This window comes from Furipterus horrens, unplaced genomic scaffold (genome assembly GCF_987537825.1).
Source record: "Furipterus horrens unplaced genomic scaffold, mFurHor1.1.pri manual_scaffold_12, whole genome shotgun sequence".
NCBI classification, from domain to species: domain Eukaryota; kingdom Metazoa; phylum Chordata; class Mammalia; order Chiroptera; family Furipteridae; genus Furipterus; species Furipterus horrens.
The window spans coordinates 68,552,016-68,624,104 of record NW_028327182.1 but is presented as its reverse complement, the minus strand read 5'-3'; the positions used below and the strand labels follow the sequence as shown (position 1 = coordinate 68,624,104).

The window sequence follows — 72,089 nt, the reverse complement described above, 5'->3', positions numbered from 1 at the left end:
TTTCCTTGATGTTATTGTTGACCCATTCATTATTTAATAGCATGTTATTTATTCTCCATGAATTTGAATGTTTTTGAGTTTTTTCTTGAGGTCGATTTCCAGTTTCAGACCATTGTGATCTGAGAAGACACTTGATATAATTTCAATTTTCTTGAACTTTTTGAGGCTTGTTTTGTGTCCTACCATGTGGTCTATCTTTGAAAATGTTCCAGGTGCATTTGATCTGTTGTTTAAAGTGCCACCGCCCGAGCCCCCCAGTTGGTGGTATATAGTCACAGCAGCCCTGGGAAGCTAATACATCAGTGAGGGTATGGGTTGGGTAGGAGGTGATGGAGGTTTCAGGAGAGAGAAGAAGGAGCAGGAGAGTGGAAGGGGCACTGGATCACAGAGATTTTAAATGGTTGTCCAGCCAATCTGAGCTCATTTGATGTTTGTGTTTGTGAATTTCATGGAAGACCAGTTAATGTGGTCTCTGTTTTCTCTTGCTGCACTCATTTGTTGTGTGCAGCTGTCCAGTGGTGGAGAATTGTACTTACGCACAAGTGGGTGCATTACAGGTGAGTGAGGGGAAATGTAGCAGAAGGTATCTCCAAGAGAGTGATATTAAGTTGATCTTGGCAGACAAAGAGATCTTTCTCATTTTTTTAAAAATTTAATTTTATTGTTTTTCTATTACAGTTGTCCCATTTCCCCCCATTGTTTTCCCCCAGGCCACCCCTCCTCCCACAGTCATTCCCCACCCCGTTGTCCATGTCTGTGGGTCATTTATACTAGTTCCTTTACTAAACCCTTCCCTTACTTACACCCCTTCTCTCCCTTCCCCGCCCCCCTGATATCATTCTTTTTCATTGTTGCACATGGTACTCCCCTGTGTAGATGCACTGTACTTGATTAAAACATTTCTTTACTAATGGGCATTTAGATTGTTTACAAGTTTCTGCTATTGTGATTTTATGTTTTCAAAAATCTGTGTTTTTATGAATGCAAATATCTAAAATTTTACTACAGGTAGCTATATTTGACAAAATTTTTTAAGTGAAAGAAAAATAAAAGTTTTTTATGACAATAGAAAAAAGTAAATTTATCTTGGGATTAAAGTTTGGTATAGAGGGAGGGGTGAGAAACCATTCAAAAGTGGGAAAAGCAATGAATTTTGGATCTCACTAAAGTTAATATTTTTTATTTTGATTTTCCTGGCATAGTAGCTCACAGGTAATTCTGTCCAATAAGTAGCTAATTGAAATAATAAAGCTCAAAAGCCGTACTGCTTACAGAATTAGTTCTCTGGGTTTAAACATTGTAGAGGAATATAATATTTTAGTACAGCAAGGAACCTTAGCAAGGTTCTAGCCAGATACCCACATATTTTTAGATGATGAAATACCTAGGGTAAGTACACCGTCTATTACATAGCTATTAAATCATAAAAGCAGAAGAAGAATTCAGGTTCTTAGCTGCTGTCTAGTGTTGCTGCCACATCTCTTACTTACTTGACTTAAATGTCCATCAAATCACCCATGCTAGCAACAACTTTAAAATTTATTTTAATGTGTCTGTTAATATGTTTATTAATGGTTATTTAGAACTGTTTGCTTTACAGAACAAGCTTTAAGAATCAAGTAATATTAGAATAGAGAGTAACCAAATTATTTATTTATGTTCTATTTTAACCTATTTGCTTTTGCTACTAAGTTACACCATAAAAGAAAAAAACTATAATTGTGTGTCTTTTAGTTATGTAAGCAAATGCAGAGTTACTAGGTGACTGTAGGGAGAAAGATGGGCATGGTGAGGAGGAATTGTATTTCCATGTAGTCATTTGCATTAAAATGTATACTGGATACTTGATGATAATTTATGGACAATGCCTTCCCTTGCATTCCCTTGGTTGTCGCACACTGAAAGAAAAATATTAGTTACATGTGAGAAAATCTGCACCATTGGCCATATCTAATTTTGTGTTTCAATAACTACTTTGGAGCATGCTTGCACTTCCAGCACTGCTGAGCATGTTTGTTATTGGCCTTCAATACACTGTTCCTTTCAGCTATTTACCTATTTTGAAAATGTTAACACAGCCTCAGTGCTTTCATATCCCTCCACTCAGCACCTCACAGCTATAGACACCAAGGAAGAAAGACCAGAGAGGAGATGCTGCAAAGTGGATGCTAAAATGTAAAAGTACCTTCATCTTTTCTGAAGTTGAATCAAGAACCTTTTGTGGTCAGCTCTTCCACAGACTGCCCTGTGTTATGTCTGCTATTGTCTGGCTCTCCAGTTCATTGTCCTAACAATGGACAAATGCTATTTTATTGACTCCACACTTCTCTTTCCACTGGGGAACATTCACTCACTCATCCCGCATGACTCTGGTTAGATGGTTAAGTCTGAGACCAACTGTCCCCAACCACAGAAAAGGGATAAGACTGAGTCTAATGACTCCCAGTATCCCATTTACCCTCTGCAGGGATGGGTTCAGGAGTAGAGACAACTCCCAAGTAAGAACAGTCAGAGTCCTTCTCTGCCTTCAGTCATGAACTATGAAGAGGAAGGAGGGAGTTGCCAATACCATCTTTCCCACCACATGGAGACAATGGAGCTAACAAGAAAAATGAAACAGATTTAATGAAATACTACTCGGCCATAAAAAAAGGAAATTTTACCCTTTGAGACAGTATGGGTGAACCTGGAAAGCGTTATGCTAAGTAAAATAAGCCAGTCAGAGAAAGACAAATACCATAAGATTTCACTCATATATGGACTCTAATGAACAAATTGAACTAACAAGCAAAACAGAAATTCATAGATAGAGAGTAGGATGGCAGCTATGGACGAGGGGTTAGGGGGTGGAAGGATTGAGCAAAAAGGAAAAAGGACTCATGGATAGCAGTGTGGTGATTTCTGGGGGAGTGGGTATAAGGGGACTAAATGGTAATGAAAAAATACAATAAATATTAAATAAAAAATAGAAAATAAAACAGAAATAATGAGAGAGAGAGAGAGAGAGACAGACAGACAGACAGATAGAGACAGAGACACAGAGAGAATATTACACAATTTAAACTCCAGAACCAAGTGTGCATTCAGTTCATTCAACTGCTGAACTAAGTGCTGTAGGTCAGTAAGTCTTCTTTTCTAATTGAGCTAGTGCAGTGGGCACCACTGACTTCAAACACTTTCTACATTGCCCACCCTTCTGCCTCCTAAATATACCTTAAAGCTGTACCATAACTTTTCTGGTCACTCTTGGTTATTAGAACAGTCACATTCTCAGATATTAAAAATCCCACTCCAATCTAAACAAAATCTTCCTTTTTCTTCATGTTCAAACATCTCTGCCTCTGAGTCAGGGATTCCCTGAAATCCCTGGACCAGCAATTTTAAAATAGGGCTGACATTTGTCCTTCCACTCTTGGTGTCTGGGTTCTCCTCTCACTACGCTGTCTCCTCTAGAAGAAAAGTGAGAAAGTCTTACTTAAACGTATTTCATAATCTAGCTGTCTATTCTTTCTGTTTGCAAATGTTGACACGCCGGGTGTTTCTATATTCTGGATTCAGGAGCCCCACTCTCAGCTGAGGACTGTTCCCTGACACTTCCTTTTCCCAGCAGCCCTCTTGGGAAAAGTCTTTGAGCCTGGCTCCAGCTCAGTGTACTATCCTGGTAGCCATCTTCTCAACAGGGAAACTTGGCAGCCTTGCTCTTCTCCCCCCCAATTTGGAAAGAGCATGTTTGTCTCACTGTTGCTCTGTCTTTTGGTCCTGTCTCTATGGGCTAGTACAGCCTTTCTGCCTTCCTGATTCTCCAGGTAACAGTAAGTCAACAATCTCTGTTCATATATATCCACCAGTTCCACAGGGTGCCCTTTAGCTCCCTAAAAGCTCCTGGATACACATTTTTTGATCTAGTGCAGGACTTGTGAAATTTTCCATGTCAGGAGGTCTTCTCTTCTTGAAAGTATATTCTTGGTGTTCAAAGATTGTCACGGGCATCCATTAGTTGACTTGGGAATGCAAATGACATAAAATCCAAACTAGACCAACAACTCTCTTCGAGGAAAGTGAGCTCAATAATTAATCTCCTTGAATTCTTCTCTTCTTTTACATTGGCTTCTGGTAACAGGCTAAGGACCTCAGAAAAGACTTTTTGCAACAAAGCCTATGTTTTTTCCCATGGATGAGGGCAATCCTGCCCCATTGTCCTGAATTTCTGAGGCCCTAGAGAGGTTCAATGTAATATTCCACTACAGTGAATTTCTGCTTAGGTTGTGTCAGTTACAAGTAAAGGAGTCCTGACATGTATGCCTCCTGTTTCTCATTAATTCCTGAGGCCCTGAGATACTGTTTACAGGGACTCTCTTCTCCCCTGGAAGGCCCCTATAAATGCTAGGCTTATTACTGCTGTGTTTCAATTCCCTACCATTTACTTGGCATTCCCTAGGAATTCCCCTCTGCTTACAAAGAGGTCCTGAATATTCTCTTTCCCACTCCTTGGCAACAAGTGCTTGATGAATGCATAAATAGACAAGTCAGCACAGGAATCCATGCATTGCTATCATACTGATGTACTCAGGCCAGTAATTTTCCATGTGAGAGTTCATGACCAATTTCAGTACTACCAATAGTCAGAACAGTTTCCCTATCCACATAGAAAAGTGTGCATCTGTCTCAATAAAGACGTATCCAACATGGAGAGGTAAACTCTATCAAATGATCAAAAGGACAATGAAGACTCAAAGAAAGGGCAATGAGTTACTACCAGCTTGAAAACAGTAAGAAAATAGGAGCATTCTTTTGGACAAGCTCATAAAACACAGATACCATAGTACATTTCAAATGTGAAGCTTAGTGAATTGTTACAAAGCCAATGTATTTCTAACAGCTACTAAGTCAATCAGTTAAACTATGTCAATCTCCCCAGAGCCCTGCATTTGTCCTGAACCCAGCCACAAGCTTTCACCCCCTCCAAAGCCACCACTATCCTCACTTTTATACTAATTATTTCTTTGTATTTTTTATTGTTGTATTAAGTTAGATATGGTCTTAAATTTATATCTTGCCCCATCCCATCTTTTTCTTAATAATGTGGACCATTTCTTTTCCTTATAGTTCATTTGTAGAAAAATGTAGGTCTTTTATCCTGTTGTATTTTCCATAGACTAGACCTTGCTGATTGTCAATTTTATACAGCAGTTATCTTATGTGTTATGTAAGCACCTGGATTCAGAGGTTTGATCAGATTTGGGTCTGATTTCTTGGGCAAGACTACTGGTGGCCGTGTACTTCATCACTAGGAGGTACTCCGTGTCTGGTTCTCACTCCTTTCCAACAGCAGTAACCATTAGTGCTCAATGCCTCAATCCATAGACTCAATGGAGATAGGAAAAGTTATTTTTTAATTCTATCATTTTGTTTTAATTTATTAACTAGCATAAATCTGTAAGAGACCTTTAACATCATCTAATCTCTATGAGGGGGGACCTCCCCCCCCAAGCACAATTTAATTATTAAAAATGTGTATTTATCCTTACATGTTTAAATTTTAGTCACCTTCAAAGTACTCTCCATTTGATGCAATATACCTATCAAGACTTTTTTTCCACTGCTCAAATCAGTTTTTGAAGTCATTGATTTTGATGCCTTTTAGTGCTTCTCCCAATTTTTGTTTCGCCTCATCCACACTGGCAAAATGTTTCCCTTTGAGGATATTTTTTATCTGGAAAAAAATTTAAAAATGTTGTTCAGAGACAAGATTGGGTGAATAGGAAGAGTGGGGTATGGGCGTTATGCATGTTAGGTCAAAAACTGCTGAACACTCTTCATGGTGTGGGCAGGTGCACTCATAAATCACCCATCATGAAATGGGCAAACACGTGGAAAGTCTTTCAAAAAAATTCACTGAAGCTGAACACAGCCTCTCACAACTCCAGCTGGTACACAGGTACAGATGGGTTCTTAGAACACTCACTTAATGGGGGAAGCCTATACTACAAGAGGCCCACCTTCCAGAAGATAATTCTAGTTTTTTGGGGGTCCCCCTTTATAGTTTATGTAGGATAAACACAACCAGTGCTTCAGTCTTTCCTTTTATTTCCTGAGGTTTCCAGATAATAAACTCATTATACACACTCCTCAAAAAGTGACCAATTTGGTTTTAAAAAAATATTATAATCACAGGATTTAAGCCTGTATGATATATGTCAATATTTGCAATTTCTACCCTATTGAAATTCAAATTGTACCCATTTGGTCACTAGGAATGCATCAGGCTGGCTCCTTAGTCCTTTTGAAATAAGCTTAGTAGTCTATCATTGCTTCTTAATTATCTGGCATTTAAAAATGTTTTAGTCTAATTGTGTTAGTTTCCTAGGACTTCGGTAGCCAAGTACCATAAATTGATGGTTTAATGTAACAGAAATTTATCCTCTCAGTCTGGAGACCAGAAGTCTGAAATCAAGGTATCAGAAAGATCACGCTCTGTTCCACACCTTTCATGTAGCTTCTGGTGTTGCTACAATACCAAGGATTCTTGGTATTCCTTGGCTTGTAGTCACATCACTCCAATCTTGGTCTCCATAGTCATGCGATTTCTCCTTGCGTGTCTTCACATTGTCTCCCCTGTGTGTGTGTTTGTCTCTGTATCTCTTCTACTCTCCTATAAAAACACAAGCTATGCTGGAGGGGCCCACATAATATACCATTATCTAGGTTGTGGTATAAAATAGAGACACATGTGTCCATCTGGTCTCCCCCTCCAGTGTTTACTTTCACTCTCACCTGAGGATGTGTTTATTAATTTTAGAAAGAGGAAAAGAGTGAGAGAGAGACAGAGACAGAGACAGAAACATTGATTGGTTGTCTCCTGTACGCATCCCAACCTAGGATTGAAACTGCAACCTAAGTATGTGCCCTGACCAGGAATTGAACCAGCAACCTTTTGGTGTATGGGATAATGCTCCAACCAACTGAGCCAACAGGCCAGGGCATCCCCTCCACTGTTTGAGAGTTCTGCACAGTATGCTAAGTCCTCTGCATTTCTAGGAACATATGCATGAGTGCTGGGAAGACATTACCTTGCATCTGCAGTACCAGAAAAGCTCACAGAAAATCAAGAAATTAGGTCCTTGCCTTTGAGTTGAGGTGCAGTCAGCATGAGACCAGCCACAGCTTCACTGAACTGCCAATCATCACTGTGGCTAGAATCTGAGATGAGGTTGAGAGGATGGGAGGTTCTGCATAATGCCTCCAAAACAGGGTCCTTAGATTGGCTCAATATCAACCCAGATGTAGGTGGTGCAGAATTGGCAGGATAGCTCTGGCATTCTCAACACAAAGCATTCACACCTGGTCTAAAGTGGTTCCAGAAGGTGCAGAAGCTAGGGAGCTCATGCTCCTTTCTTATAAAGGCCTGTCCTGAAAGTGTCGTTCATCACATCCCATCAGCCAGAACTCAATGACTCACGTACATTGGGCTCCAAATGACATTGGAGAGCCCTTAGCACATGCAGCCAGGTGGTTTTGTGCTTCCCCAAAATCACCATCAAAGGAAGGAGAATGGGAGGATGGATATCAATGGAAACAGATGTCAGGACCTATGATGGCTGCAAACAAGAGCAACCCAGCACCTGGCAGAGGAATGCTCTTGGAGTTCTGAGAAGGAGCAGTGACACTCAGGGTAAGACTGGAAGGACACCGGGGTGGGGGTGGGGGTGCCAGGGATATAAAGCTCATGAAATGACTTCCTTTTTATTAGTTAAATGTTGTTCCAGTGTGAAGGAGTTGGTATTCTCTCTTTTCTCTCAGCTCAACCTTTGCTGGTTGATGCCTCTCCTTCCCTCTTGGTCAGTGCTCCTTCTGGGCTTCACCAGGATCTCAGAACAACTTTTTCCCAATCCACTGTATAGGCTGAGGCAAAATGTATACAACTGTTCCAAAGATTTACAGACAAAGAACAACAGCTTAAAACATTTATACTTACATCATTTTTTCAAATAAATTTGCAGCCAGGTACTTCCAAGAACCTCTTAGCTAGTCACATGGGCAGGCATCACACTGAGCCCAGGCTTGGTGCCAGGGCACATTCAGTGATATATGCAGGAGTGTTCAAGTTCACATGTGTGATCAGACTCCCTAGAGTACCACTTACCAGGGGCTGATTGGATGGTTCCAGACAACAGCCATGTGTAGACGAAGAGTCTGAGAGGCGGGCTAAGTTCTGGGGTCCTCTGGGAATTCTGATTGTCACTTGGCTGGCTGTAGAATCTCTTCTTCGCTCCCTGAAGCTCAGGGTACTCTGCAAACCAAACTCAGGCTCTTCAAGAATTTTAGAGGTAAAAGTGGCTTCAGATTGGCCAGTAACTGCTTATTTTCATCCTGTCCCCTTCCCTCCTGATCTTTCTTGTCCACAGCTGTTCCACTGGGAAGAAAGGAGGAGGCACAAACCCAGGATGTTAACCTGGGTTCCTGGAATATAATAAAAGCTTAATGAATGTAGCTATTACTATTTCATCTGTTTCCTATCCAATTTTATTCTAAGACTTTCAGGGAAGAATCCATGGGGCATGCTTCAATGACCCTCCCCTCCACAGCACAGTATATTGCACACAGTAAGCCCAGTGTGGTACTGTTTGCCTGGCTAATGAGAAAGTAGAAAAGCAGGTTATTGGTAATATTCATTTTCTATTGGGTCCGAATCTGCCCCTGTGGCTGTATCACACAGCTTCAGGAGAATGTGCCCCATCTGGTCTGCAGAGCTCAACCTCTCAGACCTGAATCTTCACTCTGCTACTTACTGGCCAAGTTATTTTAGGGTAAGTACCTCTCTGTGCCTCAGTTTTATCATTTATTAAGTGAGATTAATAATACATGTCAAGTATTGAGAAAAATCCCTACTATACATTCTATTTTTCCTTCCCTAATACTATGTCTTTGAGAGAAGGGGCCCTGTCTCATTTCTCTTGGGGTCCTCAATAGCCAGGGTTCCTGCATGCAGAAGTTTAACAAGTATTAAGTGAACCAAATAAACATGCACTTCCCATGTCAGGTGCCAGTGATGAACTTCGCAGCATTTTAGGGACACTAACTATCAGGGCTGTGGTAGAGATGGCCATGCTTATGTGTATCTGGCTTTTCTTTCTGGTGAGCACACAGGAGACTGCACTTCCAACATGCCAAGGTTGATGGGGTTGTGGGACAAGTTCTAGCCCATAGGCAGTGAGAGGAGGTGGTGTGTGAAGCCACATGTAATTGCAGGTGCCAGGCCCTCCACTCTCTTTTCTGTTGGCTGGGGAACAGGAGGCTACAAGTTTCCATTGGCAGAACCTCCACCAGCCTATTCCACAAATTTTACATAGCTGAGCCTACACCAATCTGCAAGGACAAGTACCATGAACTACCAACTTTGTTGTATTCAGCCATTATTATTTAGTACTTACTATAGCATAGCCTAGTCTGATTACTACACCTAGAAAAGAACACACACACACACACACACACACACACACAAACATGCACATACAACTTAGGGATGAGAAAATTGAAAATTAAGAAACAAATGATTCTGACTTGCTCAAGGTAAATGACTGATCTTGTGACAAGAATCTAGATTCTCTTAATCCCAAACTAGTGTGTTCCTCCCTTCCCCAATGTAACCCCATAGTAAATGTGTCTCCCTACATTTATTGTACTCTCACTTGTGTCTAGACTTTGTACATTTTTTTCTTCTGCCTAAAACGTAATTTTTTACTTCTTCAGCTTATGTCAATTCCAGGCCCCCACATACTTGTCCTTCTGATCTCAGCATAGATAGCACTTCACCTGGGAAGCACGTTTAATTCCCTAAAACCTGGTGAGAGGCTTCTCTTCTGCAACCCAATAGCAATCCAAGCCCCCCTCCTAAAAGTAGAAAAGCCCACACTGATGTGTATTTACACATAAAATACTCTATAATCTCTGACTAGACTAAAAACTGTGACAAGTCAGGGGCCATGCCTGTCTTTGCTCACCGTGGCATCCTCTGGTCCTGATGGTGCACCTGTACACAGTGGACACTCCTTGGATCTTTGTTGAATGAAAATATGAAATAGTATAGCTACCATTTACAAGATGCTTATCAAGTGCCAAGTTCCATGCCTGCCTCTTCACATAAAGGATCTCAATTTTTAAAGCAATCTTGTAAGGTAGATATTGTCATTCCATATTTAAAGATCAGAAAAACATCTTTAAATCCAGAGAAATTTAAGAGCTAAGATTTAAAATTTAACATTTAAAAACACTTCTATGCCCAGAGAGATTCAAAAACTTACTGAAAGTCACAAAGCAAAGAGATGGTAGACATGGGATATGAGCATTGGTCTTACTCCACCAGGCTACTCAGCCACACAGCAGAGAATACACAGAGCAGCTGGCACATCCTGCTTTGTGAGAGAGGCTGAGATAACCTACTTGTCTGGCAGTCCACATTGGTTTTTCCAAAATAGTGGAGATGAATTTCAAGAAGGTAGGGCTCAAATGTTATTTCACCATGAAGCTTTTCTTGACCATTATAAAGCATATTGTTTTTCCTCCTTTGAACATTCATAATTTATCCCTCTCTACTCATGATTGTGCAATTGACTATTCCTGCCTTAATTCAGTGCACACCCATTTCTAACTGACAGAGAACACATGCTCCTGATTGCTTCCACGGATGAGCCTGTGCTTCTCCTGTCCCCATATGACACACCAGGTGTTCAGATGCCTGTGGCTGTCGGGGAAGGGTGTGCTGAGTGTGGGACAGCCAAATGGAGTCATGATCAGCCAGGGCATACCTGCTACCTTTCTCTCTTGTGGTAATCCTGACATTACATCTAAATGCTTTCATCTAAAAAATAAAATTTTCTATTTGCCTCTCTTCAGATCATAAAGTACACTTGGGGATCAAGGAAGTGATTCCTCTAAGATACTCCACCAGAAACGAGCTGATGTACTTGGGCTTATTGGCATGTCAGATAACGAGGAGCTGCTGGCTACAGCAAGAGCCTCTCACTTTGGCCCTTGCTGGTGTGGCTCAGTTGCTTGGAGCATTGTCTCCTAACCGAAGGGTTACAGGTTGATTCCTGGTCAGCACACGTACCTGAGTTGCAGATCCAATCCCCAGTCCAGGTACATAGGATCTCAGGTCTGGCATATCCAGGAGGCAACTAATTTGGGCATCCTATGATCCCCCATCAGGGCACTCCAGGAGGTAGCTGATCTATGTATCTCTTTCACATTTATGCTTCTCTCTCTCCTTTTCTATCTCCCTTCCTCTCTCTCTCTAAAAGCAAGGAAAAAAGTGTCCTTGGGTGAGGATAAAGAACCAAAACAAAACAAACAATAAAACCCCACATCTCCCCTTAGAAGGACCATTGGTCAGAGCCATCTGGACACTCGGACTCTTACAATGAGGAGCCTAAGGCCACTGCCAATGTCAATGAGGGTGGGGCAAGTGCTAGCCTACACCTGCCCATTGTGGCCCCCTGATATTGTCACCATAAGAGTGCCTGACATGTCTACCCACAGGGGCCTCTGAATAACACTCTGAGGTCTGTAGAAGGCACTGGAAATGAGATTTCAAATATTTTTAACTTTCATGTGTGCCATTCAACACACATCTACTTCATACTAAACAGCAAGAGGTACTGCTATTGCACTTGCCTTACCAAGAATTTGACATTTCCACCATCCACCAGATCTGTGTTAGGCCCTAGGCTGTCTGCTGGCCCTGTAGTTAGGGGTCCCAGCCAACTCTTTGCACAGTGATGGCATACCTGGGGGGGGGGGGGGCGGGGAGCAGGGAAGCAGGAGGGGCTCTTCCTGTCTGTGTGCAAGCACCTTCCAGGACTTTATTAGGAGTCCCACACAGGTTCTATTGAGCTTGAACTGCAGGTAAAGGCCAGGTAGTAAATATTCTAGGCTTTGTGGACCATATGGTTTTTGATACAACTATCAACAGATGGGTGGGAGCCAGGATTCTAATTCAAGTCCATCTGATCTAAAGCTCCTGAGCTTTCTCCTGTCATTACCCTGAAAACATAGTGATTGGTTACACTTCTATGTCTATAAATGCCAGATGTTGTTTTAGCACTTTTCAAAAAAAAAAAAAAAAGGCCTATGTGATCCTTGTATGACAAGAATGTAACTTATTTGCTTCGACCTAGGAAGTGAGAACGACTATTTTCTCCATTTTAAAAATGAGCAAACTGAGGCACAGAGAGTGCTAGTAACTTGCTTGGGTCAGACAGCTGACTGTGGTAGTGCTGAGATTTGAACCCAAGCAGGCTGCCTAGAGAGTCTGAGCTCGTAACCACTATGCTAAGACATAGGTGAACCAAACATCCATAGTAAAAGATATATAATTTAATGCTAAATTGTCTAATAAAGACTCTAAGTGAGCTTGAGTTTAGAGAAAAGTCCATATGGACAAGAGATTTGGTCAAAACAGTCCACCTGAGTGAGGGGTGAAATGGTGAGAGAGGAGGGAAGGACTCCAGTCAGGGAGAGCAATGTCCCAATGGCAGCAGGGGACAGTGCTGGGCTCTGTGGAATGGAGTTATTTGGTCCTTGTCCAGACACATTGTATCTATCCATAACTAAAACTTATCAAACTTATTGAGCACTTACACTGTTCCTCACCCCATTAAGCATGTTCATTGCCCTAAAAGACAAATTAGTCTGTTTTACTACATAGTCATCAGAGAATATGAAAACTAAACATGGCTTTTAAAACTGTCTAGAGTTCCAGCTGCCCCCCTACAGGAAAGACTGGCTCAGCACGCTGGCATCGACACCTGACTAATGGCTTTGCATGCTGCACTACCATCTCCTGAGAGGTTTATCAGGTAGAGCTTTTCCTTCTTTGGGTGGCAAACCATACACTTAAAACTGGTCTAAAGCAAAAATGGGGAGTTTATTGGCTGCAGACCACAAGGTCCAGAGCCATTCCCTTAAAGTCGGCTGTACTCGTGAAGTGGGGGTTGAAGCTGGTGTACAGCAAACAATGCATGTCTGCTCTGTTCAATAGTTTGGGCTGGTGCCTCTTCCTTGATTCTCTCCCTTTTTTCACCATCTTTACTCCAAATGCCTTAAAGAACTGAAATATTGAATGGGAAAAACTTTAAGCTGAGTTGTCATTTTGCCCCTCACCTGCACGTTCTGTGATTCCCGCTATCTCCTCTTTACCTCTGCCACCACCACCAACACTGCAGTAATCTTTTTTGGTCTGGCCCAGACATTAGAAGGTCCCTGGGTTAGGGGTCTCAGGGGCTGGGAGGATGTTTCCATGAGAACCTCCATCACCACCCTGCCACCACCATCACGCTGCTTTAGAATGTGTTCCAAAGATCCTGGACTTGCCTGCCGAACACAGCAAAGGGCTAGACATTCTTCTCTGGCAGGTGGGAATATTTGAAGTAAAATGAGGGGTAGTTACTGTTCCTGTGATCCTATCTTTAACTTCATGCTGTGCTCAGCTAGAAAAATGTTATCGATAGCCAAGAAAGAAAGAGAGAATGGAAAGAATAATGCTACCTAACTCGCTGTGAGATTAAAAGAGAGAGGATCAGTAGAAAACTAAGATGAGAAAATTTCTTTTGCTGGTGCCCTTGGTTTGAACCCAGTTATTTGTGTGACTTTATTATGTAATTTTAAGTTCTTTATGAAGTTGAATGAGTGGCAAAAATCCAACAGAATTTGGATCAATTTTGTAGTTTCTCTCAAAGATGTGCACGGAGGTAGTAATAATATTTAAAGTAATTTCATGCCTGTTATTCTGTTTGTTCGTTGCATCAACTCCACCATTATGATTCTCATTTCATAGGTGTATAATAACCAAATGCTCAAGAAGGTCATCTGCCACAAGACCAGGGCTACCACTCTGCATAAATCCAGGGACCATCATCCATAGTGTATAATGACCCTGACGTTATGTGTGACTTTGTGTGGTAGTCCCGACCAACCAGGAGTAAATGGTAAAAGGTGGTGCTTAAAACTAGGTTTTGTCAGCTTATTCCAGGGTACATGTTACTTAAATCTGTAAGTAAGGGAAGAAATATCTCTGTCCTGTCTTTTGTCTCCCCTCATTATAATATATAATGTATATTGCAAATAAGTTATAACTTACTGAGGAAACCAGTCATCCTTTTAGACTCAATATCTTTAGAATTTTAAGTAACTTTGTTCAAATATATTTTGGTTACTATTGCTATCTATTGGTACAGTATTCACATCAAATGTTGTTTAAAGAATATGTATAAAAATAGTTATTAGTTTTTCTAAGTATAAAAGCAAAGGTTTCTTCATTGAATTTATGTATTTGAAATTATCTAGTTTTGCCTTTCCAGCTAACTTATAAATCTGATATCCTGAAAAATTTCTACTATAAAATACCTGTAAGTTATAAAATATAATAAAAAATCCACATATTCTTTAAGTTCATATGAGCTTGAAAGAAAGTAAAAGAAACCCCCAGATGACAAAAACCAAATGGGGTGGGAATCTAATGGTGAGACGGTGTTATGAATAATGATTTGCTGATGGTACTTGCCAATTTTCTGAAACTATGTGCTTTGGGTTTAAAATCCACAAAGAAGCAGAAGAAAATACCTAGTGGTCTTGGAAAGGGAGAGTCTAACTGGTTCTTCTCACGCAGCTAGAAACTCTTAAGAGCCTGCTCAGAGAAAGGATGAATACAAAAATGTATCTGCCTTTCAAAGAGAGACAAAATAACTTAAATAACTAGCACAAAGATTGACAGTCAGCAAACAAACAAACAAACAATGAGGATCCAGACACGCACAGACACAAAATCAGATGTGGGACTTAGCAGACACAGAGAACTTATTTTAAGGTCTGTTTTTATGAGAATCCAAAGTTAAAAAATGACCAGGTTAGATTTATTTTAGAAATGCAAATGTGATTTAATATTTGAAAATCTATCAATGTAGTTTGCTGTACTACTAAATTAAACTAGAATATCCTAAGCTCATCTCAGTAGGTGCTGAAAACATTTGATAAATGTCCACATCCTTTCAGTTTAAAACCATCAGCAGAAAAATTGAACCTACCAAAATCTTAGAGCAAACATTGTACCAAATGGTAGAATTTAAAACATTTCTTTTTCTAAAATCAGTAAGACAGGTTGTCCCTACACCATGAACTGCTGGCTCTAGACATTTCAGTAAGATGAGGAAAATAATAAAAAGTTTGGAAGAAAGACACTAAAATTTTATTGTTTGTATACTATCTATGAAAACATTTCTTTCAAACATCTTTAAAATACTCATATGAATAACAAGGGTTAACAAAATTACTACATATAAGATCAATTAAAAGTCAAGTTGATTTCTATAACCAAGCAACAAAGAGTAAATGTAATTTTTATACAGGAGCTATTTATAATAGCAACAAAATATATAAGGTACTGAGAATTAATCTAACAAAATATGTGTTTAAGATCTCTGTAGGAAAAAATGATAAAACTATTAAAAATATTTTTAAATCCCTTAAATAGATTGGGAAATATGCCATATTAGTGGGTAGAGGAACTCAATATTTTAAAGATTATCAGTCTTCCCAGACTTATTTTAATAAGGTGGTTTATTAAACTTGTCAAGCTATTTCTAAAATAAAAATAAAAATAGGATTACAAATATTCAAGATGATTCTCAAGCGAAATGTGAAGGAAATGTTTTAACAGACAGTAAGAATTATTAAAAAAAATGACAACAACAACAACAAAAAAGAAACAGTAATTAACAAAGTGTGGCACTGGCATAGGAGTAAGCAAGTAGAACAGTAGGAAAAGGAGAGAGTACAGTATTTACTGGTACAAACATGGAGACTTGTTGTTACAGAGAGTTGCTAATTCAGATCTGTGGAGAAAAGCCAAATATCCATAACATGCTTCAGAAAGCAGGAGAAAAAAAATGAAACCAAGCCTTTATTGTACACAATACAGAAACATATAATAAGGTGATCTATAGCCAAGGAAAAAGAAAGAAAGGAAAGAAATGAAGGAAATAAATATAGGAGTAAACCCTTGTGACTTTAGGGCTAGGAAAAAAATTTGTTTTAATGAAGCAAACAAACAAGAAAATGTAAAAACCCAAAAGAGAAGTTTGATAAATTTGAATCCATTAAAATTAGAACTGCTGTTCATTCAAAGGACAACATAAAGAAAATGAAGAGACAAATCAGGAAAATACATTTTTATAAATTATAAAATTAATACGTAGAATATATAAGCAATTCCTACAAATCAGTGAGATAAGGCCAAACAACCTAATAGTGAAATGGCCAAAAAGTTGATATTGACTTCACAGAAGAGGAATTGCAAATGACCAATAAACCCATGAAGAGACACTCACGCTCTTCCATAACCACAGAAAACGAAAACTAAAACCACAACAAAATACTATTTTACATACATGCAAACAGGAAAATATAAAAGTTGATGATATCCTTCTGGTGGAATTTTCAATTTGCATAATCATTAAAAAAGTAACTTTAAAAATGCATCAAAGTTTAAGATAGGCATAATTAAGACCATTCCTATGTCCAAAACAATGTGCACAGAAAATATATTTATGTACAACTATGTGTTAAATAGTACTTTAATTGTTAAAAATGAATTCTTATACCTATATTTTTAACAAGTGAAATTAAAATGTAAAAATACCCTACAAATAATCTAAATTTCCATTGACAGAAGTGAAAATTTGTTATCTATTTATTATAGGTTAAATGAATGAACTGAAGCTACATGAAAGGAGACACAAAGTGGATTAGTGCTCAACTGGGATTGGGGAGAGGGGCAACCAGGAGCAAGTTACTAATGGGTACAAGATTTCTTTGAGGGGTAATAAAAACATTCCATATTTAGATAGCAGTGATGAGTTAACTTTGTGAATATGCAAAAACCACTGAATTACACCTTTTTATAGTATGTGAATTACATCTCAATAAAAACATAATGATTAGGAAAAAACATAAGTTGCAGAATAATACATAGAGTATGATAATGCTTATATATGCTTAAATACAAGCATAATGCAGAAATATATTATTTTGCTTCCATACATATTTTTCTGAACAGGAAGTTGAGGTCCCGCTGCCCGCCAGCACACTCTAGTCAAAATTACAGAGGCAAAGGTTTGGTGATAAAGCAAAGGGGTTTTTATTCGAAAGCAGTCACTTAAGCCTATCAAGTCACAGGTTTAATCAATTAAGCCTATCAATTAAGGCTAAACTCTAATACTTGGTTCTCCTATCTTTTCCCTGGTAGTTTCTACAGGGTTAGTTTACAAACTAAAACAACATAATACACAAAAGCTACACAATTCCAGAAGAATGGCAGGCTTCTGCCTCTGAGCCTTTTCTTTCTAGAACACTCAAAGAATAAACCTGTCACCTTCTGCCAGGCCAGCCGGATCCTAGGCTGTGGCCAGAGTTCCTTTCCATACGAAATACCATTGGGAAATGTAGGGGAATGTAGGCAGCTACAGTATGATCATCTAGGCATCCTCGAGAAAGAGAGTCTGAGAGCTAGAGAGAGCCAGAGAGAGCCAGCTCAGGAGCCAGAAAAGCTCACAAGCCAAAGAGCCAGCCCTGTTTTTATTTCCATTGGCTCTGGAGGCAGTCAGCTTCTCAGGCAATCCCATCCTAGACTGCTTTGCATTGTCTCGGCAAACTGCTCCTATGGCCCCTCCCACTTCTCCCCAGTGATCCTAATCAGATCTCTCTGTATCACATACGTGATTAAGTCATAAAGACAATCAAAGAACAGTAACACAAAATTTAGGATAGTAATAAGTCCAGTCAATGGACTTCAAAATATTGGTAATATTCTATTTTTTAGGCCTGGAGATGAGTATATTGATTTCAAATCATTATTTATAATTGTCAAAAATGTTAAATATAATTGTTGCATAATGTAAAAAAAATTAAACAAAACAAAATCCCTTTAAATATGTGAGAGAAACGTTGGAAGAGGAGAAATGATTCTGCCAATTAGAGAGTGAAATATAAAAGAGATAAAAAGTCCCTAGAATGTTACTTGACCAATAAGGAACTTAAGAATATTATGACAAGGTGTTGACACAGAGGTGTGTGGTGGTGGAAAAAAGTGAATAAGTTTGTGAGATATTTTGGATGGATTGGGAGTGAGAACCATGGAAAGAAGGACTAGTAGGTTTTTATCTTGTATAACTGAATGTATGGTGACATACTTACCAAAATACAGAACACCACAAAATACAGGTGTGGGCAAAAGTAGGTTTACAGTTATTTGTATAAAAAATAATACAATAATGAATAAATAATGATACAACAATACACTATATTTTGTGTACTCATAACTGTAAACCTACTTTTGTTCACCTCTGTAATGTTCAATCAGTTCAGTTTAATTTTTTTAAGTTAAAAACATTTGTAATCATTAAGAAATTAGCAACAACAAAAAAAGGCAAGTATCAGAGAGTGGTTAAATGAATCATGGTACAATTGCATGAAGGAATAGGTGTGTAACCATACAAAATTATGTTTTAAGGAACTGATGACATTTAAAAATATAAAAACAAATTGTTATCGGCATATGCAGTATAGTTTACACTTTGCACAATAATATATATATATATACATATAGATGGCCAAAAAGTACTTAAAGTGCTAATAATGGTTGTCTCTGGGTGATATAAAATTGTAACTAATTTTTAGTTATATAACTTTAATTTTATAATTTAAAAATTATTACTAGTTTTAATTTACTTCTATTTGCTTTTTCATAGTCTAAAAATTTTCTACAATATGCAATTATTTCTTCAATGATCAATGATATATGTGGTATCTTACCTTGTGACTAAAATCATAGGCAGTCTCTTCAAGTGTATGTTAAAGCACTGAAGTTGTATGGTGGGTTGCAAAGCCGCACATGAAACCGTGCATGCACTGCAAGATAGTGTGGGAAATCAATTGGAAAGAGAAATGTATGTTTGTTGTGACATAATTACGTGGTTGGGGCTTAAAAGCCTCTTTGGACAATTAAGTTACAGCTTTCAATCAGACACTTAATGCATGATTATAATGCCTTCCTTTCAAGTGCATCTCAGGTGATTCACAGTGAGTTTTCAGTACAGCACCTTCTTGCATAAAACCACTTTATGAAAGAAAGCTAGCTAATTTATCAGAAACGTTAAAAAAAAATCTGGTGGGATTGCAGGCACTGCATGGTTTTTCTCTTCTTAATTTTGGAATGTCAGAGCTTTGCATGTTTAACCCAGAATTGCTTGTTTTTCTTAATTTCTCTACCCTTCTTTTCTACTCTTCTTTCCTTTGTTCTTTTTGAAATAAGAACATATTTTGGAATAAATATTTTGTTTTGGTTTGTCTATTTCAATAGGAAAACCATGGTGTTAGTTGAACCCCCTCTGTAGAAATGATGTGCTTTATTCATGGCAGGTTTTTATTTTTAAGTAAAATACACATAATATAAAATAACTATATTAAAATATAAAATACAGTGATATCTAGTACTTTCTCATCGTAGTTTAAAAAAACAGTTTAAGACTTTATTTTTTTAGAGCAGTTTTAGGTTCACAACAAAATTGAGAGGAAGGTATAGAGATTTCCTCCTGACCCCACACATGCATAGCCTCCCTCATGATTAAACATCACTCACCAGAATGGTACTTTTTAAAAAAAAATCAACAATGAACCTACATTGATACATCATAATCACCCAAAGCCATCTTTTACCTTAGGACTCACACTTGATGTTTTACATTCTATAGGTTTGGACAAGTGTGTAATGACATAGATCCATCATTATAATATCATATTTTCATTGCCCTGAAAATTCTCTGTGCTCTGACTATTCATCTCTCTTCCCACCCCAGCAACCACTGATTTTTTTTTTATTGCTTCCACATTTTTGCCTTTTCCAGAATGTCATATAGTTGAAATCATATAGTATGTAGCCTTTTCAAATAGGTTTCTTTCACTTAGAGATATGCTTTTAAGGTTCTTTCATATCTTTTCATGGCTTGATATATTAATTTATTAGAATTTTTCTATAATCACAAAAATGTCTAATTGGAGGAAAAGGTAAACAAGTACAATTTAAAAATGAAGAACAATCCTGACAGGCATATACTGAGTATATGTACTGTATCGTTGATTCTCTTTAAGAAATAGTATCAGGTAAGAGTTAATCAACAGATATCAAGGCAGGTTCAAGGGGCCATCAGAAGAACCTCTTTGTCGATGTGCAGTGAAGAAAGCACAGTCCTTCGGAGTGAGGACAGAATGAAGGTTGGGCATTAGTTTTCATGTATGTTTAAAATGATGTCAGTATTTGGTTCCACATGTTTGGTGGCATCTGACAATCTTACAATGGAGCGACCTCTCGAAATTCTTGACCTGAAGGCATATAAAGGGAATTTCTAAATATAAACAAGTTTAATCCACTTTCAGGTACTTTATGAATAAGTTCTATCAAGCTCTCCACTTGAAAGTCAAGAAAATGGGGAGTTTGATCCATATTCCAAAAATGCAAAAGCTGAAGAGAAAGGGCAAGATGATATTTACTTTGGGGGAAAGCCAGTAATGGGGGTTCCCAGCTTTACAAGGAAACCACAAGACAGAGGAATGATGGAGATCCACTATGCAGACATGACAGCTGGGCACAGGGATTCTGGGGCACTGACTCACATAGAACGACCCCAGGCACACGTGGATCTTTACTCCTCCCTATTCCACATTAGGAGCCCTATGGCTGTAGCCCTTCTAATTAACCATGACAGCTTTACTGTATCTATCATGGGTATCAATACAAGTAATGCAGAGAAGGTGGGTTTTGTGTGCCCCCAACTAATGCCAGGATTCACTTCCTGGCTACAGCTGAATTAGCATCTTTACAGACACTATTAAAAGTTAACCTTCCACCCATCACATTCCTGCCCATAGCAGAGGCCCCTCCAGCCAACCACCTGTTCCACAGGGTTATCCTAACTGGTTTTTGCCTCTCAACCAACCCCGTTTTTCCTCCTTTATTTCCCAAATACTTCCAATAGGTTCTTTCAAGTGTCTATTCCACTACAAACCTGAGTCTTATCTGAAACCTGTTTCCAAATGTCTGTTGCTCCCTGAGGATGCTGTTGTTCCCCTCTCCAGTTTTCCTCAGAATTCAGTGCCTTTCTTGGTCCACACTTTTTCTGCCAGTCCAGGACTTTCCACTCATAATGAAAGTGCTTCACTCATTAAATGCCATCTCCAGGGACCCCGACCATCTTTTATGCCGTCCCTGGGCCGCATCCCAGCCTTCCCCATCTCCACAAACAGCTCACATGAGGAAACTCACCACATCTAGATCAACCACTGTTTCCACATTGCCAGACCCACCTTGCTGAAATTACTCAGTATCATTATCCATAGCCCACTGATCCCTATGTCACACTCTCTTCTGCTCACTCCTGTGATTCCTCACCTGCTAGTTTTCTTCTGCTTCAAGGACTGCTTCTTGTAGAGTGTTCTCTGTGGGTTCCTCTTCCTGTCCCTGAGCTTAAACATTAGAATGGTCTGGGAACAGTCCTGGGTGTTCTCTATATTGTCTCTCGCACTATCATGTTCGCTAATTCCACGAACTCAAACGCAGCTCTATGCTCCTGACTCCCAAACGAGCACCTCCAATCCAAACCTCTCCAATAGTCTACCTGACATCTTCTCTTGCAGTGCGACAGTTATGTCAAACCTCTAGTGTCAAGAATCACTCTCTCAATTCCTGTTCTAGACATTTTCTCCTCTGCTAGTCTTCACTATTGCAGGGGAGGGCACTGCCATTCACACAGTTCCTGAGCAAGACTTGTTGGGAGCCATTCTGGATTCTTCCCTACTCCCTCACACTCAAACTGTCACTGAGGTCTATGGAGCTTTTAACAATTAAAATGAATTCTTTGTACACTTTGAATAGTTAATAGATTCTTGTGTTACAAAATTCAGAAAATCAAAAAGGTAACTTGGTTAAATGTTAATCTTCCTCCTGACTCTCAAGCCCTATCTCCACCCAGGTCTGGAGAGTGGTCAACTTTGTGAGTGTGCTTGCAGAGTGTCTATGCTTGTACAAGCACATTTTAATAAGAATGTAGCACTCTAGTATATACACTATTCTGTTACAAATTCCCACCTTACACTGTATCCTATTATGAGTCAGCATAAATAGAGCTGCCTCATTCATGTTAGAGTTGAACAGTATTCTGGTATACATATATATGCACACATATAGATAGGTAGATAGATAAATAGATAAGATATATGTATATATATCTACACACACACACGCACACACACATATCTATATGTATGAGTATATGTATAATTCGACCAGTTCCCATTGTTGGTATTCAATTTGCTTCCAAATTTTTGCTATCTTAGACAAGACTGTAATGTAGATATTTCAATATATATTATTTCAAACATGAGTGTGAGTTTTTTAAAAATCATTTATTTGTTTGTTTGTTTTATTTTTAGAGAGAGGGGAAAGGAGAAAGGGAGAGAAACATCATTGTGTGGTTGCCTCTCACTAGTGACCCCAACTGGGGACCTGACGTGCAACCTAGTAATGTGCCCTGACTGGGAATCAAACCAGCGACACTTGGCTCTCAGGCCGACGGTCAATCCACTGAGCCACAGCAGCCAGGGCTGAGTTTTTATTCTAAACAATAATGCCATAAATACCCCTGTAAAAATATCATCTCATATATGTACCAGTAATTCCTAGAAGTTAAATTGTGGGTCAAGGAACGTGAACATGCGTCATTTTGATAGATATAGTCAAATTGCCTTGCATAGATGCTATTTCAGTCTGTACCACCAGCAACCTTGTGTGGGAACCTTTCCCAACATTTTGGCAAACACACTGTGTTATCAAACTTCTCGATCTGTGCCAATCTGATAGGTGAATGATTGTAGCCCTCTGTGGTTTTAATTTGCATTTATCTTATTGTGAGAGAGGTTAAGCAAGCTTTCATTTTAACACTTCCTTGCATTTATTTTCATTATTCTGAACTTTGTGTTTAGATCCTCCACTTATTTTTTAAAAGATTTTATTTATTTAATTTTTAGAGAGAGGAGAAGGGATTAGAAAGAGAGGGAGAAAAATACAGATGTGTGAGAGAAGTATCTATTGGTTGTCTTGCGCATGCCCCCTAATGGGGAGTTGGCCTGCCACCCAGGTATGTGCCCTGGCTGGGAATTGAACCAGTGACTGTTTGGTTTGTGGGACAACACCCAACTGAGTTACACTGGTCAGGGCGATCCTGCACCCATTTTTTATATGTGTTTTTGGTCTCTTTTATTATTCTCATACAGGAGCTGTTGTTAAGGTATTAAAAACTCAACCTGCCAAGCACCACACTTCTTCACCGTTTACTTGCTCTGACAGAGTTATCCTAACTGATCCTTGCCTTTCTCTTTTTTTAATGTGAAATTAAATTTTAAAAAGTTTTCTGTTGCAGTTGACATTTAGTATTATATTAGGTTCAGGTGTACAACATAGTGATTAGACATTTACATACCTTACAAAGTGTTTACCCCCAATAAGTCTAGTACCCACCTGGCACCATAGTTAGTACAATAATATATGACATTATTCCCTGTGCTGTACTTTACATTCTTGTGAATATTTTCATAATTGCCAATTTGTACTTGTTAATCCCTTTCACTTTTTTCACCCCTCCAACCTCCCTTCCATCTGACAACCATCAATTTGTTCTCTATATCTATGTTTGTTTCTGTTTCCTTTGTTTTTTGCATTCTACATATAAACAAAATCGTATGGTATTGTCTTTCTCTATCACAATTTTCAACAACATGAACAGACCTAGAGGGTATTATCCTATTTTCCTTCTTTATCGCCCAAAAACTTCAGTAGGTTGTTTCAAGTGTCCATTCCACTGCAAATCTTTAAAATATATACATACATACATACATACATATATACATACTTAGCACTTCATCTTTGATATTGGCTGCAATTTCTTCCAAGTTTGCTATAGGCACTTTCACTTTGTTTTTACTGTATCTTTTCCCACATAATTCTATTTCAAAAAGTCACATTTATCAAAAGTTCTTTCATTTTCTTCTAAATTTTATGGTTTCACAGTTTTTTAAGTATATTTTATTGATTATGTTGTTAAAGTAGTTACAATTTCTTGCCCCTTTGCTCCCCTCTACCCAGTACCCCCCTTCCCTCCAGCAATCCCACCCCCACTTAGTGCATGTCCATGGATCGTGCATATAAGTTCTTTGGCTTGACCCTCTCCTATCTTATTCTTAACTTCCCCCTGTCTATTTTGTACCAACCGATTATGCTTCTTAGTCCCTGCACCATTTTTCCATTTCCCCCCCTTCCTACTCCCAGCTGATAACCCTCCAAATGATCCCCAAACCTATGATTCTGTTCCTATTCTGGTTTGCTTAGTTGGATTTTGTTTTTATTTTTTAGATTCAGTTGTTGATATTTGTGAGTTTGTTGTCATTTTAGTGTTCGTAATTTTGATTTTCTTTTTCTTAAGTTTCTCTGACATTTCATATAATAATGGCTTGGTGATGATGAACTCCTTCAGCTTTACCTTGTCTGGGAAGCACTTCATCTGCCCTTCCATTCTAAATGATAGCTTTGCTGGATAATCTTGTTTGTAGATTGCTTTTCATCACATGGAATACTGCTTGCCAGTCCCTTCCTGCCTGCAAAGTGTCCTCTGAGAAATCAGCTGATAGTTCTATAGGCACCTCCCTGTAGGCAACTCTCCGCCTCTCTCTTGCTGCCCCCAGGACTCTTTATCTTTCACCTTTGGCATTTCAATCATGATGTGTTCTGGTGTGGTCCCCTCCGGGTCCAGCTCACCTAAGACCCTCCATGCTTCCCGGACCTGTATGTCCATCTCCTTGGCAAAATTTGGGAATTTTTCCTCATTTTTTTCAATTCTTGCTTCCTCATTCTGCATTGGTTGACTGTTTTTTTCTTTCTTATGTCCCAAATCATTGATTTGAACCCCGTTTTCCTTCCCTACACCATTGGTTTTCTGTGGATTTTCCTTCGTTTCACTTAGCTTAGCCTTCACTTCTTCTCTTATGCATTTGCTGTACTCAAGCATATCTGTTAAGCTTGTAAGTATCTTTATTGACAGTGTTCTGAATTCTGCATCTGTTAGGTTGTCTGTCTCCTCATCTGTGAGGTTGACTATCTCCTCGTCGCTTAGTTTTCCCACTGGAACCTTGATCCATTCCTCCTTTTGGGTCATACTTCTTTGTCTCCTCATTCTGACAAGCTCCTGTGTTTGTTTGCTTCCGCATTCCAGGTAGAGTTGTTGTTCCTGTTATGTTGTAAGGGGCGGAGCCTTGTGGATTCGTCAGTACAGGGCGACCTGTTTCACCATGTTGTGGCACTGTATGTGGGGAAGGAGTCTGAGAGGGAATGATGCCACCTGCCCAGCACTCACCCCTTTTCCAGGGACCTCTTCCGCTTTTGCACCAGACTGGCACCCCTCTAGCTGCTACCCTGGCCATCGTTCCCAGAGTGGGTTGGTCTGTGGACATTCTAGAACTATGGGGGTCCTTTAAATGAGTGGACTCTGCTGAGACCAGCAGTTTCTGCCTCCATCCCAACCCCCACTGGTACACAGTCAGAAGCAATGAGGCTTGATTTTCCTCAGTTCTGGGATCATGAGCCGCTAGGTCCGGTGAGGAGCTGGGAACGCTCCCCAGGTGTCCCTCCTGACTTTAAAACGTGAGACTGTGCTTTCTGCTGGCCTACCACTGCCACCACCACTGCTGCTACAATACTGTGTCCTTTCTGTCCCTGCCCCACCCCTCCTACCTGTCTGGACGTGTATTTCTTCTTTATATCTTTGTTTGCTGGACTTTCAGGTAGTTTGATTTTCTGGAACTTCTGGTTGTTTTTAGTTTTGAGGTAGTTGTATTCCTTCTTAGTTGTGGATGGAGACGCAGCGTGTCTGTCTATGCCTCCATCTTGGCTGTAAGTCTAACATTAAGCTCTGGTTTCATGTTTTAATATTTAAATATTTGAATCATTTCACATTTTAGTGGAAGATAGGGATCGAACTTTAATGTGTCTTCAGATATATTTTCCAGTATGCCTGCCCCAGAATCTGTCTTCTCCCCAATGAAATAAAATGTAAAATGTATAACACACTAATCTCCCCTATGTAATTGAATTTATTTCTGAACTTGGCACATCAGCACTTTGATTTGGCTATTTGCCTCTAGGTTCTCTCTCTTCCACTAGACTATGAGCTTCCTGAGGTCAGTCTGTAGGATCTGAGATTTCATTTCACTCTACTTACAAACTGACCAGCCTGCTGCTGTGCCTCGCACGCTAGCAGAGCATGTGAACTTTTTGAATCAGAGATTTCTGGCACAGAAACTTCCTTCTGTTCTTCTTTCATCTCAGCCAAGCACCATGGAGGTGACATGCAGAGGCCCAATGGACGCTACCCGGCAGGGGCGCTGTGACAGCTGACACACTGGACTTGGGGGAACCCACTTTTTTTGTAGCAGGAAATAAGTAAGCTAGTTGTCCTGGAGGGAAACCTTCACTTTATCTCTTAGGGTGATTGGCTGCAAAAGCAATTCCTAAAAATGGCTTGAGTAAAAGGAGGCCAGGGACATGCAAATTTCATTTGCCTTGCCAAATATTTGGGAACTGGAGACACCCACGGAAGTCTTCCCTAGAAGAAGGAAAATCTGGGGCTGTTGTAGGCTTGCATTTTGGTGTCCACAGGACTACACACAGTGTTTAACGCAAAGCAGATGCCTAAAACATATTGATCAATTTAATAGAATCAAATATTTCATGGGATTAGTATGAATTTACCACCAGACTACATAACTGGAAACCATTTACTCACTATTATTCCACACTAAGCAGATAAGGTCTTGCACTCTAGATCTAGGCAGGATCAGTAGTACAAAAAATTAGCTTTTGAAAAATTAGCCTAAAAGTAGACTAAATAGAATCACTGATGTTTGACTAATTAAAACAAAATTTCCATGAAAAGAAATTTAGAGATTTTATTTACAATTTCATTCCCTGTGAAGTATTCAGCAGATAACTTTTGAAAGCACTCACTGAATTTAAGTGCCCTTAATAGCTTTTATTTAATTTTTTAAATTTAATCTTTATTGTATTTTTTTCTATTACTATTTAGTCCCCTTATACCTTCCTCTCCCCAGCAGTCACCACACTGTTGTCCATGCTTTTAAATGGATGTGTCTTATTTATAAAACAGGCACTTGGTTATTATCACTAAAATGTTGTAATTATGCATTTTTATGTTTGAAATTGTAATCTTATCCTGACCAGGAATACCACCAAGAAAACAAACTTGGGGAGACAAAAAAGGGTTTCCCCCTCCTATGAAAGTAGTTATAATGCAAACACCATTTAGAAGAGAGAAAAGTGAACTTGTTAAAAAACTTAAAGGGGGAAAAAAAACAACCAATAGGAAACAGCAGTGAGACACAACGGCAAATAGTTTCATTATATTTAAGGAAGACTTTGAAATGAATGACAGGGACTTCAATGTCATTAAAAATGGAGTTGTTACTCTCTAAGTGAGTATTGAATAATGGAAGAACCAGGGTGATGCTTCCATGGGGCACATTGAAGATGTCTAGCAGCCAGGTGGAAGGTCAGAGGCCACATGAAGCTGCAGTATTGACAACAGCTCTCAGGATCACTTGCAAATCAATGAAAATCCTAAGTGCTCAACATCTAACATCAATAAAATAAAAGACATTTAAAGCAAGATTAATTAAAATTGCCTCACTTTATCTTTTACTTTATCCCATTTCTTCTAAGTGCAAAACAAAATTTTAATTAAAAATTGGTTCTAGTTAGCAAAAATGAAGTTTAGTTCTTCTTTTCTTACTTTATTTTCATATCACCTTTTCCAAGAATTTTTCTGAATATGTAATCTGACATGATATAAATACTTTGTGAAAATTCCTGGGCTCAAAAATGAAAATCTTTTATCTACCATGTATTATTACTAAGAAGAGGCAAATATGGCAACATTAGGAATTAAAATAAAGCATTAACAAAATTAAGAGAAATGCTAGATGATGGTTGTTATAACATATAATAAGTTTTATTTCCAAATTATATGTGACAATATTGTAACAAAAGGTATGAGAAAAAGAAATTACTCAAATATAAGTAATTTAAGAAAAAGTGTCTTATTATTTAAATAGAAAAATCATAGGGGCAAAGACCAGTTCTAAATAATCCCTAAAATATGTGTGATACTTAAGAAATACTTAGCACATGGTTATTAATTCAGTGTTTGCCAGTTTTTATATTTTGAATTGAGAAAGATATAACTTCATCTACATGATAAATGATAGACCGGTTTTTTTATTATTCTGTAACTGAAAAGTAATTAGCTCAGTGACAATCTGCATAATAATTTCCTTTTAAATGTATACTGTGAGGGATATGGGTGTTATTTCAAAATTGGAATACACTTTTAGCTTATAGAAGTTTTAAAAGCACGTACACATTTACCAAAATAAAAACAGAAAAATATCGTGGCTCAAAAATTCATATATTTCATTTGCTGTGTGCTTTTAAATAGAATGGAAAAACATGACTTTTTAATTCCTACAATATACTATCTAAAAAAGACGTTCTTACAGTATAAAATGTAATTTTAAGAAAATTTCAATGTAATTCTTATTTTTCTCTTTTAGCAAGACAATAAACTGACATCTTAATAAAGAACTAGCAAACTTGAAAATGCAGGCTGATGTTTACACTTCCAGCAGTAATTCTTAGAATGTGTTTATCTAAACTGAAATCTCCATTTAACATTTAACAGTCCTCAGGAAATGGCAAAAGGTGGCATTTGCTTTAATTTCACAAGTTGTTGCTTTATTTCCTTGTGAACTTCACTAATCCACATTTCTCTAAGTTACTTTAGTTAGTATCATTTGTTATACGCATTCTAAACAAAGCAATATGTGTAATACATATGTAAATAGCTAATCATGCTTCTTAAACATTATATGTAGACTCACAGGACAGCTTAGTAAAGATTACCCAGTAGGGGAATTAAAATATCTAGGCTCTATTTTCAGTTGTGTTAAAATCATATATTTATGTTACCAGTATTATAATAGAATAATATATTTTTTATCCTATAGACTAGTTAGAATCAAATGACTTAACTTACATAAAAACACTGATAAACTTACTCACTATTTATTGTTATTGCTATTTTATATACAGGCTTTTTTTTCAACCTACATATAAAAGTAGCTGAAGAATATGTTTAATAGCAAATAAATTGTCTTCTGATGCCCTCACTCTATTTGGACTTAACTCTAAAATACCATCACTAATTTAAATAGCTCTATCATATGCATTGCCTAAAAATTAAGACTGAAGCAATTAAGAAAGGAGATGTAATTTATACATACAGAGTTGATAAATAAGTGATAGCTACATTTTACATATATTGGCACTTTGTTACTTATAGTTCTAAAATGTTTCCATTATATATAGTTTTCAAAATGTATTTTATTTCCCAACCGTACTTCTTTCAAAATTTGCTTTTTAATATCTCTCAAAAGGACTTTGACTTCGGCTTATTCTAAAAATAAAAATAAAAAAAAAGTGAGACTGGTAGGCCAATTTAGTGAAGAAATCTAATAAAAAGTTTACCTGTGAGATAAGCAGATCTTGATTGTAACATTTAGGTTTGCTATAGTAAACATTCCAAAACAACCCTTAGTATACATTCTTGTTTATTTTTATTTTGTTGGCTATAGAATTTTCTAAAATCTTAAATGAACGTGAACTTATTATCTTGATACTTACCCAATCATATAAAATAAGTTCTTGAACTTACTAATATATCCATTCCTCATTTGTCATCTTATACTGTCCTTAGTCACTCGTTGTTTCTTTGTTTTATTTCAAATCGTTTCTATTAACTTATTTAAAGATTTGTGCAAAGAAAATGTATGTTAGGTTGTAACTAACTTTGTACAAAAGCAGCCACTACTCAGGCTGTGACAACTCGCAGGAAAGCCAGGTTCTGTCTTGGGAAGAAACATTGCCAGTTGGTGGCAGCATTCACAAGAGTGGGTCACATTTCCTCTGTTATCTTTGGGTTGGATTTCAAAACAACTATAGAAAACAGACTCAAAGGCAAGCCGGGTAACAGCATGTGAACTGCAGAAAAGTGGAAGATTTCTGATTATAATGCAGTTCCATAAAACACTAGAGCATTTGGCGAAAAGGGTGGCTTGTGTCCTATTTACCTCCTGAGCAGTTTTAGAAAAACAGGGTGAAAGCTTGCTTCTAGAACGAACAGTGGGATCAATGAACATGGGCTGATATTTCCTCCTCCCAACATTTGCTCTCTGTTCAAGGACACTGCCAGCCATCCTCACTGCTCATCCCCCTCCCTCTCCTAGAAAATATAGCTGTGTCATTTTAGACTTTTTCTTCCGTCATCTGTTCATGAGCTACAGACTGGAAAACAAACAATTTCGTTCTGCTCTCCTAGAAAACAATAACAACAACGAACAAAGGTTTTCACCCAGTAGCTGGAACATTAACAAGGGGAACTATACAAGACATCAATTTAGTCATACAAAACGTAATTATAGGACAAGCATTCCAAGGAAGAAGGATGTTCTAGAAGAAACCCCTTTTTCTTTTTTATGATTCAATAAAATCATACAGTCAATAATGTAAAATGTTTATATTAATCATGGGAAGTCTTAGGGATTTTTTTTTTAATCTAGAAATACATTTTCAAAATTCAAACATAACAAAATCCAGAGGTGAATTTATAAGAATTTTAGGTTACTAACTGCAGTAACTTTGTAATTGGTTGTTTCTATGTTTAAATTTCTTCAACATAATTATATTAAAAATGAAAATGTTTTGAATATTTGGTTAGCTGTTTTTGTGCCTACTGAATGAGTATTCTTTGAGATACTGTTAATTCAATTTATATTTTAGAGAAAAAGTCTTATTATAAAAGTTACAGTAGTTTGCTTTATCATATATGCACATGAAATATTCCTTTATTTTAGAAAATCCTTCTTCCCAAAATGAATATTTAAGAGTCTATTTGAAATAAATCAGTGTTTTTAATTATCAGAATATATACTAAAGTGGAAAGTCTTTACATTTCAAAGGAACTGATACAATCTATTAACAAATCCTGATTCTTTAGACATTTGGAATGCCGTACAATAAATACTAAGTGATCTGAACAACAGTTATGTTCTCTCATATAAAGCATTCTGTTGCTCAGAATTAGCATGTTACAAAATACTTGTGAAATTTCAGTTGAAACATATTAGCAAATATATTTGTGAAAAAACTAGCTGCTAAAATGTAGGAAGTCCCCTTATGAATCCTAGATGAGAAAAAGTCTGCTGTTGCATGGTTCATTCATCAGAGAAAGAGAAATTTATTAAATGAGCTACTAAAATATATTATTTACAAAGCAAAATGTGATAAAATGTTTGCCATTCTTTTAAAAGACAAATATATCTTGTGACATAAACCTCTGAAGTTAAAATCTATACCTCCTAAAATAATTTTAATTTAAGGCTATTTTAACTGGTCATATAGTATTCCATGTAATGATGTCCCTAGTCAGATTTTAGACAGAGTTAATCTACATAGGAAATACTGTCAAATAGCTATAGGATTATGAATTAAAAGGAAAGAAAAACCTTAAGTGCTGAAATGTTATTTACTTTTCTTCTCCAACATATGCCTTTCTTACATGAAACAGAGAAGAATATAAATGATGCTTACTATTATTAGTAGCAGTACGGGTTCTGATACGTTTTTAACATCTGTATTTTAAAGAAATGAACTATTTTGTGAAAGACAATTAAATTACGCCAGAAAGGACTTATTGTTTTAATGAAAGAGTCATAGCATAAAATTATCCCCTCCCCCCAAATCACTCCTTGCTAAAAGATATGGCCATTTTGTTATCCATGAAAGGAAAAAGAACTTCCAATGAAAGATTGTGAACCATGAGAAAAAATTTCATGCAGACTGCTTGCTGGCAATAGGCCACACAAGCAGTACCCAGCCCTGCGTGGAGAGCAGGTTAGCAGATGTTGTTAGCTGACTTGCTGAAAAAGTATGGGAGAACAGTTGGAAAATCACAAGGTGTGGAACAAGCTTTAAAGAAATAAATAGCTTATCTGGCAATCGAAAGGGAGAAAGAAAATGAATTCCTTCACTGAGGAAGAAGACTGGGACATTTCTAATTACAAAGTTTCATGAACTGACTTCTTAATGAAAATGGAAATTGTATTTAGAAGTCCTAAGATTTTAGAATGACAATTAGTCTGCAGTTTTGTTGTAAAAGTGTGATCTTGTATGAAAACACCCCTAATACAGGTAATAATTCTTCACCCTTCCCTCTTCTGCCCCTAACTGGAGACTGAGGCAGTATATGGGGAAAGTGCAAACTGCCAAGTTAGAGCTTCTGACACTTTAACTGAATACTGGCATCTTACACTAGAATAAGTCCCAAGGCGGTGGCAAACAAACTAGGATGACACCGTTAACACCATTTATGTCCCTTGTAAACTGGGATATAAATCATCACAAAACGATTAAAATTGAAACACAATTTCTTCAAGCTCTAAGACAAGAATCCCTTCATCTGAGTAGACATATTGCTAGGCAACATTTGCTAACATAGAAAGTGCAACAGGATCTAAAAAGAATAAAAAAACCAGGGTACAATGTCCATAAAAGTGATTGCTCCAATACACATGATCATACATGTACAGCACACATATACATACACACACATACACCTATAGATGTACATATACGTACATGAATGCATAGACACATATTGTACATGCACCTATACATGCATAGGTACACAAATGCATACACATGCACACTTAAAAACGGTATTCTTAGAGGTATTTTTAAAGCATGGTTTAAAATAGAGGCACAACTTCAAATATATTTCTTTGAGCAAATTCTATTATATTGGCCTCACAGATTATTCTTCCCATATTTATGGTACTCACAAATGTATGCATGCTAAAAAAATTAAAACACTATGGTTTTTGTGTAAGTAGGGTTCTCTTGGTACACAATATTAACAAGCAGAATCTTTAAGTCACATTCTTACAAAAAATGTTAAAATATATCAACCTTTCAAAAATTACAATCTTTAGTTATTTTCCTTAGATTTAATATTTCATTAATTTAATAAAATAAACTTTTATATACTACAGAGGATATTCAAAGGCAAACTCCCAGGGCTTAATAAAAAACAACCAACATTATTATTTCGAATTATTTCATGAAGACACAATTTCTTTTTTAAGACAAGGATTTGTTTTGTTAGCTTAGTTTCTGGAAGACTTGGAGCCTGCTAGGATCTCAACCCAGGAACTCCCACCCTCACAAGCAGACTGCACTTTTGTCATTTACGAGAAGCCATCGTATGGGTCCTTGTTTGCAATCCAATTTTAAAGTCACAAAAGCCGCGCAGATGTAAAAATTCGAAGCCCTTATTCAAGGGTATCTTCAACGCACCAGTCGCTGCCGGGAAAGGACACACAGGTCTGGAGCCGCCCACCTCCTCCGCTTCGGTGTTGGGTGCCCAGGGCCTGGTGGGAGCGGGGCATCCTTCCCGGGGGACGAGGGTGGGGGGAACCGTCTCCAGACGCTGTTTTCTCGCTGGAGCCCGCCCTCTTCCCGGCACTATGGAAACTGCATTTTTCTACGTCTCCCGTCCCCCTCTTTCTCCTATTACATCCCTAACAGACGATTTCAACTTCTTGAGAACCTGACAAGTGAATGGCGCTGATGACGCCTGGGAAAAAGCCCACGATCCGGTTGCGGGGGAACTGCCCCCCGGCGGTGGGAGCCTGGGAGCCGCCCGCCACCAGTGTGGCCCAGAATTGGAAGCGCCGCGCCCCATCCCGCACCCCGGCTCTCCTTCCAGGAAGGGGCACGAAGCTGCCCTTGATCGAGGGCTCACCGGTGACTAACGTGATGCCGGCCGGGCACCAGGGAACCACCCAGGCGGAAACGCACCACGGCATGTGGGCGCGCGCCCACCCTGAGACAGAGTGCGAGATCAGCTTGCCGAAGTGTGCGTGTTGGTGGGAGGTTACCAAAGGGCAGCCAAGTTCATTACCCCTTCTTGTCTCCAGCGTGCGCGGAGGTGGCGGGAATATAAGGGACCAGAAAAGGGGGCTACCGACCCATTCCCTGCGCCCAGTCCCCGCGGGCGGTCTCCGGCCTTGATTGCCACCCGTCCCCGCCCCCTGCAGTGTCTCCTCACCCCCATCCCCGAACCCCTTCTCGGCGGAAGCTCGGAGCCCAATTAATAGAGTCAAAGGCGGGAGGAAAGGGCCCTGCGCTGGGTGGCTGGCCCCCGCCCCTTCTGCGTGCCCCGTTTCCCGCCCTGGGTGGCATCTCCTGGGCCGGCATCCATAACGAACCTCTGATTAATGAGGCTCGGGCCAACCCCCACCCCGCCCGAAACCGGGCCTCCACCGGAGAGGGGGAGAGGACGGCGGGAAACGCAGCCCCGGGAGAAAGGGAGTGAAGCGGAGGTGCGCGGCCCGCCCTCTTCCCGCGTCCATTGGTCGCTCACGCCGTCTGTCGTGGGGTGTGGCGCCAATGCGGGCAGTGGGGCGGGGCGGCCGCGCAATGTGTGCCTGCGTAACGGCGAGTCACATGTTGTTTTGCTCTTCTTAGTTCAGTCACTCGGTGCGCGATGTGTTACTCACTGTGCGGCGGTGACGGTGACGAACCCGGGTCACTGTTGGCAGCAGCAGCCCTGGCAGCGGCGCGGACCCCGGGTGCTCAGGCTCACCGGGATACCCTGGAGCGCGGTGCGGCGGCGGGACTGGTGCGGCCGTGCGAGCCTTAGTCTCAGCTCCTCGACTTGGGGACCCCGACTCTCCACCCAGCCAGCGAGTCCCCAGGCACCGCCCGAGAGCCCGGGAGGCAGCAGTCGCGGGCAGCGGGGCCAGGAGGCGGCCACTGCCGGCGTTGGGCATCCTCTGGGGCCCCGGAGTGCGGAGGGCGCTGCGCCACTGCTCGGCGGCGGCCCCCGCGGGCCTCTCCGAACCTTCCCCACCTCCTGGGCCCAAGGGGCGCGGGCTCGAGAGGACGAGCAGGGGTGGAGGGTGCCGCCCCCGCCCCCTCTTCGCTCCCCGAGCCCCTTTACGCCGGGCTGGGCAGGGCGGCCTGAAGTGGCTGCTATGGCGAGCCCGCCGCTGCACGGGCCCCCCGGGCCGGCGGGCGGCGACGGCCCCAACCTTAACAACAACAACAACAACCACAGCGTGCGCAAGTGCGGCTACCTGCGCAAGCAGAAGCATGGCCACAAGCGCTTCTTCGTGCTGCGCGGGCCCGGCGCGAGCGGTGACGAGGGGACAGCGGGCGGGGGTCCGGCGCCGCAGCCGCCGCGGCTCGAGTACTACGAGAGCGAGAAGAAGTGGCGGAGCAAGGCAGGCGCCCCAAAGCGGGTCATCTCGCTCGACTGCTGTCTGAACATCAACAAGCGCGCCGACGCCAAGCACAAGTACCTGATCGCCCTCTACACCAAGGACGAGTACTTCGCCGTGGCGGCCGAGAACGAGCAGGAGCAGGAGGGCTGGTACCGCGCGCTCACCGACCTGGTCAGTGAGGGCCGCGCTGGTGCCGGCGACTCGGCCCCCGCCGCTGTCAGCGCGGGGTCCTGCAGTGCCTCTTTGCCCGGCGCCTTGGGCGGCTCGGCGGGTGCCGATGACAGCTACGGGCTGGTGACGCCCGCCACGGCCGCCTACCGCGAGGTGTGGCAGGTGAACCTGAAGCCCAAGGGTTTGGGCCAGAGCAAGAACCTGACAGGCGTCTACCGCCTGTGTCTGTCCGCGCGCACTATTGGCTTCGTAAAGCTGAACTGTGAGCAGCCGTCGGTGACGCTGCAGCTCATGAACATCCGCCGCTGCGGCCACTCGGACAGCTTCTTCTTCATCGAAGTGGGCCGCTCAGCTGTCACCGGCCCCGGGGAGCTGTGGATGCAGGCCGACGACTCGGTGGTGGCCCAGAACATCCACGAGACCATCCTGGAGGCCATGAAAGCGCTGAAGGAGCTCTTTGAGTTCCGGCCGCGCAGCAAGAGCCAGTCGTCGGGCTCATCGGCCACGCACCCCATCAGCGTTCCCGGCGCTCGCCGCCACCACCACCTCGTCAACCTGCCTCCCAGCCAGACGGGCCTGGTACGTCGCTCGCGCACCGACAGCCTGGCTGCCACCCCACCGGCCACCAAATGCAGCTCATGCCGGGTTCGCACGGCCAGCGAGGGCGACGGTGGCGTGGCGGCGGGGACCGGGGCGGTGGGCGGAAGGCCGGTGTCTGTGGCTGGGAGCCCCCTGAGCCCAGGGCCAGTGCGCGCGCCCCTGAGCCGCTCGCACACCCTGAGCGGCGGCTGCGGCAGCCGCGCGAGCAAGGTGACGCTGGCGCCAGCAGGGGGCGCCCTACAACACAGCCGCTCCATGTCCATGCCCGTGGCGCACTCGCCCCCGGCAGCCACCAGCCCAGGCAGCCTGTCGTCCAGCAGCGGGCATGGCTCAGGCTCCTACCCACTGCCTCCGGGCCCGCACACGCACCTGCAGCATCCCCTGCACCACCACGCGAGCCAGCGGCCCTCTAGTGGCAGCGCCTCAGCCTCTGGCTCCCCCAGCGACCCCGGCTTCATGTCCTTGGATGAGTACGGCTCCAGCCCTGGGGATCTGAGAACCTTCTGCAGCCAAAGGAGCAACACGCCTGAGTCCATCGCCGAGACACCCCCGGCCAGGGACGGGAGTGGGAGTGAGCTATACGGGTACATGACCATGGACAGGCCCCTGAGCCACTGTGGCCGCCCCTACCGTCGAGTCTCAGGGGACGGAGCTCAGGACCTGGACAGGGTGCTGAGGAAAAGGACTTACTCCCTGACCACACCTGCTCGACAGCGGCCAGTGCCCCAGCCCTCCTCTGCATCCCTGGATGAATACACTCTTATGCGGGCTACCTTCTCTGGCAGCTCTGGCCGCCTCTGCCCATCCTGCCCCACATCTTCTCCCAAAGTGGCCTACCACCCTTATCCCGAAGACTACGGCGACATTGAGATTGGGTCCCATAGGAGCTCCAGCAGTAACTTGGGCACGGACGATGGTTACATGCCCATGACCCCTGGGGTGGCTCTTATGGGTGGTGGTAGTGGCAGCTGCAAGAGTGACGACTACATGCCCATGAGCCCCACCAGCGTGTCTGCCCCCAAGCAGATCCTGCAGCCACGGGCAGCTGCTGCAGCTTTGCCCCCCACCGGACCTGCAGTCTCAGCACCCGCCAATGTGGCGGGCAGGGCCTTTCCAGCAAACGCGGCCTGCTACAAGGCTAGCTCCCCCGCCGAAAGCTCTCCAGACGACAGCGGATACATGCGCATGTGGTGTGGCTCCAAGCTGTCCATGGAGAACACTGACAGCAAGCTGCTTCCCAATGGGGACTACCTCAACATGTCCCCCAGCGACGCAGGCACTTCGGGAACCCCACCGGACTTCTTTTCAGCAGCCTTGCATGGCGGCGGAGAGATGCTCAGGGGCGTTCCTGGCTACTGCTACAGCTCTTTGCCCCGCTCCTACAAGGCTCCCTACACCTGCAGTGGGGACAATGACCAATATGTGCTCATGAGCTCCCCTGTGGGCCGCATCCTGGAAGAGGAAAGGCTGGAGCCTCAGGCCAGCGTGGGGTCCACACAGTCGACCAGTGTCTTCATCACTGGGGTTGGCGGGGGCGGCCACACCCAGCCTCCTCACTCTGTAGTGCCTTCTCCAGGGAGGCTGAGTGGCAGTTGCAGTAGTCGCCCAGAGGGCTTCCTGAACCAGCGCTGCCGGGCAGTGAGGCCCACACGCCTGTCCCTGGAGGGGCTTCAGACCCTGCCCAGCATGCACGAGTACCCTCTACCGCCAGAGCCCAAGAGTCCCGGCGAGTATATCAATATTGACTTTGGCGAGGCAGGAGCCCGCTTGTCACCACCTGCCCCTCCACTGCTGGCTTCCGCAGCCTCATCCTCCTCATTGCTGTCTGCCAGCAGCCCAGCCTCGTCTCTGGGCTCCGGCACCCCGGGCACTAGCAGCGACAGCCGGCAGCGCTCCCCACTCTCTGACTACATGAACCTTGACTTCAGTTCGCCCAAGTCACCCAAGCCTGGTACCCAAACCGGTGACCCGGTGGGCTCCTTGGATGCCCTCCTGTCTCCTGAGGCCCCCTCACGCTACCCACCACTGCCCCCACGCCCTGCCGCCCCCTCCTCCTCAAAGTCACAGCCCCCTCCCCCACCCTCCCCAGGAGAGCTGTACCGCCTGCCTCCTGCATCCACATCCCAGGGCCCCAGCGCTGCCTCTTTTTCGTCCTCAGAGACTGGGGACAATGGTGACTACACCGAGATGGCCTTTGGCGTGGCTGCCACCCCGCCACAACCCATCGTGGCACCCCCGAAGCCAGAAGGTGCCCGCTTGACCAGCCCCACATCTGGCATGAAGAGGCTGAGTCTCATGGATCAGGTGTCTGGAGTCGAGGCCTTTCTGCAGGCTGGCCAGCCCCCAGACCCACACCGGGGGGCCAAGGTCATTCGTGCAGACCCACAGGGGGGCCGTCGCCGCCACAGCTCTGAGACTTTCTCCTCAACCACCACTGTGACTCCTGTGTCTCCATCCTTTGCCCACAACCCGAAGCGCCACAACTCGGCCTCAGTGGAAAATGTCTCTCTCAGGAAAAGTAGTGAAGGGGGTGGCATCGGTGTCCTCAGTGGGGGCGATGAGCCCCCTACATCCCCCCACCAGTTGCAGCCACCTCTTCCCCAGCCAGCTCGGCCTTGGACACCAAGTCAGCCTGGGGGCCTGGTTGGATGCCCTGGGGGCAATGGCTCTCCAATGTGCAGGGAGACATCTGCTGGCTTCCAGAATGGCCTCAACTACATTGCCATCGATGTGAGGGATGAGCCAGGGCTGTCACCGTCCCAGCAGCAGCACCCACAATCGCATCCACAGCAGCATCCGCATCCCCAACCTGGTGACAAGAGTGCCTGGGGCCGGACCCGTAGCCTTGGGGGCCTCATCAGCACTGTGGGGACTGGCAGTGCTGGTGGGGTGTGTGGGGGGCCAGGCCCTGGAGCCCTGCCTTCCAACACCTATGCCAGCATTGACTTCTTGTCCCATCACCTGAAGGAGGCCACCATTGTTAAAGGTGAGGCCCTCTGAGCTTGTGGCTGGTGGGAGGAAGGGTGGGAAAGTGGGTGAGGATCTGTGGGTTCATTTCTTGTACCTTCTTTGGTACCTTGACCCAAATGCCAAAATTTCGGCCCTGGCTTCTGGTTTTTTACTTTTGGCTCCCGTGTCCTCCCGTTGCCCCAAAGACCTTGTCAAAAGCAGTCAAGTCAATTTGAGTTGAATGTGAAGCTTCATACTATTTGGTTTTTAGGCCCACCATGTTTCTTCTTTCCCACAGTCTTCTTCCCATCTGTTAACATTAGACATGCTCCCCACACCCCAACCCCGGTCACCACCCCAAAGAGGTGGCAAACACAGACTTCTTGATTCGAGAGTGGGAAAGTTCTACTGGGAGGAGCCCTGAAGTTCTGACTTCTCCCAGGCGTGTAACCTTCACTTTTCTCTTTGTTTTCCTGGAGCCAGGCCCCAGCTGATTCTTACTGAGCCTAAAGTTTATAAAATCGGGCCTGAAAGTCACTTAGGAAATGAGCATCCATTTTTTGTGGCTGCTAAAGGGAACCATCCACCATTTATAGTTTATACATAAACTATAGGGGCTTTTCCATCAAAGACAATCTTTTTCTCCTAAGAGGCTGAAGTAGTAATACTGCTTAAACACAGCTTAAAAGAAGTTTTCAACTTAAGCATACCTAGGAGTCACCTGGAGGGTCTACTGAAACCAGGGTGGTGGGGTTGTGTAAAGCCCCAGAGATTCTGATGCTGTAGGTCTGGGGTATGACCCCAGAATGTGCATTTCTAAGAAGTTCAGGGCTTGTACTGATGCTGCTGGTTGGGGAACCATCCCCTGCCCCAGGTTAGACCCACCTGAGGAGATTTGAGAAATTACCTATTGGGCCTTATCCCAGACACATTCAAGTAAAGCATCCAATGGGCAGAGCCCAGGCATGAGCATTTTTCTGCTGCCCAGGTGATAAAGTGCAGCCAGGATTTAGAATCAGTGTTGTAGAAAAGACAGGTGAAGACAACAACATGGGGCTTTTCAAGAACAATTGGGTAGGATAGTGCCTGTGTGCTCTTCACATTCTCATCAAATATCCATGAGGAGAGAGACTGCTTGCTTTGCAGCTGGTGGTGCATTCTGAGTGTCTCAAACTTTAAATGATGAGTGGGGAAAGAGAGAATAAAGGGGTGGAGGAAGTTCAAGAGAGTTTCTTATGTAATTTTGTAGCTGTTTCTGTGCAGGATTGCTGGTAAGATAGAGGCACTGTGGGAACCACAGAACACAGGAGTGGATGCCGTCCTAGACGTTTGCCTAAGGTCAATCAATAGTCTGGGGGAGTGGGGGGCGGTTTCAACGTGATGATCAAGGTGGCTTGGGTTCTTAAAATTAACAGACCAGTTTAATGCTATATAAATGCAGCAAACATTTGATAATATCTATAGGATTTTAGCTGTAGGGTGAATACCATGTTAATCTAATATAACAGAGGAAAAGCTATTTACGTTTTTATTAAAACCATAGGATAAAAGATGAAAAGAATCACAGAATTATCAGGAGTGTGGTGCTTCTGCGTCTAATTAAATCAGTTGGAAATTGTCAGAATGTGTCCCATAAATGATGACTCTCAGCTGAAGGTCACTTTACTTGGAGTTATAATAAGCACTACAGGTACCTCTGAAAAATTGCTAGTGTGTCAGGGAGTTGAGGATTAGCTGCCTTTGAAGACACAGACCTATAAACACAGTATAACTAGAATTGAGTGGGGAAAAAACACAAATTTATTTGGTGTGCCTAAATGGGTATATGCCACAGTGAACATGAAAGTACATTTTGCTGAAATCTGAGTCTAATCAGAAAAACAGTCTGAGAACATAACACCTTTTACTGCTTTTTTGGTGGAGTAGGCAGTTAAAACCTGGACTGGATTCAGGAGGGCCCCAGGAGTGGGTTCTTTCAGTAACAGGAGTGAGCTGGAGTGTGTGTCTACAGGCCTAAAAGGATTTGAGGCCTTTTTGATAACGTAGATACATTCAGAAATGTGATTCATGTATGATATGGTGCCCTTTTCAGACTAGGGAAAATTTTAAACTGCAAGTGATAAGTTTAGTTAGATACCCAATTTAGCTTGTTTTGTTTAAGATTTCCCACCAGTATAAAATTCCTTTCAACCTATAGGATTCAGAATTCTGAAATCAAAAAAGCAGTTTGTATGTTTCATGTTGGCTGAACAAAGATGAGAGATCATTTGGTTGCTCTTTTTCCAAAGTCTGTGTGGGCATGGTGGTAAACACCCTTTTAAGAAGGAAAAGGACTCTTTTTAAGCAAAATTGATAACTGCAATTGATCCATTGTGCCCAAACCACATTTTTTAAATGGCACCAAATACTAAATGGGTTTCTAGTAAACTCAGTTGAACAGAGAACAGAATCGGAAAGAGGAGTGTGTCATCTTAATTAATGTGGAAGCTAAATTGTGGTCTGTGAAGCCAGGAGAACATTTAGAAACTCAGAATGAACATCCACTTTTATCTAACTCATGCATGCCCATGGTCATTTGTTTGGGGTGCTCATAAATAAAAAGTTCACAGGACATTAGTGTCCTCTGAGAGAATGATTACTAGAAGGAAGACTTGCAGAGCATTTCTTAGAAGATGAAAAAGAAAAAAACTTCCTGGGTCATTGCATGCACTGCCCTGGCTCTCAGAACTGGCGTATGTTTGTTTCCACATCGAGCTTCTCAGGTTCTGCATGGAAAAACTGCAGAATAATTTGGAGTCACATGGGTAGTGTTTGCTATTTGCATAAATGGTGACAAAGATTAAGGTTCCCGAAATGCTTGATAGTTGTTTACAATAGAATTGGGAATAGGGGTGGGATTTCAGTGATAAAGCCAATGAAAAGTTAGTACACTTTAGGTTTATGTATATGATATAAATATATTAGTCGAGAGAAAATAAAAATCTAACTCTAAAGTATGCATCTCATTTGGGAGTAGGGGAAGGTTATTTACCATGTGTTTTCTGTGTGTGTATGTAGAAAAATTGAACCAATCTGTTAGCGTGTTGTTGTTGGGGAAGTGGAAATATGTTACTGAATTTACTATGCTTTAAAACTGCTATTTAAAATTAACTTCATATATTTTTGTATTTTGATTATAGACTGGAATATGCTATTTTAGTGTTCCTTTTTTAGTGGGATTTTTATTCTAAAATTGGTTTTTCTGTGTGTTCATGGCAGATTAGATAAGAATTGCCACTGAAAGCATCTGTATTTAAATTTTGTTTGATAAAAGGGACTGTTTATTCATATCCTATAGTAATGGAATACGAGAAATGTTTTTACAGGAAGAATACAGCCATGACTTCTGTTTTAAAAGTATTGCCTGTTGAAGTCTTAAAGAGCTTGAATACTTTTAAAGCCCCAATGAGATTGCTTGACAAACCACTACCCTTTATTTTTTCTGTTGTGCTTGTTTTTCTGCTGTAGCTGACTAGCTCTTGTCAAAATAAGATAATAATGTGCACTGCTCCTTCCCTATTCCCAGGAACAGACAACTAAGGTGCTAATGAAAACACAGAGGCTTTCGTGAATGAAAGTCACATGACTTGTTCTATTTCCTTTATTGAAAGAGAAACCTTTACAAAAATAGTACTTTGCAGAAGGAAGCGTGCACAGCCTGTGGAACACTAAACCAGAAATCAGGAAACCAGGTTTCTAGTTGCTGATCTTAATGAGTCATTGTGTGACTAGAGGGAAGCCATTTAATCCCTTTTTCTCACTTTCTCTGTCTGTAAAATGGGATAATTATAAGTCTCTCCCTTATGTGTCACAGGGTCACTAGGAAGTCCAAGAAATAGTAAACATTAGGAGTGGTTAAGCTCTTTTGAAGAAATGTCCTAATATATCCAATGATGCTATTGATCCTTACTGCCTTGAAACTCTGAGAATATACAGGAAAGACACTTTTGTAAATGGGTGTTTTAATTTTAAAAATGGAGCCAATCAATACTTTCTTAAGCAATGTTTGCCTTTTCTGCTTGATTGCTAGTTCCACCTCAGTCTCCAAGAACCATTGTTTTTTCTCCTCTTTATTTAACTTGAGATTTTTTTCATAGATAATTATCAATTGTAAGGAAGGAGTGTTTTAAATTACATAGTAAAATAACAAGTAAAATAGCGCCGTCATCCTGAAACTATACTAAGACCATACTTTTGATTACCTTTTTGATTTGTTTACATATTAAGAGATATTGTTAAGCCTGGAGTTTTTATTAGGATGGTCACTCCTGCACTGTTTTGATTTGCTTGGTTGTCAAACATGGTAGGAAAACCTCTAGTGTTTCATTCTTCTGTTCTTCCACAGATCCTCCTCCCCCCAAAGGAAATTTTAATAGATAATTAATGTTTCATGGTCTTTTGAACTATTAGTATCAAAATGAAGCTCTTTCTGAAGAGGAGAACTTGGAGAAGTTTTAGTAACAGCTTGGGTATAATGGGTTTTCTGTTAAAATTCCCACTAATGCATTTTCTGTAGAAGCATAGTTCCAAGAGCTAGTTAACTTTTGGTATCAGATTTGGCAAGTGGAGAAGTTTCTTTGTTTTGTTTTTTTGGGTAGCACAGAATCAAGTGTTCCTGTTTCACCTTAGAAACTTAAGGGAAAATGTAACTTTACTCTTTTATCTGCATTGCCAAGTAGAGTGGGGGAAACGACTCAGAGGGAAGCAAAGAGCTGTGCCCTGCCCCAAAGCCAGTCCTTCCACAGAGACCACAGCAATGGTGAATTCTCTGAAGACTTGACTACAGACATGAGCAGAATGTGTATTTCTGTACAAGTTGGGCAAGACATTCCCATGTTGGCATTTTAATAAACAAATGAAAACATTTCCGAATCTCTATAAATCAGTTCATGCTATTTGTCAGTGGCAGATTTTGTGAAAACAGTGCTATCTAAATTTAGATGGTAACACACTTTCTTTGTTAATTTTGTTAATTTGAATGTGTTCTTTGAGATTGCAGTGATTATTTTGAATCATTCAAAGTAGACTGTTGTAGACAGTTCAGTGGTAAATTTTTTGTGAACTGGTTAAGTCATCACTTAAGGTGGAGGAAATGCTGAGGTTGATAACTGCTATTTATTTGATTTTTCTTCTAGATAGCTACAGAAACTTATATTAACTGTGCACTAAAATAAAAGACACAGAAGAAAGTTTGACTAGAGAGTTTATGTTGTATATTGCTTTGTGAGTACAGATAATACAAGATACTTTTTCATGTTTATTAGAACTGAATTCACTGATTGTGCTACTTTTCCACGTTTATTGGAACTGAATTCACTGATTGTGCTAAAATAGAATTTGGTAAAACTTATAGGCTGCCTGTTTACATACAATAAAATAGTCAATTTAAGGATTCTGATTTCTATTGGGCTAGAAAAATATTAACTTTGTACAAAGTCACTTATACATGTCCAAAGACTATAAAACTTAACCAGGCAAATATATCTTCAGAGTTGGCCCAGTTTTCTTATGCTGTATGCAGTATTTATACACACAGACAAGATTTAGAAAGTATTTCTTACTGTGCTGTTACCGAAATTTGGAATATTTGGTCAAATACTGTAATCCATAATATACTTTAAAGATAAATGACCGCATGCATAGCACTTTGTAAACACTGGGTTTTCAGTATTGATTTTAAAGGGTATTAAATTTTCTAGAAATAACTATTTTAGGATGGTGTTTGTGTGTGGTTCTGTAGTTCTGCTCTAAGAGGCTTGATGTGGAGTTTTTCATAACTGAAACTCAAATACTAAATAATGATGTGTTCTCTAATTATGGTAAAACTTTATAACCTTAAGTATAATTATACTGGTACAGTTACTTTAATCTATCCATATGATACTGATACAAATACTTCAGTGAATGATTATGGTATAGTATTAAATTTCAGTTTTTCCATGTGTAAAAATAGGGATTATGATAGATTTCATTATATTATGCGATTTGAATAGTTACTTTAAAATCCATATATTTATGTGATGAATGACTTACGCTTTTTCATAGTATTAATGGATAACCTATAATATAGGGTCATACCAAAGTAGGTGTAGAGTTGTTTGTATGGAAAATAATACAATAACTAATAACTAATAGTACAAGAATAAACTCTGTTGCCCATACTCAAAACTATAAACCTGCTTTTGCCCCACCTGGTATTTAGGAATGTGTCATGGTGCTTTATCTATGCAAGGTTAAAAGTAGTTACTTAAATCAGGCTGTCTTTTGTCTCCAGATTATAACAATCCCAAAACTTGGTGGGCAGTGAAGGATTTTGAAAGAATGCTACTGAAATTGGAGATGATAAACATGTAACCATTATCTGATCAATATTAAAAGATATAAAAGATAAGTACAAGCCCCTCTCCCCTTTGGAGCAAAAGAATTGCTTAAAATTCAAAAGGTGTTTTTCTTCACTTCATAGTGTTGACATATATGTAGTATCATGTAATACTCCAAAAACCTATGACATAAGCAGGGCCACATGGATTGCCTTTTTTATTTTTATTTTTATTTTTTTAAATAAGGAGCCTGTGGCTTGGAGAGGTCCAGTGACTTTCCCAGGATTCTCATGCTAAAAGGAGTAGTGTTGGGCTTAACCTTACAAAGATGCTGATCCACCAGCATTTTCCTATTTCTCCAGCTGGTACCAGCTTCCAATCCCTACCCAGTATATTCTTCATGTTATATCACATTTTCTCCAAGTTATACACATTGTGTCTACTTTGGAAGCTCATATACAATAGTTACATTAAGATTTTATTGTAGACTCCACCTTAGGCAACTTTCAAATTAACATTTTTATTTCACTTGGGTGATAGTTACTTAATTTCTCTTTTCTTTGTGCAATATTCATTCAGAAAAAAAAATGGGGGCATTTAAGCAGGAAGACTGGACATTGAAGGAAAGCCCCCTATTTTTTTAACCAATTTTTACTCCTGCCATTTTGAAAAGCTTAGGCTCGATACTATTTTCAAGGCTCTCATTTTGTCAGTGAATTTTAGGGTCCAATGAAGTTGGTTGGTCATCTGTTCTGGGGGTTTCCTCTCTCACTTCCTGGACTTCTAATGATCTGCAATGTGGAAAACTTATATTCCTTACTCTGTTTTTGTTTCAGTAAAGCAAACTATATATTATACTTGATAAGATACTTCCCCACCATCACCACCATCAAATATATTAAAACTCCACAAAGCGTGGTGACAATCAGAAAAAAACAAAAAAATACAAGGTAGTTTTTTGAGGAAAAAGGGTTGGGAACCATTGATATAATGTAACTTATTTTAAGGTTGTGAAAACAGAGCCCGAGGGCAGTCAAGAGTTTTCCAAGGTCACCAATTTAATGAGTTAGTAGAGATGTTTGTAAGTATTATCAAGAAAGAATAGGAAATTATCTGTCTCTTTAGGTTTTTTGTGTACTGATGAATAACTTTCTCCCAGGATATGGCCTGTTCCCTCTAGAACAGTTTTGTATTTGGGGGAGTGATATCCATCTTTTTACTTTGCAGCATTTTAGTAAATTCTTTCATGCATAGACCAGGTATGCCAGTGGGCAGAAATAGAGTGTGCAGAGGCCCCTAAATAAGGGGCATGTTGTAAATCAAGGAAATAGGGCTGCTCACAACTGTGTATGAGCAGTGTTACTGATGAGGCAGAATAATGAAATTTTGGTGAACACTCAAGATCATGTGCTTGCTTGTAAAAAAAAAAAAAAGGAGAAGGAAGAAAATTCTTGGGAGAATTCACTTTGAAAGGCCTCCATTTGGGAAATGTGAGTCCTTGCTCCTTGTAGATTGGTTCACCCTGGACCACTAGTCTGGTTCCTAAGGGGTCAGCTGGTGTCTCAGTTGCTGCTTGAGGTGTCTTTAAGATGCGTTTATTCTATGAGTAGAATATCATATATCCCTCATTATGCATAAGTCCATTAACAGTTTCCTAAGAAATGAGTCATTAACCTATTTAATGATGAGTTTATTTGAAAACTAACCAATTTAGAGTTTGCCTAAGAACCATAAGTAACTCATCAGTTGTTGCTAGGTGTTCTGAGGAGTGGATTATTTCACCAGTGCCCTTTTTTAAAGATCTTTTGTTTTCCTGAGGAAAAACATTTAACTGAATTTTTATGTGAAGAATAATAGTTTTTCAGAAGGTTACTATAACCCCATGTTTAAAAGAATAAAGAAGACCTAAGGAAACATAAAAGTTCATAAGCTATCCATATTTTTCAGAAATATAGTGGGGAATCTATGGTCTTCTACTCCTGCAGGTGAGTCAGGGTTTTGTTTACATTTGCTGTCAGTCTCTGCATCATCCTAGGAGAGAGTACTTCCTCCCTAGCAGATGGCAGCCTCAGGGCTGTGAGCCTGCCATTGTAAGCAATGTGCATGAGTAATCTACTCAGCATCTCTGTTGACAACAGGCATGAGATTGGAGACTGTCTGCCACACAGGACAAACAAAATAGGGGAAGGCTTTTTCCTTCTATCAGGGATTAATGGAGTGATGAAACTCCTTTTTAGGTTAAGAAGAATAAAAGTTCAGAACCCCTATCTGTTGATCACTTCCCAAGTTAGGTAGAAAAGCCGACAGGGTAAAGATTCTGATGTGCTCTATAGGGAATATACACAAATAAACCCAGGAGGCTTTCCCCTGGGCAGGTTTGGATTCCCTCTGTGAAATCCTGCCTTCCTCTGAGGACCTGGGAATTGAGTGCTGGCTGCCCTGCCCAGTGCTGGTGATGGGAAGTCACTAAAATAGGGACTGAAGTAACTGACCATCTGTTGCCTTTGAGTTCCCAGGTCTGTGGGGAGGTCACCCCCAAACCCGTCAAGTGAGTTCCCCCACCCAGCCCCTGCCCTGCCAGGGCCCAGTTCACGCCCAGGCAGGCTTCCTGCTCTTTTTGCCTTGTTCGGTGCTTCCAGAACCCCTTTGTGGATGGGTGAAATGGGGAAATTGTGAGTTAGGGGAGAAGTTTGGAAATAGGCCAGGATGTTCTTACTAAATTTAAGGACGATGCAAATAATACTTTAGGAACTCTGGACAATAAGCAGGATTAAACAAGGCATGGATTAAAGTGTGATGAGCAGCTTGAATTTGTTGGAAGTTCGGAAGTACAGGTGCTAGCTCTCAGGTATACTGTGGACATTGCGGAGTTTTTGAACTTAGAAGACAACAGAAATTCCTGGAAAGAAAGATATTGATTGCCAGTTTCTTATACCACAGCCTGGATGCATTTTAAAAAATAAACTACTAAAGTGTTTTGTGGCAGTGTTATGCTTCTGTTTTATTATATGATAGTAGGTTTTTTAAATTGTTTTTCAACATAAAAGTGACCTAAAAAACATTTTTAGGCAACTAAAACAAAACAAATCCATAAGCTCTTTATATGCTTTTCCAGTTATATGTATCAAATAAGTTTGGTGAAACCTCTGCAAAGAACTTTTGTTACTTCACCAAGTAGACCTCTAATAAATGTACAGTTCAATTGAAAATATGCAGATGTACTTTAGAAAAATATATTAGTTGCAGAACTGTAAGATTTGATATTTTCTTTCTTAAGGATATTATAATCCAGGAGTATAAATTTATTATATGGTCAGTTTCAGAAACCTAACTTGAATTAGTTAGTAAACAAAAACAAATTTAAAACTTTAATAGTGAACAGTGTGGATATAAGAGATATGAAAGCCTGAAAAGCTTATGAACATTAATGAATTTTTAAACATCTTTAGATTTTACTTATTTTGGCAAATTTTTGAAATGAGCATTTTTTGTAAAGTTAACGTCTGTGTAGCATCCAAATGACATTTTGGTGTTTAGGATCATATGAAAATATTAAAGGTGCCATAGAACTGACTCACCATAATTCTGTTTTACTTCTTATCATTATTTGCTGTTTAGTTTATCAGTAATGCTGGTTTATTAGTAGTCTTAGTTCCAAATGAAATAACCGCTGCAGTAAAATATCCAGGTTTCCTCGGCGTAGAGCATTTAATTAAGTTCCTGGAATAACTCTGGGCGATAAGCGTTCATCTTCACACCTTGAGTCCCTGCAGTTCAGTTGGAATGTTCAGGAGTCATGGGGTCTTCAGCCACTTCCTAAAGCTGGATGATGGTTGGGGTTTAAGCCAGCCAATTTATTGAGAAATCATTGTGTATCAGGACAGGAGTAGATGTTCTGGGGGTTACAGGAAAATCCGAAATAAGCCTCTGTCCACTCAGCACCTTTAATAGCTTGGACGGTACCCACCTCAAGATGTTTTCTGGGCAGCCACTGTGAGCCCTTCACTAGGCGCCCACTTTTTAGGCATTCCTGGCTGAAAACAAAGAATGGGACGTCCCTGCTGGGGCTTTTGGTGCGCTTGCTGGAAAATTCGGAAGGAACCACTTCAGCGTTTAGCCTTGTTCCTACAGAGACTTGGGGTGCATTTGAAGAGGCTGAATTTCTGGATCAGTTTTATTCTCTGTGAAACTAGAGGTTTGATTTTTGCTGGGGTCTCAGCTCCTAGGGGGTCAGCCTGCTCTAAGCTCTTGGCAGCCTTGCCTCATAACTGTTCAGTGTTCCTTTTCGTACCCAATCTTTGTTGGATATGGTACTATTCCAGACACTTCTCACTTCTGAATTATTGGTCTCCCTTTCCTGTGCATTCTGAGTCTGCTCTGCTCACTAGTAACTATTGCTTTAAAAAGAGACTTTGTCTTTAATCTGTATGATATAAATTCTTCCCGTGGACTCATCACTTCTTTCTCTATGCATTTGGAACTGCGTGCTAAGAAAGCTTACATTGAAAATAGGCTTAATATGCTGTTTGCACACAACTGTGCCTTTCCACAAAGAGTAAACATTTAGATTTTGATTAATATTTTTCTCAAATAATCCAAAACATTTAATATAATCTTAGTTTTTTTATATTTTATGCTTTTAAATTGCTTAATTTTTAATCATCCTAGTAATTTCCAAATGGGATTGTTTTCTTAAGAAATACCTATAACAATGTGCAGGTGGCCGTGAAGCCTTTTTTAAAATTGTGTATCTCATCCTTTTTACAGACATCAATGATCTGTCCAGGAAAGCCCCTTTCTCCTCCTGTGCAGAGGAGGCCTCCTGGCCACCAGCAGCCCCCTCCACTCATAATGCCTCCTGTTCTGAAAATCTGCCGCTGCTGGATGCCCTGCCCTCTGCCACAGTGGCCGCTGTAGTGGGAGGAGGGCAGTCCCATTTGGCAGGGCAACTCTGTGTTACCAACCCATCAGGCTGATGGAGTCAGTTTCAGGTGAGTTTCCTGTCGTTCTCAACTTTTACCACGTTTTATGCCTTCTTTCCAGAAAAAGGAAACAAACAAACAACAAAAAAAACGACAGGAACTTCACTTAAGGACTGCTTGGGAGGGTGAAAGGATCAGCTGTGGGGCAGCAGGGATAGAGGCATAAAGGGTTAGATCTCCCTTCCCCTTTCAAATTCAACTGAATTGTTACATTTTCATATTTTTCATTACAAAGAGGCCATTTGTTACATGCTAAGTACTTTTTAAAACTGTATTACTCGTTTGAAATATATTAAAGTACAGGCTAGAAGAAAAAGGTTTGGTTTCCAAGCTAAAAAGACAAAAACAGAAGGTACTGAGTCTTTAAGTCTACCTTTGAAACCTAGGAAATAAGCTTAATTTTGAAATGTGTTCAGAATATGAAGTATTGTATGTGGTAATAAATGCTTTAGAAAATAAAGTGGGAAATGGAGAAAAGGAGAAGGTGACAACTTGAATGTGGTGAAGAAGCAAGTTTTGTAGATATTTAGAAGGAAAATCCATATAGGCAAAGGGAATGAGTACCCATGCAAAGTGCCCTGGGGCAGAAGGTTGCTAGTGTATGTTCCAGGATAAGAAGTAAACCAATGTGGCTGACAAAGAGAGATATGGATGAGAGTCAAACTGAACAGAAGGAAGTAATGAAGGACCGTGTAGAGTCTGGTCAGCAATCATAAAGATGTTAATTCATATTTCACTGTAAAAGAGAACTTTAGTCTCTTTGGAACAATATGTAGAGCATTTTAAAACTGTTCTACTGGAGTCATTTCGTTCTTTCATAGTGCCTTTTTACCATGTCCATGTCTGCTTTTCAATTTCTTTCTCAAAAATAGTACATAATATGTGAAAAAACCTAAAAGTTTTCTAGTGGATTAAGGATACTGAAATGTAATTAAAGTAGGGAAGGCAGCCAGAAATTTTCACAAGATAAACAATGAAATCAAAGTGTAAGTGTTTAGTCATAGACTTGCATACCTGATTACACAAACATACTCATAAAGCACCTTATAATTTATCAAACATTTTAAAATGGTATTTAGTCCTCAGAACCTCCTTGGAGGGCAGGTTCTTGTTATTATTTTTTTTTTTAAGGAAAAATCCAAGGATGGGGAGCTCTAATTATGGGTCTGCCAAAGCCATCCTGAGGTGCCTGCTCTTATCTGGTTCTGTGTCTTCTAAGTAACGCAGCACCTTTGTAATAAAAGAAAGAAGGAAAGAAAGAGAGAGAGAGAGAGAGAGAGGGAGAGGGAGGGAAAAAGGGAAGGAAGAAAGAGAAAGGAAAGGAGGGAGGGAGGAGGGAAAGAAGGAAAGGAGGAAGGAAGGGGGAGGGAGGGGAGGAGGGAAAACCCCTGGGACAAACCCTGGCAGATCTCTTGGAGCCGTGTCAGTGGCCTGTGTGGCCTCTCACTCCTAACTCTCCCTGACCAGGGTATTCGAATATTCTTCCCTCTTGTAGGGAGTGCTAAATTCAGATTATACAACAAATTGATTTGATGCTTCAACTGGTTTGGAAACTGAAGTGATTGGTTGTTTATTAGTATTTCATAGAAATTCTACCTGAAGAAAGCTCTGATGGAGTGAGTTTGGAGTTTAGTCTGTAAAACATGAGAAGTGCTGGTGCATTCCTTGTAAAAGACCCTACTCCTTTTAGTCTGTCTGTGAGGAAAATGCACATTTAATAAATGGACTTGGGTCAGTTATATCTCTTATTTGCACCAGAGGAATTTAAATGTCAATCTTTATTTTGGTGCGTCTGTGTATAAGCCAGAGAAAGCAGAAAGGCAGTGCCCTGTGGCCCTGACTGACCAGAGCCCAGCTAGTTGATGACCCATTATGCAGGCTGGGCACATACAACATGAAGAGGAGCTTGTGCGTTCTCTTTTGGTGCAGCTGCCTCTCAGGGACACATGCAGCATCTATCCGGGCATTTTGTCCCGTCCACCAGGCATGAAGAAAGCAGCTAGGCAAGGCGCTCTGTGCAGCGTTTGAGAACTATTAGCTTTACATGGCCTAGAGTTACCCCCAGACAAACAATTCCACTTCTGTTCTGCTTCTCTTCCATTAAAACAAGTTTATTCATTTTATTCCGGGAACTATTTGCCATTGTTTTTGTGTATTCATCAGTTGTTTATATGCTGCTGAATTTGCAATTGTTCGTGATGTCATTCATGGATATAATTTTGAATGAAGAAAAAGCTGTGATGGCAAATGTGCTCAGAGATACCATGGCTGTGGCTCCACAAATTAGCCCAAAGAATAGGGTGGGAGGAGCAGTTGGCAGCAAAGAGCTGCCCGGGCTTAAAAAGTTTTTGTAGTTCAAAACAAAACATGTGGTTACATGTGTATATCATTTAAAGGTGCACGAAGAAAGCAAAAGGATCCAACCACAAGATGCACGTCATGCCAATAGCATGCGCTTCGTGGCATATGAAAAAATATATATGTATTGTTTGTATTATTTATTTACAAATTTTATACATAAAATTTCACTTGGTAGTTTCACAATGACCCGGCAAAAAATTCAGGGCAGGAGGATAATGTCCCCATTTTCATAAGAGAGGGCAGGCTGGTGTGGTGGTTCCTGGGATCCAGGACCCTAAGGCTGGTGGGGCCAGTGGCTTTTCACACCCACGTCTTCCTGAGCCATGGAACTGGCATGTGGTTTTAAGGTGTGGGCACAGCTTGCTCTGAGTCATTCCTAAGCTCCTAGGAATGCTCTTGTGGTGGCTGATTGTGGAATGAATACTCTGACCTGTGCTGGGGCAAAGAGAATGTGCACTTCCATTCCTCAGTAGGGTTTGACCTTGAGCCTTGACCTTACTGGTATATTTTAAGGGGTACCCATTTGCACAAGGCTTTTACATTAGATGCAGTCTTCCCTCCAAGAGACGAAGCTGACATCCTGTATTATGCAGATGTTACAGACCATATTCCAGGAGGGACTTTACCAACATTTTAGAAGTAGAGGCTGCTCAGGCCGCTGCATTTGTGCCCAGTTGAAGCTCAGTATCTAGAAGGAGGACTGTCTCTCTCACTGACTCAGTGGGGTGGGGCATAGGGGGTGGCAGTAGATTACACGTTTTTCTCTTTTTTCTGTAATCTTTTTTTTCCTATAATGAAAAACAAGCACTTCACTATACCTATTTTGAAATTACTGCATTTTTGTTAAAAATATAAAAGCCAGATTATATTTAAGAATCCTAAGGGTATACCTTAAGTATGCTCATAAGTATGGTGCTTATTCAGTGATATTATAGAGGGCATTTGAGTTGTATTGAGCATAATTTCAGACTTTAGAAAATGCTTATTTCAATTTTAATGGTAAAAACAAAAAAGAAATTGAATCATAAAACAAACAAGAAAAAAACAGCAATAGCAACTCTTAAATATTTAAACATTTGAAAGAAAGAAAGGTTCATTTGTAATGATATATAACAACAAGCTACTGAGGTTGGATATATTTTGAATAAATTGTTATTCTATATTACCTTAATTTCATAAAGACATTTAGGTTTGAGAACTTCAGATATAAGTCATATAAACATTTTTATAGTACAAGTAAAATACATATTTTTACATCAGTATGAAATCATAAGTATAATGCTGTTAAATCTGAGGAAAAAATTAAATTGTACATAGGATATTTGCAATTTTAAGGCAAGTTATTATCACTTAGCCCAAATATTCTTATTGTTTTGTAGGACAGAAACATAATGTTTATATTCACATTTTCAAATGACCTAAGAAAGAGAAAAGATGTGGGCCCTTTTGAATTGCAGATCTAACGTGTATAATTTTTACCTCTGTTAAAGTTGAGAGAGTAGTAGTGTGGGATGTATGTATTAATAATCAGAGTTATTCAGTACTTTTGTGTTATGCATGAGAAACCACATAGAAGAACCATAAGTAAGGGAAATTAATTCCAAAAGTGTCCTGGCTTCATAAATGGTTTCATGATTTACTTCCTCATTTTCAGTAGGGTCTGTAACTGGATAGCGTGGTTTTTGGTAGACAGTATTGCATTTCTAAAGTACGTAAGCTTGCAGATAATTTTCAAAGGGGGTATCAATTAGTCTCCAGGTGTAACATACAGCTGGAAATATACGGTGTTATTTTGACAAATTATTGCTGTTCTTTCTTTTCGTTGTCTTCCTTATGTTGCGGGGCAGACAGTTTCTGTCACAGCCACTCAACTCTGCTTTTAAAGTGAAAGCGGTCTTATGCAAATGAATGAGCATGGCTGTGTTCCAATAAAACTTTATTTGCAGAAACAGGCAACGGGCCAGATTTGGCCATACTTCGCTGACCTCTGCCTTAGGACACCACTACTTTCATGTAAGGTCTTTTGTCTTGGGCCTCAGATGTTCTAAAGTTTTGTTCTCCTTTAGAAGATTTTTTTTTAAGCCTTTCTGCCTATGAGAAATGGCATAAAGCACATGGGTTTTTGTTTCATATTAATTCAACTAAGCTTTATAAGGACCAAACATTGTGCCAGATACTGAGACAGGCATGGTCCAACTCCTAGGCTGGCAGAGGAGACAGATGCACAGAGCAGAAATTCACTATCTGCGCCGTGTTTTGTGTCGCTGGGGAGGGTTTTATAAAGAGCTGATAACAAGGTGTAAATGTTTAAACTCTGGGCCCCCAAGTGAAAATTCCAGACCTCCTTCCCCCTCATCCCCTGGACCCAACCCTCTTTCATTATTTGCAGAAATTGACAATGATGGCCCCAGGTGAAGAAGTGAGAAAGGTTCTGGGAGACTTTAAGGACTCTTCTTTTTTGCTGATCGTCTTTGAGGCTTGGGGCAAATCACTGAGGCATCCTCACCTGGAAAAGACTAACATTTTATAATTTAAGAAGAGAGTCCACCAGATTCAGGGGGCATATTTATTTCCCGGGTAATTTTCCTGGGATGCTGGACACTGCTGCAGCAGGTGTGGTGGGAAACCCTTGCCATAGAAGAGCAGCTGTTTAATAACAAGCACGTAAAAGAAACAAATACTTAAGTATTCTGATATAAAGTCGGCTGAAGCTCTGTGAACTATAAAATTAATAGAGTGGCTGTGAGTGAAACTTTGACTATGTAGAGGAAATTTAAAGTGCAATAGTTAACAGAAAGCCTGGTTACTACTCTAGTCTTTGGTGATTAAGACAAAGTCTTACGTGAAGGAATAAACAGGAACTAAAGAAGGCAAAAGATGCCTTTTATTAGCCCCGGCCTTATATGAAAACTAGATTTTTCTCATTGTCTCATCCTGTTTCATGTTGTGTCATTAACATCAAGTTACAGCTTGATGCTAGAAAATTTCTTTAATAACAAGCATTCAGAATGAAATGATTTTAATTGTCAGTGGAAGTGATGAGCTCATATAAAAGAAAGTTTTAAATCTTTCACAAGTGGTGTTGGTAAAGTAATTTACTGCTCCCATTTGTCTTGGGGAACTTGTTCTTCCATATTTTCCTTTTAAGTAATTTTTTTTCCAATTTACAAGAAAGTTCCAGTAACTTTTTCTTAGAATCTGTGGCTTGTTTATCACACCCAACCTTATCTTTTTTTTTTTTTTTTTTTTTGGTTGTGTATTCTAAGAATGTTCTGTCTTCAGTAAAGTAAGGAGATAGTGAATTATCGGAGTTTTTTTTCTAGGAATTTCTCATGTAACTGAAAATTTATTTTTTCCTCGTAATTCTATGTTTAACACAAAAGGTCTTAATGGGTCTGAAGGACATGTTTGGGTTCACAGGAGAGTTTATTTCTTAATCGTAGTTGCTGCAGAAAATAAATAAAATTTTATTTTAAGTATATTGTTTCATTTTTGTCATGCAAATCAATGTCTGTAGCACTCTTAACTCAGATACAGCTGAAGATGTTACCTATTGAATGGATTTGCACTCTGGTTGGTCCAGTGCTACTTTCCAAAGGCTCGTGAGGTTGTTCCCTTCAGCAGTGCATGGAACCCCCCATGAGACTCTGTCTGTGTGGGGCTGCCCATGAAACTCTGCACTGAGCTTCAGGGGGCCTGCAAGCAGCCTTACATAGGACAGTATATGGGCTCTACCTGGATCTTTACATGGAACCCTACATGGGACTATATATGTGGAGCTTTTTACATGAAGCTGTATACGGTGCTCTACCTTCTAGACCTGATGTTTCACTATATTGTCCACTAATATGATTGGAATCATGGAGCCCAGCACCCAGATGGTATGGCATGTTAGTGTTTTGATATTTGTGTGTCTGGGGCAAGGGAGCTTTCTCACGTTTTAATGATAAAGTTTTTCAGTGTCCTCCCTCCCGCTTTCCCTCCTTCTCTCTTTTCCTCCTTCCCTCCTTCCCTCTCTTTCTTCCTTTCTTCCTTGTAAAGTAGAACATATTGAAGGCCTGGTCTTTATTGGACTCCACCTTTACTCTGATTATTTGCATTCTCATTACTCTTTTAAATGGAGTAGAAAAAGAGGTGGAATTATCACTAATCTCCATACTTATAACATTATGATAACTGACACTCCTCCTATGAACATCATTTGTCTTATGTGACAGAGCAGAAAAATAAAATAATGGGGAATTGCTAGCCTGCATGACCTGTCATATGGAAAAACTTTAATCTTTTTTACTGAAAGTTATGTTTTAAATCAAGTAACTCTAGATCAATGCTTCTGTGAATGGGATTCTTTACAAAGCAACGTCTAAGCTACAGAATAGTACACTGTAATTATATGACAAATTCAATGAGTATCAATAAGTTTATTTTTAGATGCAGTACCTCTAGAAGCATAATTTGTGTAGGTTGTTCTGTAATTGCATTCATGAGCAACACGTGCTTCTTGCTATATTTCTTTTTTGTTTTGCTGCTGCACCTAACATATTCAAAGAATGTCTCCCATCTTAATAAATATGCAGTGTGAAGTGATCCTAAATCATTTGTTCTAGGCTTCTGCTAGAATTAATATAGATAATAAAATAAATAAAATTTTGCTGAATCTCATCATTAGGAAGCATAAATATTTAAAGGTTGAATATATCAGATCAGTGGTGTTAGAAGACTTTTTTTTTTTCCCCTAGTTTGGATAAACCAGATACATTTTCAAGGGGAGCAATACTTTAACCTACTTTAAAAGTAAGTAAATGAAAAGGCAAAAGTATACTCACATTCCTAGGTTCCAGCTCCTGCCCATCTCCTCTCTTTCCTGAGGGTGGAGGAGTGACACCCAGTGGCCTCCAGACCTGGGTTTGATTTCTGGATGCCCTGCATGAGTACGAGAGCCTGAGCAACAGCACCCGCTAGTGCTTTTAGCCCAGGCATCTTCCCTACATTGTTTCCATGCCCCTTTTCCTTCTCCTTTGGCTGGTTCCATCCTTGTGGTCCTAGCTCAGAGTCTTTGCTGGCATGTGCACCAGGGATTTACATCTGGCTCATATTGGAAAGGGTGCTTTAGATCTCAGTTGAGGCACATATCTTGTCTCCAGCTTTCTTTCTATAACATTAAAAAATTGTAGTTAGTTTTCTAAAACAGACCCCTTTCTTTTCTCTGTGCATTCTTAATGAGTATTTATGTCCATGGATTTTTGTCAGAATCCTTTTGCTCAGCAAGTCCTAGTCATGTCAGTCTGGTTTGGGGGTGTCCATAGCCTTTTCCTTGTTTTCCTCCTTTTGTTTCTCAGCAAGGATTGTTTTTGATGGCTAGCTCTATTTATGTTTGGTGTGGGTACTTCACCTGGGGAAGGATGTTTAAGGAGTCAGTCAGCGCGCTGGTGTTTCAGTGGCAGGCTGATGGGTGGTGTGGATTGAAGTTTCAGGGGCCATGAGAGGCCCACAGGTCTCAGTTCTTTCCCTCTGCAGTGACAGGAAGCGTCTGTGGAAAGCAGTTGTTTTATAACCTAATAGACAGGTTGCATCCCCATTGTGTTTGCTCTAGTGCACATCTCTATATTTAAAATTGTGTTTGAAGCACTGCATACTTCATGCCCAAGCAGCTGTGTCTGAGCTGGTGGCCATCCTCTTTCTGGTCCCCCTGGCCTAAGCCTGCTCGCTCCTGTCCCAGTTTCCATGAACAGATTCCTCCCCCATGATTAGTATGTGTATGTGCGCATGTATGTGTGCATGTGGTCAGTCATCAGAGGCTCTCCCTGGCCCACATGTGGGATCATGTCCCTGTCCATTCCATAGAAGCCCGGGGCTGCTTATCCCCTGGGGAATTGGGTTCCTTACTGTCAGGACATTAAAGCACAGCCCTGGGTCCCTGATAGCCCTCACTTCTGCTGCCTCTTTTCGAATAGCTTTCTCCTTTGCTGGTAGCCACAGCCTGGCAGTCCTTCACAATCCAGGCATTTCTGGAGTGCTGCACATATTTCAAAGGGCTGCTTGCACTCCCTCCCAAGAGAAGAGCTGTCATGGGACTCCTACTGGTGGGAATTCTCTCTCACTCATCAATATCCCATGTGCCGCAGTGAGGCCCTGCACCAGAGGAGAATTTTTAAAAAATCTTGAAAGATTATTGCATGAATAACTGCATGAATGAATGATCTCCTTGCCTTTATCAGCTCTGTTTTTTTCATAATTCTAATGCATAGAAATTAAGATCTTGATAATTGTACTTCAGGAAATAAAATTACATGTTCAAATTGATGAGAGCTCATGAACATCTAATGATAGGACTTGTTTCATAGCAATAAAGCATCCTCGAAAATGGAGTGAAAATGGCCATGGCCCTGTGAGTTTGCAGATGAGAAGAGAAAGTAAATTTCCAGCAATAATTAGCCCCCCATTTATGACTATGTGTTTTAAATTTGGGGAGTTAAAGAACTTACTTGTTTAGCTATTTTCAAGATAATGGGTGTAGAGTTAACGGGAGAAAATTTAGCTACATTTAGCTAATCATTAATGTAAAAATAAAATAATCTATGAATATAAATCTTTCTGTAAGCATATCCATAGGGTCTGGATTACCTCCTCTGGGGTGGTGGTGGGAATTGTCTCACAATCAAGGCCTGCGTGACAAAAGGCAATTATTTTAGGATGAGAGGAAATCTGAGTGGATTTTAGCAAATGTCTGCTTTTTAAGGGATATGAACAGCGTTCAGATTCTCACTGAAGTCTCTTAGAACTGGAAATCACAATGACAGTGAATGAAATAGCTTCAGCACGCATCTTTCCTTCAGAGGACATTTTGGGTCCTGTTTTCCATTAGGTTTCATTTGCAGAACAGTTTACCTATTAAGTTTTATGAAAGACCTAAGTAAAGCTTTTTAAAAATAATAAGATACACTTAGCACTGCCTCAAAATGTCACATTGTAGGGAGATTTTGAAAAGTCACGAAAAGATGCAGTAATTCCATTGCATGTTGACATCACCCTGTCTGTACAGGCTTTTGTTTTTCTGGCCACACACACATACAGTCAGGGCTTTCTGTTTGTACCAGGGAACTGCCTGGTGTGCAGAGCTCAAGCGGTTTAACACTCTACCAGTTGTGGGACACACTAGAAATATCTCTCTTGCTGGGGATCTGTCTTCTGAACTCAAGATGAATAGAAAAGAATAAGATTCACAAACAAGCAAACCAGAGAGTGTGGTGAGCATCTAGGTCAGAATTCCAAATAATCAGAAATGCAGGTTATATAAATACAACTGCAAGAAAACTTACCTGCTTGAGACAGGGCATAACTAACCAACAGAGCTCACATGTAATCTAGTAGCTGCAATTATGGAGAATGGTGAAATGAACATTTTTGTTAAAAAACCTAGAAGCCTTTTTTTTAAAGGTAATATTCTGTGAAATGTCAAAGTCTGTCCCTTAAAGAAGGAATACCTCAAGTAAGAATATGCTGAAAATGTTGGAAACTGGCAAAAGTTGAAGGAGTTAGTCTTCAGTCTGGAAAGGTGGTAGCAGTTAGAGCTGGTTAGGGGTCCCCATGCCATGGCCCCACTACGCTCAGAATGAGAGTACAGTACTTAACCTGAAACGTGGGGAAGCTGGGTAGATGAACGAGGCCATTAACCAAGTGTGTCATTCCAGGAGCTTTTGAAATCTTGGGTTGTTTTAGGAATAGGATAGATGATCCAATTGGAAGGGTTTTTGAGGGCAGAAATGTAGACTCATTACTTCTCCCACTTCTTTACTATGATATAACACACACACGCAATTGGTATAGTTTACAGTGTGCTTTAACTTGTGTCGTGTTTTCTCATCTTCTCGGCAGTCCTCTCAGGAAGACAGTGGGTTTTTTTCCCTCTCAAAGAATCAAGATATAGGCAGTTAGAGGGGCCACTGTGAGGCTGCACAGTTCCTTTCTTTAAAGGGTAGAATTATGCCTCTGTCTCTTGTTCAATGGAATGACTCACAAAAGCACATGTGAATAGTTTTCTTAAATTGAAAATATGAACTTCACTGTCACTCTAACCCTAGTGGTTCTGCCTCCAGGGAAACTGAATAGGTGTTTACCCATCAAACTTGTTTCTGGAAAAGGGAATGAATAAATATTTGCTTCCCAAAGTGCATCACTTGAAAGCCACACAGATCAGAAAAGGAGGATCTTTTCTCTAACTCTAAAGATTGCTCTGTGCTCCCAACAATCACTACTGACTTCTTTCTTTCCTTTTTCAGAGTGAAGATCTGCCTGGCTTTATTACCATGATATCACACATCAGAGAATCACATTAAAAGAAGAGGCTCAGCATTTTTTTTAAAAATCTGAAGCTGCTTACAATTTTCCTTTTGAATATGAGCGATTACTTTGTTTTGAAACATCTGTGACTGTATTAGACATGGAACCAACAAGGCAAGAATACCTGCCTTGCTCACTTGTTTCCATAGGGGGCATTCATCCTTGTGCTGTTTGTATGTATGTATGTATGTGTGTGTGTTTTTAACACAATTGCCGAAGAAGTTATTCTCAAGAAAATTGGATGTTTTCATTGGCCTTTTAAATTGTGGCTAGTGTCTTAATTTCTCTTACTTTCATTTTAGCAAAGCAAATTTGTCCCTCAGCATGTTAGGAGATACTACCAATAACCATTAAAGTGGTAAAATCTGGCATTTACTGGCATACACTCAAAACTACCACAGTGCTACCTCAGTTCCAGGTAAAGCCGGATTTGCATGGTTGGGGGCCGGCAGGACCTCCTGTGTTTCTCTGCTGAATGTGGCACAAGTGTGGTCATCAGCCTTACTAAACTGGTTCCAGTACATAGCTGCTTGTTGGACTCCAATCCAGGTACCTGCGTGTTTACTCTCAGACAGAGCCCAGTGTGGGACTGACATTTCTCAATGAAAATGAAATTTGAGATTGGACTTTGAAGATGGATTAATAACAAGTTTCCAGGTTGACTTGGGATTAATAAATAATAATTATATGTAACTGAAGCAACCTACTTTTGAAAATCCTTGACTGTATTGGGTAGTAGGGGTGGGATGGGAGGGGTGTGGGAAAGGGGTGAATATCTCTTTTTACCTTTAACAGACTTGTTTAATCTTCTCTATGTAGATATTTATGTAGGTACTTCAAATTGCAAAAGCCTTTGATCCTATTTACAAGCTCAAATGTCTCTGCTATCCTTAATCTTGAGCTTGCATTTCTTTAACCAAAAATTCACATAGGCATGCTAGCAATTTAAGGGTGGTTACCAGTTTAGCAGATTTTTTAAAAAAATGTATTTATATCTTGACTATAATGCTATTGTGTGGGTCAACTAGGCTGCCCTGAATAACACCACAACAAAAAAAGGTGGGGGGTAGAGGAAAGAAACTGATAAAAAGAGGCATTTCAGCCCCTATGTTATTAATGGAAAAAGAAAAAAGAAAAAAAACAACATCACAGTACATGTCACTTGTTGAAAAAATTTCTGACAAGGCTACTCTTGTTTTATGTTTTCAGTGTTCCGAAAATACCAGTATTGAGGCGATTATCACAGGTGTCACGTAAAACTGCTGCCCTTGACCAGCAGAATGTCATGTCATCTCACTGCTCCCTTGATACGTGATGGAGGGCTGTAGACCTATTTCTCCCATAGGTGCATCCCTAGTGCCTATCTTCTCTGATAGTCTTGTAGAGGTTACACTAGTTCATTGGAGGTGTAAACTTTCTTTTGGAGAAAAAAAATATATATAAATATTTAGATATATAGCACTATAGAATAAAGCATTAATAAAAATGCGGCTTTTTTAGAGGAAGACCAAAAAATTCAATGTCTTAAAAATATATTTAATGGCAATGCAAAAGTCTTCCTGCTTTCATGCTGAACTTTTAGAACAGAGGATTGTATTGCAAGACAAAGTTGAATGTAAAGTGATACCCCTGAACATTTTTTAAAGTTTTACTTTTCTAAAATTACACATCACAACAGAACATAGACTATTAAATGTTAGTTTGAAGGTCAATCTCAGTCTATAATATATATACTTTATAAAAAATGTACAAAATGTCCAGAAGTTTTGATTAGTTTTGGGACTAGGAATTGATGGGTGGTATTTGCTATGTGACTCCCCCCAGGTACAGTAGGACTGAATATGGACCCCACTGAATACAGTGTATGACGCATATTTAAGTAGTTCTCTATACTTAGAGTAGTCATGCCACTATATACATGGTTCATGTTCATACTGCAACTTTTAAAACAAGCAAAATAAAAAGGTGATAATATACTAAATTTTCCTCTATCCTGTACATTTCAAAAAAGGCATATGCAATATTTACATTTTAATTTAGTTTACAGAATGGAACCAAAATGTATAAATGTTATGTTTGCTAAAACTTCACAATGTATATTGGGTCTTTGTACATTTTGCCTGACTTACCTTAAATTTAAAATATTTTTTGCTATATAAACTTTAACAGTTATTAAACAGTGTTTTCTTTTTGGGTATGTATTATTTCTGGATATCAAGATGTTAAATATATTTCTTGCTATTGTGATATGACAAAAGACTTACCTAATCTTGCTCTGTCTTCCACTGTACACGCTGTATATAAGGGTCAATGTGACGCTGTTGGAGACAATAAATGGAACTAGAATAGCGCATTGTATTTAGTCTGTATTGATCATGGATGCTCTCCTTAATAGCCATATGCAATAAAATAAAATACATTATTTATGAAATGAAGAAAGCTTTGAGGATATTTTTTCTACATGGATTCTGAATTTAACATAAAGCAAGTCTATTCCTGGTGTTTTGGAGTATATAGATAAACATTCATCTCCTAAAAAATCTTGGATACCTGTCAATTTTAAAACATTCTGGGAGCTAGAAAATAATCCCCCAAATCCCCAAAATTTTGAAAATGTGTTAAAAATATTAATAAAGACTTTTACTTTGCAAAATAGAATTCTTGCAAAGTGCTGGGTGCTGTTTTAAATGCTATATAAATATTAATTTCTTTATAGCACACAACAACCTCAGGTGTTAGGAATCACCATCTCCATTTTATAGACGAAGAGACTGAAGTACAAAGAGGTTATGTGACTTGTCCAAGGGCACATAGCTCATGAGTAGCAGAACCAGGAGTCAAACCCAGAACCGCAGCCCCAGCATCTGTGCACCTGTGCACTCTACCATATAGCCTCCCAGAGATGCACACATAAGGATTAAACCAATGCATACATCAGGAAGACATAGAAGTAAAGACAGAGCCAGGAGGTGCAATTTAGGAGGCAGAAAATATAAACATGATAACTTGATTTTTACCAAGGACAACTTTACCTCCATGTTAGAAATAATTTTTTATACCTCCTTTTTACCCTAAAATTACTATAGTAATGTAATAAATAACATGGACATCATCTCTATTGAGCAAATAAAAAGCAGAGGAATATGGAAGATTTTAAAATAATGACTCAATTCACAAGACAAATATGCAGTATGTGATTTGGGGGAACTTGTAGGTAACTGTGTCCTGTTTGTACCTAGATAGATTGTTATGAGGACTCCCGTTAGGCACAGAAGGAATCATGATCTGCAAGGTTGGATATCCCTGAAACCATACCATTTTAATAATGAAAAGGCAAATGATGGATGTCATTCTAGGAGTCTTCAGGCAGGAATTGGTGAATGTATTTACCCAAAATAGCCAATTATAAATAAAGAAGTGAGGAGCTATTTCAAAGGGCTGTAGATCCTCAAAACCATAAACCTTTAGAAGTTTTATAATGAGATGAAAGATAAAGATTGCACTGCACTGATTTTGGAAGTTTGGTTTTGACCCATTGATGTTCTCAGTAGTCAGCTTGGAAGATGCAAATGGAATTGTGGTGCTGTCATTAGATTCAGGAGTCCGATATCTTTGAACTGACCTGCAGGATCATAGCTAGTCCCCCTTGAAGCCATAGACCCAGGTTAAATATCACTTAGCAAGTTTCCAGGTTGACTTGGGCAGACCATTCGTTTGCACATCTAACCCTGAGCTGACTAGGTGTACTAGTATTTGAGCGAAGCCAGTGTTTGTTACTATAGCAACTCTTAAATGCCACCAGTTGAAGGACAAAGGGCAAAATTGCTTCTCTTTACCCCAATAGTGCAGCTTTTTGACATTTCTCTAATTTATACAACTAAGTGAAATGTGTTTACAATCCTTGTTTTGGCAGCGATCTCTATATGATAGAACTATGTAGTCTCATGTGGTTGACAGTTTGAAAACACTGAACATCCCCTTCAGGATTTCCTGTTAAATTTTGACTCATCCAGCTGCATTTCTGTTCCTGTCTCTTGAGCTTATTTTCACCCCATAGCTCTAAAGACCCCATGTAGCAATTTGGTGGTTTCCTTAGCACCTCCTTGATTTTATACTGAAACTGCTTTTCTTGAATCCACTTGAGCTGCCAAATTACTCATGACATTTGCCACTGCATACAGAAAAAGTTCTGTTCTCTTTTGGACACTGGTTCCTCTGATTGGAGCTGTGCCTCTTAAGTACCCCAACCCCCGTATCTATAGCAGAATTTCCTTCTTTTACCTAGGAACTCTAAAAGCTCAAAAATTTTATCAATGTTTCTTTCACCTTAAGAACTCTACTTCAATTCTTAACCTGCATACATGGGTGGCCCCAAACTCTTCCAGTGAGTGGTTCCCAAATTTTGGGGTTTATCAGAAGCCCCTGAAGTGCTTTTTAGATCAACTCTCTGGGCTTACTCCCACACTTTCTTGTTAACTGGTCTGCGAGGAGCCCAAGAACATGGGTTTCTAACAATTGACCAGGTGATGCTGATGCTGCTGATCTGGGACCACACTTGGAGAACCACTAAACAGCAAAAGAGTTTATCATCTCACATAACAAGAAGTTCAGGGTTGGATGAATAAGACAGCTAAGTGACATCATCAGGGGCCCAGGATCTTTTCATCTTTCTACTCATTCAGCCATCCTTTAGGATCTTGGCTTTTATCTCTCAGACTTGTCCTCTTGTGTTTATAAGATGGTTGGTTATAGCAACTCCAGATAGCATTTTGTTGTGTAATAATATCCAGCAAAGGCAGCCTCTTTTTTTTGGTATCTTTTTAGAATAATGATGCAAACAGTCCCCAAACCACCCTTTTCACCCAGCTCTGCCTTACTTCCATTGACCAGAACTGGGTACCATGCCCACGCTGACATTTCTCCCCAGGAAGGAAGCCTGTGCTGCGGCTGATTTACACTCAAAAAGATTCACACTCTGGGCTGGAAAGCAATCAGGTCAGCATCCCACGAAGCTCCAGGCTGCTAGATACTGAACAAAAGTTTCGTGTTGGGAACATACTCTGAGAAGGGATGGTGTCCTGTTAGGAGGCAGCTAACAGTGTCAGCCATGGCAGCAGAAAATGAACATGTGATCAAAACTCTTTCCAGATGCAATCATTCTCAAAGGTGTTCTCTCCACTCATGGTGCATGTACTCCCAATCTCCAGTGATTTTTAAAAGAAGGATTTATAATAAAGCACAAGTAGCATAAAATAATTTTGCATTATCAAACACATAATAGTGATATTGGCCTATATATATAAGACTTTTATTTTCAAGACCATGGACATAATTCTACGACTGTGTTTCTCATATACATTTCCTTTTCTTATTGAATCCTATGCAACATTGGAAACTATTTTATAAAAGATCAGGATATAAAGGATGGAAAATTGGACCTTTGAAGGTGCACAAAAGAGTAGAAACTATTTAGGCTGTAAAAGAGAAAGCTATGGTGATTTATCAGTATCCATTACATTAAAGCTATGATAAGAATGTGACTTGTCAGTTGACCTCGGAAGAAGATATAACCAGAAAAGGACAAAAGAGAGTGAAAAAAAAGTGTTTGTTTTCCACAGGAAGTAATTTGGTAATAAGGAGGATTATTAAATATCAATATTTATGTCAAATGAATTTTAGATTACAGTCAATCCTCTGTTCTCAAACATCTTTGTTCTCAAACAATTCGGTTTTTGACCAAGCTGTTCATGGAAAAAATGTCTCAGTTGTCTAACAAAACTTTGGGTCTCGATTCTCTACCTGACAACCCTTTCATGCTGATATCTGTATGATCAGTCACGCATCTCTCAGGCAACAGACAAAGGAGATTTGGTTTTTGAGCAAATTGCTTCTCGAACAGTTCTCCAGAAAGAATTAAGTTCGAGAACAGAGGTTTCACTGCATATTCATTTTTTGGAGACCTTAAAAAGATAGGACTTTGTAGGCATCTTTGCTTACAGGGATGAGAGAGTGGCAGGTTAGCTACACAAGCTCAACCAGCCCTTCCCACAGGTGCCTCCCCATTTCACAACCCCAGAAGCAGGATGTTTGCTCCCTTCAGTGCTTTTGTCAACAGCACCCTGGCCTTGTGCAGAACACAGCCTGAAAGCCCATGTATCTGGGTCCTGTTTCTTGTTCTGGCATTGCTGTGGATTAGCACACCACTTGGCACTGGATTTAAGTGGGAAAAAGCACTGGATTTAACCTAGGTGTCTTATACCTAGGTTACTTTGTAATGAAAGTATGTATCAAGGTGGTATTTAAGAATCTGAAGGAAAGATCTTAAAACTTGAATAAAAGATCAGGATTTTAGGTTCATCGTGACTATAGCCTAGCTTTGGAAAATCATGCTGATAGAGCTCTCTAATTCATGACATTTCAAGGGATTATAAAACACGGTGTAGCCAAGCGACAGAATGATCTTTATAAAATGCACATGTGAACGTGTGTCCATTGGGTTAAAAACCCCTCGGTCCAATACTATTTTCCACCCTCCCCCACTCCCATCATTTTATAGGAAAAGTAAAAAATTCCTTAGCCTGGTAGACACAAAGCACTTTATGATATGGCTTCTGCCTATGTGGTTTAGGCTTATTTTCATGGCCCTCTCCCCCAAGTTCTCCCCTATTGTGAGTCTATGCCCAAGACTTACTAAAGTTACATGAATTGCATCCAGCTCATTGACGAAAGTAAACAATGAAACTGAAAAAAAAATGCTGAAATTAAAATAATACCAGGGGGCATTGTTTCATAAAAGATCTCTTAAGAAAAGCTAATGCAAAATATTAGAAGTTGGAAACATTTTTTAAAAATACACATTCAAATGTTACACATCCTTCCTTCACTTCTTCCTTTAAAATCTGAGACTATTCACATTATCATTTCCTCTCTCTGCTTTTTTTCCTATTTCCTTTTTTATATTTGTTAGTTACATTATTATTATTTTTGCATTGTCAAGGGTAAAAAATTACACTTGTTTTGTAATGTACTCAGCATGATTTTAAAATATTCAATCTCAATTTGAAGTGATTCATTTCGTGCCATTTTTCCTTTGAATATTCTTAGTTTTTGGTCCATCTATTATCTGGATTTCTTTACTAAAAATAAACAGAAAACTTAAAACTTTTCAAGAAAATTTTATTTATGCTATATTGCCTGAGTTCTCTTATATATGAGAATGTTTTTGCCTGTTGGTTGGGTAGAGTATCCTTAGGTCATATGTTCTTTTCTCAAGAACTTTATATACATTTCCCATTGCTTTCTGGCATTAAATATTAGTGTAAAGAAATATTACCCACTCTGATGTTTTACTCTCATAGTGACTTTTTCTTTCTGCTTAGATGCCTGATAAGTTTTGCCTTTATCGTTTGAAGTTCAGTAACTTAACCGGGTATGTCTCAGTGTTGAGTATTTTATTTCAAATACTCTTGGCAATGCTGTGAACTCTGCATTTGCAGATATAGATCTTTCTTTCTGTCAAGATAATGTCCTTGTTTTATACCTTTGAATACATTTTATTTTTAATTTATTGAGCTCTTTACTTTAGGGGCAATGATTATCTCATGGGCTTTATCTTTAACGCATTTTTATATCCATACATTTAGTTTCCCTCTAAATGTCTTAATATTATTCTCATTTTTCATCTGTCTGTATTCACTATGAATTAAAGTTTTCTCTATGTCAGTAATTCAAGTTTCAGTCATGTCTACCCTGTTTCTTACATTTTTAATGTGTATATTAATGCTGTGGCAATGCTGTTTTGGTCCTCAATTCATTGATGTAAGGACTACATTCCCCATTTTCATCTTATTCTGCTTTTTGCTTACTAATTCATTTTTTAACTCTTAATTTATCGAATCTAGAGGTTCTACTGAGAGGTTTCTGAATTTGAATCACTTCGAGGGAATACCTTGTTAAAGGTGCTCTATGCACACTTTCCCGCATCAACCTAACTTCAGGCTCAACTTCTGCCTCTCTGCCTCAACCTCCCAGTGTGTGTAGCTGTTGCACTGAACTCATCACCAAACGTTAATCCTTTCATAAATCTGTGATTTTGCATTAAAATTTCCTTTGCCCTAGAGTGTTGAAACCTCCTTCCTTACCTGGAAATGGGTACTCAGTCTTCAAATATCACCAAGACCAGTTAGGATAGGCTAGGTGATGCTGCAGCAACATGCAAACCCCAGGTATCAGAAGCTAATTTCTCACTCATAGTATCTCCAATGTGAATGGATGGAGGGAGGTGTGGAGTCTGGCTTATGGTGCTACCAGAGACCTAGGCTGATGAAGGGACCATCATTTGCTCCCACAATCACTGCACAATTAGTAGGAAACATGGTAAACTTTCCAATGCCTCTTAAAATTTACACTCAGAAATGAGACATGTTGCTTCTGCTCATGTTTTCATTGCCCAAAGATGCTTCTATGGCCACATCTTTAAAGGGGATGGAAGGCAACCCTACCATGTTTCAGAAGAAGGACTGCCAGACATATATGGTGAACACTTTTAATGAAAACACAACTTATTTTGGACTTACACGGGCAGAAGTATTTACTCACTTCTCTGGATTCCAAAACACCCTGCTCACCCCTGTATTATTGGATCTTCCAGGTTCCACTGTATCATCTGTTCATGTACATTTCTTCATGAGAGAGCTCCTTGCTGGAAAGAATCACGTTATAGATATAGGAGCTATCAAAACTCTGTTATCATAACTGTGAAGCAATTGTCCTATGACGTTTATCTACACTCCCATTTCATATTCACAAACCCCCTTGGGCTAAGTGTTATTTAGAGCACTGAACATCAGAAGGATTAAATAACTTGCTCAAGGTCACACAGCTAATAAACAGTGAATCAGAATTCATAGCTGTTATTCTGGGCCCCAGCTTTTTCCCACCATGTTTTGGCAGACCTAACACAACACATGATGTATAGCAGGTACTCAACATATATTTGTCTTATGTATTACTAAAATAGTACCAGTCAGAGTTTGTTGTTTTTTAATGATTATAATGTGTATTTGCATTATTTCTTAATATTTACCTCGTTACTGTTTTTATGAAGGCATAGCATTATTTAAGTAATTAAAATATATTCTCTGGGTTATAGTAAGTGATGGGTATTGAATCTCAATGCTCCCCCAATGCAAATTACATTTAGCTATGTATAAAAGAAAGCCAAAACGGCAGTAGTTTAAACATATAAAAGTTTATTCTCAGGTAAAACTTGACTAAATATGGGAATTCCAAGGTGGGTTGATGTTTCCATCAAGTTTTCCGGGACATCTCTGTCACTTAGCTTTGACATCTTCAGTGCACATCTTTTTTCTTCAAGCTTGCTTCATGGTCCCAGGTGGATCCTGCAGCTCCAGCCATCACATTTGATTTACTGACAAAAAAGATAAATGGAAAAAACATTAAAAAGGTGCCCCCTCTGGCTTAGCCAGCTACTTAATAAATGAATCTTCGGCTCAAGTCTTATAGACTGGACTTTAGACACAAATAAAAGCTGCAAGGGATGCTGGGAACTGGGAACATTGTACTGCAAAACACAATCAGTCTCTTAGTCTAAGAAGGATAGGAGAATGACAATTGGGGAGACAAAAGCAACCTCTGACATATCATATATGTAGCTCTGACTTCAAAAGCAGCTGCTGCTTTTACGTTAACTTGATCATGTGTTTTGATTTAAAAAAATACATTTTTTATTAGGTTTCTTTCTCTTTCAAGGGTTTTAAAAATAGCATGACTCTGAACTGAGTGAAGGACTTAGTCTGAAGGCAAGAGTGCCAAAAGCACTGAGCATAGCAGAATAATGGTTGAACTAACATGTAGTTACTTTGACCTAGGAAATCTACATATGGATATGTCCATTAAAATTGCATAATCTTATGTTGTAAGAACACCTCAGCTTTCCCAGGGAAAAGTGTACAAACTTAAATTGACTAAGATTACATGTGAACCTCAATTGTGGCAGGACAGTCTTAGCTTACCTCTGGTCCTTCCCTTAGCTACCCAGAGGCAACAAGAAAATTCATTTAAGACTAATTTATGCAGCAGGAACTGCTAAGGCCTTGCAGAAAATCCACTCAGCTTATCCCCTTCCTCAGAAGATGTAGAAAAGCACAAATATCCCTGCCCAACTGTGAAGATGATTGCGCTCAGGTAATTGAGAAGACAAGTCACAGTATATGCCTGCATATGTGAAACACATATTTGAACATTTCTTCTCCATTATTCATGTCTTCAACAAATGTTTATTGTATTTCTCCTCCACATCTGGTATTCTTCTAGGCACAGGATATAGAGTGATGAAGAAACCTTAGTCCTTGCTTGCACTCACCAATCTTGCTGCTAGTGATAAACAAATAAATAAATATAAAACATGAGATGAAGATAAACAAAACCAGAAATAAATGTAGAGAATGCTAGAGCTGGGGTGAATGGCATGAGCACTATATTTTGTAGGGGTGATTAGAGAAGGACTCTCAGAGAAGGTCACACTAGAACAGAGCACTGAAGGGTGAGGGGACCCTCTGTGAGGATATTCAGAAGAAGTGCATCAAAGTTCTAGGGACCGGCATGTGGAAAGGGCCTGGGGGAGGAACATACTTAACCAATTGGAAAAACAAGGGGGAAGCCAAAGGCTTAGTTCCTGCTCTAACATCCACTCTTTCCAGTTCGCTATTTAACTCTTGTGTTTAAATGAGAATTAATT

The 72,089-nt window shown here is 40.1% G+C and overlaps 1 protein-coding gene across 2 annotated transcripts; it reads left to right on the top strand.

The window, feature by feature from the left end:
• The first annotated feature begins 34,886 nt into the window (after positions 1-34,886).
• IRS2 (insulin receptor substrate 2) lies at positions 34,887-62,066 on the top strand. 2 transcript variants are annotated; one of them, XM_090258292.1, is made up of 3 exons: positions 34,887-39,325; positions 50,415-50,638; positions 61,270-62,066. In XM_090258292.1, the coding sequence occupies exons 1-2, from the start codon at positions 35,320-35,322 to the stop codon at positions 50,621-50,623; spliced, it is 4,215 nt and encodes a 1,404-aa protein (XP_090114418.1). In that variant the 5' UTR covers positions 34,887-35,319; the 3' UTR covers positions 50,624-50,638; positions 61,270-62,066. The 2 variants fall into 2 exon arrangements, with proteins under 2 accessions (XP_090114418.1, XP_090114419.1); XM_090258293.1 differs by lacking the exon at positions 50,415-50,638.
• The last annotated feature ends 10,023 nt before the right edge of the window (positions 62,067-72,089 follow it).

Bases quoted from the DNA above. Each gene is read 5' to 3' on its own strand.
- IRS2 (XM_090258292.1), top strand. From the start codon at position 35,320: ATGGCGAGCCCGCCGCTGCACGGGCCCCCCGGGCCGGCGGGCGGCGAC. The intron at 39,326-50,414 runs GTGAGGCCCTCT...TCCTTTTTACAG, and splicing joins GGAGGCCACCATTGTTAAAG to ACATCAATGATCTGTCCAGG.